Raw genomic sequence first — 72,089 nt, forward strand, 5'->3', positions numbered from 1 at the left:
CATGGGGGTTCTTTTAAGTATAAACACGGCGTAGATATACAGTGGGGCAAAAAAGTATTTAGTCAGTCAGCAATAGTGCAAGTTCCACCACTTAAAAAGATGAGAGGCGTCTGTAATTTACATCAGAGGTAGACCTCAACTATGGGAGACAAACTGAGAAAAAAAAATCCAGAAAATCACATTGTCTGTTTTTTTAACATTTTATTTGCATATTATGGTGGAAAATAAGTATTTGGTCAGAAACAAACAATCAAGATTTCTGGCTCTCACAGACCTGTAACTTCTTCTTTAAGAGTCTCCTCTTTCCTCCACTCATTACCTGTAGTAAAGGCACCTGTTTAAACTTGTTATCAGTATAAAAAGACACCTGTGCACACCCTCAAACAGTCTGACTCCAAACTCCACTATGCTGAAGACCAAAGAGCTGTCAAAGGACACCAGAAACAAAATTGTAGCCCTGCACCAGGCTGGGAAGACTGAAACTGCAATAGCCAACCAGCTTGGAGTGAAGAAATCAACAGTGGGAGCAATAATTAGAAAATGGAAGACATACAAGACCACTGATAATCTCCCTCGATCTGAGGCTCCATGCAAAATCCCACCCCGTGGGGTCAGAATGATCACAAGAAAGGTGAGCAAAAATCCCAGAACCACGCGGGGGGACCTAGTGAATGAACTGCAGAGAGCTGGGACCAATGTAACAAGGCCTACCATAAGTAACACACTACGCCACCATGGACTCAGATCCTGCAGTGCCAGACGTATCCCACTGCTTAAGCCAGTACATGTCCGGGCCCGTCTGAAGTTTGCTAGAGAGCATTTGGATGATCCAGAGGAGTTTTGGGAGAATGTTCTATGGTCTGATGAAACCAAACTGGAACTGTTTGGTAGAAACACAACTTGTCGTGTTTGGAGGAAAAAGAATACTGAGTTGCATCCATCAAACACCATACCTACTGTAAAGCATGGTGGTGGAAACATCATGCTTTGGGGCTGTTTCTCTGCAAAGGGGCCAGGACGACTGATCCGGGTACATGAAAGAATGAATGGGGCCATGTATCGTGAGATTTTGAGTGCAAACCTCCTTCCATCAGCAAGGGCATTGAAGATGAAACGTGGCTTGGTCTTTCAACATGACAATGGTCCAAAGCACACCGCCAGGGCAACGAAGGAGTGGCTTCGTAAGAAGCATTTCAAGGTCCTGGAGTGGCCTAGCCAGTCTCCAGATCTCAACCCTATAGAAAACCTTTGGAGGGAGTTGAAAGTCCGTGTTGCCAAGCGAAAAGCCAAAAACATCACTGCTCTAGAGGAGATCTGCATGGAGGAATGGTCCAACATACCAACAACAGTGTGTGGCAACCTTGTGAAGACTTACAGAAAACGTTTGACCTCTGTCATTGCCAACAAAGGATATATTACAAAGTATTGAGATGAAATTTTGTTTCTGACCAAATACTTATTTTCCACCATAATATGCAAATAAAATGTTAAAAAAACAGACAATGTGATTTTCTGGATTTTTTTTTCTCAGTTTGTCTCCCATAGTTGAGGTCTACCTATGATGTAAATTACAGACGCCTCTCATCTTTTTAAGTGGTGGAACTTGCACTATTGCTGACTGACTAAATACTTTTTTGCCCCACTGTATAACCCGCTTAAGGAGAAATCCTTGCCTTGCATTTTTTTGGGTGTAGATACTAGCGATTTCAGTGAGTTATAGATTTCTCGGTGGACATTCGGAATATGTAACCTTTACATCCCAATCCCTGATCTGTGTCATTGTACATAAATTTTCAAGAACAAAAAAGTCCCATGCGGTTTGAATGTGGCTGTACCAGTTATAGCTAGTATCAGGCGGGAGGGGGGATGAGGGGTTTAGGGAGAGGACGGCTTTCACAGCACAAAGCCATAAAAATTTCTCAGTGGAGCTTGCACAGCTGGTCTTCAATTACAGCCATATAGCAGGGGGAAGGGAGGAAGAGAGGTTTTGAATTCCACCCTTGTGCTGACAGGCAGAGGAAACTGCAGCTGAGAGCCCTGTATGTGTAATTGAAGTAATCAGAATTTCTTCCTGTTTCCTGACAGGTGCAGTTGAAAAGGTATAATTCTACAGGATTCAAAATATATCAAGCCTTCAAAGACCGTTAAAAATGGTATAAGTCTGTAAAAAGAAGGTTTTGCAAATTTCATTAAATATAATGAAAAATTGCTGCAACATTTTAACACTAATAAAAGTGACATAATGACAATGGTGATGGACCACAAAACCATTATGGGGGATGTAAGCGTGGAGTGACATCAGTGGCCCAAAGGCATTTAACCCCTTAAAAACATCAGTTACTTATTCAAATCTGTGAAAATGGGCTGTTTGCTCACTTTGATGCCAGTTCTGGTGCCCAGAACCTATTTGGGCCAGGCTGAAGGGACCTGGGTTTGATGCAGGGCATTACTGTCTGTGAATTTTAAGTGTCGTAATAGTGGCCCAAAGGCATTTAACCCCTTAAAAATATCAGTTACTTATTCAAATCTGAGAAAATGGGCTGTTTGCCCACTTTGATGCCAGTTTTGGTGCCCAGAACCCATTTGGGCCAGGCTGAAGGGACCTGGGTTTGATGCAGGGCATCACTGTATGTGAATTTTAAGTGTCGTATTAGTGGCCCAAAGGCATTTAACCCCTTAAAAACATCAGTTACTTATTCAAATCTGTGAAAATGGGCTGTTTGCCCACTTTGATGCCAGTTCTGGTGCCCAAAACCCATTTGGGCCAGGCTGAATGTACCTGGGTTTGATGCAGGGCATCACTTTCTGTGTATTTTAAGTGTCAGATCAGTGGCCCTAAGGCAATTAACTCCTTAAAAACATCAGTTACTTATTCAAATCTGTGAAAATGGGCTATTTGCCCACTTTGATGCCAGTTCTGGTGCCCAGAACCCATTTGGGCCAGGCTGAATTGACCTGGGTTTGATGCAGGGCATCGCTATCTGTGTATTTTAATGTCAGATCAGTGGCTCAAAGGCATTTAACCCCTTAAAAACATCAGTTACTTATTCAAATCTGAGAAAATGGGCTGTTTGCCCACTTTGATGCCAGTTTTGGTGCCCAGAACCCATTTGGGCCAGGCTGAAGGGACCTGGGTTTGGTGCAGGGCATCACTTTCTGTGTATTTTAAGTGTCGAATCAGTGACCCAAAGGCATTTAACCCCTTAAAAATATCAGTTACTTATTCAAATCTGAGAAAATGGGCTATTTGCCCACTTTGATGCCAGTTCTGGTGCCCAGAACCCATTTGGGCCAGGCTGAATTGACCTGGGTTTGATGCAGGGCATCGCTATCTGTGTATTTTAAGTGTCAGATCAGTGGCCCAAAGGCATTTAACCCTTTAAAAACATCAGTTACTTATTCAAATCTGAGAAAATGGGCTGTTTGCCCACTTTGATGCCAGTTTTGGTGCCCAGAACCCATTTGGGCCAGGCTGAAGTGACCTGGGTTTGGTGCAGAGCATCACTATCTGTGTATTTTAAGTGTCAGATCAGTGGCCCAAAGGCATTTAACCCCTTAAAAATATCAGTTACTTATTCAAATCTGTGAAAATGGGCTGTTTGCCCACTTTGATGCCAGTTTTGGTGCCCGAAACCCATTTGGGCCAGGCTGAATGGACCTGGGTTTGATGCAGGGCATCGCTATCTGTGTATTTTAATGTCAGATCGGTGGCTCAAAGGCATTTAACCCCTTAAAAACATCAGTTACTCATTCAAATCTGAGAAAATGGGCTGTTTGCCCACTTTGATGCCAGTTTTGGTGCCCAGAACCCATTTGGGCCAGGCTGAAGGGACCTGGGTTTGGTGCAGGGCATCACTTTCTGTGTATTTTAAGTGTCGAATCAGTGGCCCAAAGGCATTTAACCCCTTAAAAATATCAGTTACTTATTCAAATCTGCGAAAATGGGCTATTTGCCCACTTTGATGCCAGTTCTGGTGCCCAGAACCCATTTGGGCCAGGCTGAATGGACCTGGGTTTGATGCAGGGCATCGCTATCTGTGTATTTTAAGTGTCAGATCAGTGGCTCAAAGGCATTTAACCCCTTAAAAACATCAGTTACTTATTCAAATCTGTGAATATGGGCTGTTTGCCCACTTTGATGCCAGTTCTGGTGCCCAGATCCCATTTGGGCCAGGCTGAATGGACCTGGGTTTGATGCAGGGCATCGCTATCTGTGTATTTTAAGTGTCAGATCAGTGGCCCAAAGGCATTTAACCCCTTAAAAACATCAGTTACTTATTCAAATCTGTGAATATGGGCTGTTTGCCCACTTTGATGCCAGTTCTGGTGCCCAGATCCCATTTGGGCCAGGCTGAATGGACCTGGGTTTGATGCAGGGCATCACTTTCTGTGTATTTTAAGTGTCAGATCAGTGGCCCAAAGGCATTTAACCCCTTAAAAACATCAGTTACTTATTCAAATCTGAGAAAATGGGCTGTTTGCCCACTTTGATGCCAGTTCTGGTGCCCAAAACCCATTTGGGCCAGGCTGAATGGACCTGGGTTTGATGCAGGGCATTACTTTCTGTGTATTTTAAGTGTCAGATCAGTGGCCCAAAGGGATTTAACCCCTTAAAAACATCAGTTACTTATTAAAATGGCAAGAATTGACTGTCTGCCCACTTTGATGCCAGTTCTGGTACCCAGATCCCATTTGGGCCAGGCTAGAAATAACTGGTTTGGATGCGGGGCGCCCTGTTCTATATGTCTGCAGTGTTAGATCAGTGGCCCAAAGGCATTTAACCCTTTCTTCAGCGCTCTTTGGTGCCCACTTTGATACCCATTTTTGTGCCAGTTTCATTATTTTTGTAGCCGTTTTTAAGCGTGTTCACATCAGGGCACCTCACTGCATTGTATGTTATTATTGTGATGATTATTTTTAGCTGTTAAACTTATAAAAAACAGAAAAGAAAAAATTGCCGAATAAGAAACCGACGAATAAGGAACCAACTTCAGCCTCGTTACATGAGCGCCATTACTGCCTCAGCCACATCTGCACTGTGCAGCGCTGTACTAGAGCTGCGGCCACACGCATGCGCTCTGGGAAGGGACCGAGCTGTTTGCGTTCCAAGCCTCCTTCCAGTGGCCGGCTGGAGAACAGTGGGGTTCTCTTCTCACCTCGCATCTTCAGCATGGCTCTTCTCCTCCTCCTGCTACTGACGGCTGTGGTCACCCAGCTATGCGCCGGACAGCAGAGCCCCCCAGACCCGCCCAGCAGAATAGGTAATGGGCAGTGGTGGCATGGTGCACACGGTGGAGCCTCGCACTGCCCCTGCAGGCACCATGTCTACCTGGGCACCCTATGCTGCCGTCTGTCACCTCAGTGGGGATGTGCAGACAGCTGCGTGACGTCACTGCAGATGTGGTAACTCAACAATAGCACATAGTGTAACACCCATATATATGTGCTGGTGTGTGATAGCGGGTATATAGATCACGTGCCAATGTGTGATAGCGGGTATATAGATCACGTGCCAATGTGTGATAGCGGGTATATAGATCACGTGCCAATGTGTGATAGCGGGTATATAGATCACGTGCCGATGTGTGATAGCGGGTATATAGATCACGTGCCGATGTGTGATAGCGGGTATATAGATCACATGCCGATGTGTGATAGCGGGGGTATATAGATCACATGCTGATGTGTGATAGCGGGGGTATATAGATCACGTGCCGATGTGTGATAGCGGGTATATAGATCACATGCTGATGTGTGATAGCGGGGGTATATAGATCACGTGCCAATGTGTGATAGCGGGTATATAGATCACGTGCCGATGTGTGATAGCGGGGGTATATAGATCACGTGCCGATGTGTGATAGCGGGTATATAGATCACATGCTGATGTGTGATAGCGGGGGTATATAGATCACGTGCCAATGTGTGATAGCGGGTATATAGATCACGTGCCGATGTGTGATAGCGGGTATATAGATCACATGCTGATGTGTGATAGCGGGGGTATATAGATCACGTGCCAATGTGTGATAGCGGGGGTATATAGATCACATGCTGATGTGTGATAGCGGGGGTATATAGATCACGTGCCGATGTGTGATAGCGGGTATATAGATCACATGCTGATGTGTGATAGCGGGGGTATATAGATCACGTGCCGATGTGTGATAGCGGGGGTATATAGATCACGTGCCAATGTGTGATAGCGGGGGTATATAGATCACGTGCCAATGTGTGATAGCGGGTATATAGATCACATGCTGATGTGTGATAGCGGGGGTATATAGATCACGTGCCGATGTGTGATAGCGGGGGTATATAGATCACGTGCCGATGTGTGATAGCGGGGGTATATAGATCACGTGCCAATGTGTGATAGCGGGTATATAGATCACATGCTGATGTGTGATAGCGGGGGTATATAGATCACGTGCCAATGTGTGATAGCGGGTATATAGATCACGTGCCAATGTGTGATAGCGGGGGTATATAGATCACATGCTGATGTGTGATAGCGGGGGTATATAGATCACGTGCCGATGTGTGATAGCGGGTATATAGATCACATGCTGATGTGTGATAGCGGGGGTATATAGATCACGTGCCGATGTGTGATAGCGGGGGTATATAGATCACGTGCCAATGTGTGATAGCGGGGGTATATAGATCACGTGCCAATGTGTGATAGCGGGTATATAGATCACATGCTGATGTGTGATAGCGGGGGTATATAGATCACGTGCCGATGTGTGATAGCGGGGGTATATAGATCACGTGCCAATGTGTGATAGCGGGTATATAGATCACATGCTGATGTGTGATAGCGGGGGTATATAGATCACGTGCCAATGTGTGATAGCGGGTATATAGATCACGTGCCAATGTGTGATAGCGGGGGTATATAGATCACATGCTGATGTGTGATAGCGGGGGTATATAGATCACGTGCCGATGTGTGATAGCGGGTATATAGATCACATGCTGATGTGTGATAGCGGGGGTATATAGATCACGTGCCAATGTGTGATAGCGGGGGTATATAGATCACGTGCCGATGTGTGATAGCGGGGGTATATAGATCACGTGCCGATGTGTGATAGCGGGGGTATATAGATCACGTGCCAATGTGTGATAGCGGGTATATAGATCACATGCTGATGTGTGATAGCGGGGGTATATAGATCACGTGCCGATGTGTGATAGCGGGTATATAGATCACATGCTGATGTGTGATAGCGGGGGTATATAGATCACGTGCCGATGTGTGATAGCGGGGGTATATAGATCACGTGCTGATGTGTGATAGCGGGTATATAGATCACGTGCCGATGCGTGATAGCGGGGGTATATAGATCACGTGCCAATGCGTGATAGCGGGGGTATATAGATCACGTGCCAATGTGTGATAGCGGGGGTATATAGATCACATGCTGATGTGTGATAGCGGGGGTATATAGATCACGTGCCAATGTGTGATAGCGGGGGTATATAGATCACGTGCCGATGCGTGATAGCGGGTATATAGATCACATGCTGATGTGTGATAGCAGGGGTATATAGATCACGTGCCGATGTGTGATAGCAGGGGTATATAGATCACGTGCCGATGTGTGATAGCAGGGGTATATAGATCACATGCCGATATGTGATAGCGGGGGTATATAGATCACGTGCCAATGTGTGATAGCGGGTATATAGATCACGTGCCGATGCGTGATAGCGGGTATATAGATCACGTGCCGATGTGTGATAGCGGGGGTATATAGATCACGTGCCGATGTGTGATAGCGGGGGTATATAGATCACGTGCCGATGCGTGATAGCGGGGGTATATAGATCACGTGCCGATGTGTGATAGCAGGGGTATATAGATCACGTGCCGATGTGTGATAGCAGGGGTATATAGATCACATGCCGATATGTGATAGCGGGTATATAGATCACGTGCCAATGTGTGATAGCGGGGGTATATAGATCACGTGCCAATGTGTGATAACGGGGGTATATAGATCACGTGCCAATGTGTGATAGCGGGTATATAGATCACATGCTGATGTGTGATAGCGGGGGTATATAGATCACGTGCCGATGTGTGATAGCGGGGGTATATAGATCACGTGCCGATGTGTGATAGCGGGGGTATATAGATCACGTGCCAATGTGTGATAGCGGGTATATAGATCACATGCTGATGTGTGATAGCGGGGGTATATAGATCACGTGCCAATGTGTGATAGCGGGTATATAGATCACGTGCCAATGTGTGATAGCGGGGGTATATAGATCACATGCTGATGTGTGATAGCGGGGGTATATAGATCACGTGCCGATGTGTGATAGCGGGTATATAGATCACATGCTGATGTGTGATAGCGGGGGTATATAGATCACGTGCCGATGTGTGATAGCGGGGGTATATAGATCACGTGCCAATGTGTGATAGCGGGGGTATATAGATCACGTGCCAATGTGTGATAGCGGGTATATAGATCACATGCTGATGTGTGATAGCGGGGGTATATAGATCACGTGCCGATGTGTGATAGCGGGGGTATATAGATCACGTGCCAATGTGTGATAGCGGGTATATAGATCACATGCTGATGTGTGATAGCGGGGGTATATAGATCACGTGCCAATGTGTGATAGCGGGTATATAGATCACGTGCCAATGTGTGATAGCGGGGGTATATAGATCACATGCTGATGTGTGATAGCGGGGGTATATAGATCACGTGCCGATGTGTGATAGCGGGTATATAGATCACATGCTGATGTGTGATAGCGGGGGTATATAGATCACGTGCCAATGTGTGATAGCGGGGGTATATAGATCACGTGCCGATGTGTGATAGCGGGGGTATATAGATCACGTGCCGATGTGTGATAGCGGGGGTATATAGATCACGTGCCAATGTGTGATAGCGGGTATATAGATCACATGCTGATGTGTGATAGCGGGGGTATATAGATCACGTGCCGATGTGTGATAGCGGGTATATAGATCACATGCTGATGTGTGATAGCGGGGGTATATAGATCACGTGCCGATGTGTGATAGCGGGGGTATATAGATCACGTGCTGATGTGTGATAGCGGGTATATAGATCACGTGCCGATGCGTGATAGCGGGGGTATATAGATCACGTGCCAATGCGTGATAGCGGGGGTATATAGATCACGTGCCAATGTGTGATAGCGGGGGTATATAGATCACATGCTGATGTGTGATAGCGGGGGTATATAGATCACGTGCCAATGTGTGATAGCGGGGGTATATAGATCACGTGCCGATGCGTGATAGCGGGTATATAGATCACATGCTGATGTGTGATAGCAGGGGTATATAGATCACGTGCCGATGTGTGATAGCAGGGGTATATAGATCACGTGCCGATGTGTGATAGCAGGGGTATATAGATCACATGCCGATATGTGATAGCGGGGGTATATAGATCACGTGCCAATGTGTGATAGCGGGTATATAGATCACGTGCCGATGCGTGATAGCGGGTATATAGATCACGTGCCGATGTGTGATAGCGGGGGTATATAGATCACGTGCCGATGTGTGATAGCGGGGGTATATAGATCACGTGCCGATGCGTGATAGCGGGGGTATATAGATCACGTGCCGATGTGTGATAGCAGGGGTATATAGATCACGTGCCGATGTGTGATAGCAGGGGTATATAGATCACATGCCGATATGTGATAGCGGGTATATAGATCACGTGCCAATGTGTGATAGCGGGGGTATATAGATCACGTGCCAATGTGTGATAACGGGGGTATATAGATCACGTGCCAATGTGTGATAACGGGGGTATATAGATCACGTGCCAATGTGTGATAGCGGGGGTATATAGATCACGTGCCAATGTGTGATAACGGGGGTATATAGATCACGTGCCAATGTGTGATAGCGGGGGTCATGCTGAGGGATGTTGCAGGCAGCAGATCGCTCTCCACAGCGTCTCCAGACTCTGTCACATCTGTCACATGTGCTCAGTGTGAACCTGCTTTCATCTGTGAAGAGCACAGGGCGCCAGTGGCAAATTTCTAATCCTGTCGTTCTGTGGCAAATGCCAAGTGTCCTGCACGGTGTTGGGCTGTGAGCACAACCCCCATCTGTGGACATCGGGCACTCAGACCATCCTCATGGAGTCGGTTTCTAACCGGTTGTGCAGACACATACACATTTGTGGCCTGCTGGAGGTCATTTTGCAGGGCTCTGGCAGTGCTTCTCCTGTTCCTCCTTGCACAAAGGCTGAGGTAGTGGTCCTGCTGCTGGGTTGTTGCCCTCCTACGGCCCCCTCCACGTCCATTCCATTTGCACAACAGCATGTGAAATTGATTGTCAATCAGTGTGGCTTCCTAAGTGGACGGTTTGATTTCACAGAAGCTTGATTTACTTGGAGATATATTCTGTTGTTTAAGTGTTCCCTTTATTTTTTAAGCAGTGTAGATCACGTGCCGATGTGTGATAGCGGGGTATATAGATCATGTACCGATGTGTGATAGCGGGGGTATAGATCATGGTTGATGTGTGATAGTGGGGGTATATAGATCACGTGCCGATGTGTGATAGCGGGGGTATAGATCATGGTCGATGTGTGATAGTGGGGGTATATAGATCACGTGCCGATGTGTGATAGCGGGGGTATAGATCATGGTCGATGTGTGATAGCGGGGTATATAGCTCACGTGCCAATGTGTGGTAGCAGGGGTATATACAGTACAGAGCAAAAGTTTGGACACACCTTCTCATTTAAAGGTTTTTCTGTATTTTCATGACTATGAAAATTGTAAATTCACACTGAAGGCATCAAAACTATAAATTAACACATGTGGAATTATATACTTAACAAAAAAGTGTGACACAACTGAAATGATGTCTAATATTCTAGGTTCTTCAAAGTAGCCACCTTTTGTTTTGATGACTGCTTTGCACACTCTTGGCATTCCCTTGATGAGCTTCAAGAGGTAGTCACCAGAAATGGTTTTCACTTCACAGGTGTGCCCTGTCAGGTTTAATAAGTGGGATTTCTTGCCTTATAAATGGGGTTGGGACCATCAGTTGTGTTGAGCAGAAGTCTGGTGGATACACAGCTGATTGTCCTACTGAATAGACTGTTAGAATTTGTACTATGGCAAGAAAAAAACAGCTAAGTAAAGAAAAATGAGTGGCCATCATTACTTTAAAGGGAACCTGTCACCCCCCCTCAGGCGTTTGTAACTAAAAGTGCCTCCCAGCACTGCTATCATCTCTTGGAGAGAAATTGAAAGCAATTAACCCACTCGCAAGAACCTTCACAATGATGAGGGAATTTGAAATAGAGGAAGAGAGGATTGCTGAATTAGAAAATCGCGATCCACAATGATGACCAGAGGCGCTACAATGCACCAAGGTGTAATGAAGTAGCTATAATTTATCAAAATACAATGGGTGAACCCCCATTTAATAGGGATATCAGAGTTCACCTCAAAAGTGAAAACCAAACTGTTCAAATCAGCTTTCTTCACAGAAAGTGTGATGCAATGTCATATCCACTTTTCCCATATGGGGACAGTGGATGGACAATAAATTTGACAACTCCAATTGCCCTAAGTGTGCAACATCAAGGAATTGGTGACATCCATCTACCATCCATACCAGTGGATCAAGATAGACAAGAAAAAAAATCACCCTGTTGCAGTACTTTGTATACAGGCTTGCCATTCGTGATGAGTTCAATCCCCTTTTAAATGCTGGGAAGTTGACACAACAATATATCGTTGACAGTTACGTCAAAATTGAATCCGACAGGATCGAATATATAAAACAAAATCCAAAGGCATTACGCATCGACAGTTATGCTGGTGTTATGGATCACATCCATAATGCTGCGTTCCACCAAGGGCTAAAAGCTGGGACACCAGTAATTTTACTGTCCACTTTCATTGGAAGCCCAAGAGCTATGCAGCAAAATCACCAAGACGCCATGACAATTGTCCAAAAATTCGGAAAGCCAGATCTTTCTGTTACGATGACCTGTAACCCAAAGTGGAAAGAAATTACTGAAAACTTAGAACCATGGCAAAGGCCAGAGTTCAGACCAGATTTGGTTGCACGAGTATTTAAAATCAAACTCCAAGCCGTGCTTAACGAGATTTTGAAAAAACACATTTTCGGCCCTGTAGTTGCCTATGTGCATGTAATAGAATTTCAAAAGCGTGGACTACCAAACGCTCACATGCTCTTAATCCTCGGAGAGGAAGATAAACCGAGGCACAATGAAATAATTGACGAATTGGTCTCTGTTGAAATCCCAAATGAGACAGCAAATCCAAAACTGCATGAGACAGTAATGAAGCACATGATTCATGGCCCATGTGGCGAAGATCAACCTGGTGCTATATGCATGACAGGTGGTCAAGGCGCAAAAAAATTCCCAAAAGGAATTTAATACAGAGACACGTATAAAAATGCGTGCATTGATCATCTTTTGGAAGACGATTCCCAATGGGAAGACGGTATAATGGATTCAATCGCTTTCCAAATGCCCTACTAATTTCGTGAATAATTTGCTAAAAATTGTGTATATGGGGAACCAGCTAAACCATTGGCATTATGGCAAAAATATAAAACCGAATTTATGGAGGATTACACCAGGCGGTATACTCCAGATATTGCTGAACAACTGGCTCTTCGTGATATTAATGAAGTGCTCTTAAGCAGTAAAAAGTCCTGTGCTGACTACGGATTGCCAACTCCAGTAAATGTTCCAGATGAAATACTGGACCAACTGAATTATGCTGTAATAAAGCAGGAGGCTGAGAAATTGAAAGCTATGCTTAATGAAGCTCAGAAATCAGCTTTCGATGCAATTATGCAAGCAGTCAATGCTGCATCGCAGCCAGACGACACTAGCTCACACTGTTTTTTCTGGACGGCCCAGGAGGCAGTGGGAAGACATTTTTGTACAACTGCTTGCACAAGACACTACAAGCAGAAAAGAAGTCTATTTGCTCAGTAGCCTCCACTGGATTGGCGACTACATTACTACAAAACTGTAGCACCTACCATTCCAAGTTTGGGCTTGGAATTACAACAAATGAGACCACAGTGTAAAAAATTAAGCCAACCTCACCTCACCTAATATGAACACTGTGGATAATTTGTTCCAAGACATATGTGGAAAAAAAAGACCATTTGGTGAAAAAGTTTTCATAAATGGTGGTGACTTTTGTCAAACCCTACCAATAGAGGAAGGTGGAAAAAGAGCCCAAATTGTACAGTCCACCATTAAATACTCAAACTCAAAATCCTGAAATTAGTTTTCACGGTTCCAGTTACAACAGAATATGAGAACGTCTCAGGACGAAGTTGAGTACAACTCATGGTTACTGAAACTTGGCAATGGAGAGTTGTCAAATGTATATGGTCTACCAGAAGATACAACTGAAATCCCGAATTCTTTTATTGAAGAGGGTGATTTAATTCCAGCTATTTTGGGCGACTCAATTGAGATTACCGATGCAACTGTAGAAGCAATTGCCAATAAAGTAATTCTTACGCCATTGAATGATGACGTTCACGCCTTGAAGGACAAAATTCTTAGTCAAGTTCAAGGTGAAAACTCAACATATCACTCCATCGACACAATTGCGAAAGAGGAGGGTGTGATTCTCACAGATTACCCTATAGAGTTTTTTAACTCTTTGAATCCCACTGGGATGCCTCCTCATGAACTAAAGCTGAAACCAGGAGCTGTAATTATTCTCCTGCGTAATCTTAACAGAAAGCGTGGCCTTTGTAATGGCACAAGGCTTTATTTGAAAAGCTTAAAAGCAAACGTTATTCATGCCTTTGCTTTTAATGGAAAAGCAAAGGGTCAGACAGTTCTTATTCCAAGAATTGACCTGATTTACAAAGATAAAAACTTGACAGTCCAGATGTGACGATGTCAGTTTCCTGTCATGTTGGCTTTTGCATGGACCATTAATAAATCTCAGGGACAGTCCTTGGATAGTGTAGGAATTTATTCACCTCTCCCAGTGTTTTTACATGGGCAGTTATATGTGGCTTTCTCCAGGGGAAGGAAAAGCCAACAATTAAGGGTCAAAATATTTGAGACACAGAAGCAAGGTAAACTTATTCCTAACGTTGACAAATGGTTTACTGTCGACTGTGTGTACAAAGAAGTATTTTATTAAGCTTTTTAAACAATTGTAAAAGCCAAAAAATATTGTACACAAAAACGGGACTAACTCCTAGCCGCGGTCTACGGACCAAACATTGGGCACAGGCAATGGGTTCACTTTCTTCATGGATAGCGCTATCGGATAGCTCTACCCGAACAGTATTAACTACAGAGCTTTTTCATACACGAGATAGGAGTGGCAGGAGTGGTACACCAGGTATTTATGTTTGCTATTAGTCTGCACATACGCCAGTCTGGTGTGTGGGTACACCCCATTGCGTGGTTCGTAACCACCGCGCACGCCCAAAGGGTGGGCAATCACTCGTTTCTCTTTAATAGCGGGCACAGTGTTAGCAGCCGCCAGCTTCCGGCAGCTGCTGCGCAATCACGTGTGCCTGCTACTAAAGAGAATGAATATTCACTGCCCTCCACGCCCACAGTCCCTCCCACCACTTGGTGCCAACTTCAGTGCATAGAGGTGGGAGTGACTATGGGCGTGGGGAACAGTGAATATTAATTTCTCTTTTACAGCTGGCACAGGGGTTAGCTGCAGCAGCCAGTTGCTGGCTCCTGCCTCCTGTGACCCTCTTCTCCACTGCTGCCGCTTCCCTACATCCCCATCCAGTAGGTACATCCAGACTATAAGATGCAGCCCCCATTTTCCTCCAAATTTTTGTAGCAAAAAAGTGTGTCTTATAGACCGAAAAATACGGTATATCATGTAAACTTTTGGGGTAAATGCACATGGACGTTTTAGCACCTGTAATGCTGCAACTTATATTTTACTCTTCACATTGTTAGCTTTAATAACCCACAGCATAAATTTACAGGTTATGCAAGTCAATTTCTCATCCACCTCACTATCACTGTTACAGTGGCCGCTTGGCTTTTTGCCTACTTTGTTATGTTACAATCTGTGTTGTAGGGATTTCACTCACTCAGGTGCGACGGCTGAGACTCAGGAGGCACGTTCCTTGAAAAGTTCACAGGGTTTATTGCATCATAAACCACATGGCAAAATAACAGAAAGGAAATAGCCTTTAATAATAATAATAATAATAATTTTTATTTATATAGCGCCAACATATTCCGCAGCGCTTTACAAATTATAGAGGGGACTTGTACAGACAATAGACATTACAGCATAACAGAAATACAGTTCAAAACAGATACCAGGAGGAATGAGGGCCCTGCTCGCAAGCTTACAAACTATGAGGAAAAGGGGAGACACGAGAGGTGGATGGTAACAATTGCTTTAGTTATTCGGACCGGCCATAGTGTAAAGCTCAGGTGTTCATGTAAAGCTGCATGAACCAGTTAACTGCCTAAGTATGTAGCAGTACAGACACAGTGGGCTATTAACTGCATAAAGTGAATGAGAACATGATGCGAGGAACCTGATTTTTTTTTTTTTTTTTATAAATAGGCCACACAGGGATAGTTAGGTTAATGCATTGAGGCGGTAGGCCAGTCTGAACAAATGAGTTTTTAGGGTACGCTTAAAACTGTGGGGATTGGGGATTAATCGTATTAACCTAGGTTAACCTAGGTTCCTTTGACTCAGGAAAGAAAAAAACAAGTGTCCAGTCCTTCCGGCTCAGTCCTGGAGCCTTGACACACTCAGGAGGGTTCCACCTCCACACATATCTGTTGTGTAAAGCATTAGCCAGTCTTATATAGAGCTAACCACACCCAGTAACCCATCACATGATTAGCCATGTGGTCTGACATCACCACAGGTCCTGAAACACATATATATATACAAGGTTATGTGCAAGAAAGAAATACTCCGGGCTACATTACAGCAACAAGGCACTTATGTGGCACATACCTCCCGTCGACTACACACCCGTTAGCCATGCTACATACCTCCCCCCTCTGCCTAAAGCCGTGGGGCTTGGCACTTTCTCCCACTAAACAAGGGATTCTTGATAGGGCATCCGCATTACCATGCAGCTTTCCGGCCCTATGTTCCACATGGAAACTGAAGTCCTGCAGGGCTAAGAACCAACGGGTGACTATAGCATTTCTACCCTTCGTTTCCCTCATCCACCTAAGTGGGGCATGGTCGGATATCAGTCTAAATTTACGTCCCAGCAGATAGTACCGTAATGTGTCCACTGCCCATTTTATGGCCAAGCACTCCTTCTCAACGACTGAGTAGTTCTTTTCAGACGAGGACAGCTTCCTACTCAGATAGAGAACAGGATGCTCCTCCCCATGTAGTTCTTGGGAAAGGACTGCTCCCACCCCAACATCTGAGGCATCTGTCTGAAGAATAAACTCTTTCTTGAAGTTTGGGACCATCAGAACGGGTTGCTTACACAAAGCCTCTTTCATTTCTTGGAAGGCTGACTCTGTTTCTTCGGACCACTTAACCATTACGGATTTTGTCCCTTTTAGCAGGTCAGTCAGAGGCGCAGCCATCGTGGCGAAGTTTGGGATAAACCTCCTGTAATATCCTACGATTCCCAGGAAGGCTTTAACTTGCTTCTTGGAAACTGGTTTTGGCCATGTTTGAATTGCCTCCACTTTACTGATTTGGGGTTTTATTTCTCCATGACCCACTATGTATCCAAGGTACTTAGCTTCTTCTTTACCCAAGGCACACTTCTTTGGGTTTATTGTAAATCCAGCCTCTCTTATAGCATCAAACACCGCTTGGACTTTCTCCAGATGACTCTCCCAGTCCGGGCTAAAGATGACGATATCATCTAGGTACGCAGCAGCGTAGGCCTTATGGGGTGCAAGGACTCTATCCATAGCCCTCTGGAAGGTCACCGGAGCTCCCTGTAGGCCACACGGCATCCGGACATACTGGAAGCATCCATCAGGTGTCGGAAAGGCCGTCTTCTCCTTGGCTTCCTGTGCCATGGGGATCTGCCAAAACCCTTTGTCAAATCCAAGGTGGATATATATCTGGCGTGCCCAAGCCTTTCGATGAGCTCATCAACGCGGGGCATGGGATAGGCGTCAAACTTGGAGACCTCATTCAACTTCCGATAGTCGTTGCAAAACCTCCACTCTCCATCAGGTTTTGGGACCAGGACAATTGGGCTCGACCAACCGCTCTTGGATTCCTCAATGACTCCAAGCCTCAACATACGCTCCACTTCCTTGGAGATAACTTCTCGACGAGCCTCAGGAATACGATAAGGTTTCACATTCACCCGCACATGTGGCTCTGTTAGGACCTCGTGCTCTATGACCTTCGTGTATCCTGGCAATTCTGAAAACAGGTCCCTGTTTTTCTGGAGTAACTCCCGGCACTGCTGTTTCTGGGTCTTCGATAGCGTCTCTGCTATAGTAACCGCTCCAACCTCACCTTCTGGGTTGCTTAACAATGATGGAGTTACTGTCGGCTCTCTATCTTGCCATGGCTTGATGAGGTTGACATGGTAAACTTGGAATGGTTTCCGTCTTCCTGGTTGGTGAATTTTATAATTTACCTCACCAAGTTTCTCGACAACCTCGTATGGCCCTTGCCATTTGGCCAAGAACTTGCTTTCCACCGTTGGAACTAACACAAGAACTCAGTCTCCCGGATTGAACTGCCTCACTCTTGCAGACCGGTTGTAGACCCTGGCCTGAGCTTCTTGTGCTTGGAGAAGGTGTTCTTTCACGATAGGCATCACCTTTGCAATCCTCTGCTGCATCAGGGCCACATGCTCAATGACGCTTCTGTGGGGCGTGACTTCGGCTTCCCAGGTTTCCTTGGCTATATCCAGGAGTCCTCGTGGATGTCGGCCATATAGGAGCTCAAATGGTGAGAACCCTGTGGAGGCCTGTGGAACTTCACGAATGGAAAACATCAAATAGGGTAAGAGACAATCCCAGTCTCTACCGTCTTTCTCTATAGCTTTTCTCAGCATGCTCTTCAGTGTCTTGTTAAATCTCTCAACAAGGCCATCTGACTGGGGATGGTACACCGAGGTCCTCAACTGGGAGATTTTCAGGGCTTTGCATAACTCCCTCATCACCTTGCTCATGAAAGGTGTCCCCTGGTCAGTCAGGATCTCCTTCGGCAGACCTGTCCGGGAAAAGACATGGACCAACTCGCGGGCTATACTCTTCGAGGAAGAATTTCTCAAGGGAATTGCCTCAGGATAGCGTGTGGCATAGTCCAGGATGACTAATATATACTGATGGCCCCGCGCTGATTTAACTAAGGGACCGACCAAGTCCATGGCAATTCTCTCGAACGGTACCTCAATAATGGGCAGTGGCACAAGGGGGTTCCGGAAATGAGGAGTAGGAGCAGTTAGCTGACATGTAGGGCAGGACCTGCAATAGTTCACTATTTCCCGGTGACACCCAGGCCAATAGAACCTCTGCACAACCCGTTCCTGCGTTTTTTCCACCCCTAGGTGTCCACCCAAGATGTGTGAATGGGCCATGTCCAACACTTTCCGTCTATACGGACCCGGCACTACCAACTGCTCTACCAACTCCTACCTTATTTTCGTGACCCGGTACAACAACTCCCCCCTCATCAGAAAATGGGGAAATCTTGTGTCTGCCCCCGGCTCCTGTACCACCCCATCAATAACTGTGACATTATTAAAGGCTTCCCTCAGAGTGGGGTCCCTATGTTGGGCAGTCCCAAAATTTTCACCGGTAACCTCTAACTCCAGAATGTCAGATGTAGGGGATACTTCCTCCTCATCCCCAACCAGAACACAAAAAGGAAACCTGTCTGCCTCTGGGTGTGGCGATACCCTTCCAGGGTTCACTGGTTCCCTGCTAGGGAGCTCAGAACCTTTTCCCCACAAATCCCAAAACAAACAGAAATCCCGGCCAATAATTATAGGGTGCAACAAGTCCTGAACGACGCCGACTATGTGGGGCTCAGTGCCACATGCCGTTTCAATGTCCACCCTGGCCATAGGGTAGTCCTTTGCATCACCATGTATGCACCGCACTCCGACCTTCTTTCCCGGGAGCAGGTGGAGAGGAAAAGTGGCCCTCACCAGGGTCACTAGGCTCCCCGAGTCTAACAGTGCCGTTACTGCTCGCCTTGCCCTGGATGGCGGTTGCCAGAAGCTGCATCTGCTGCTTATGCTCCTGCTGGCTCTGCCGTTGCTCCTGCTGGCTCTGTTGTATCTGCTGCTGGCTCTGTTGTATCTGCTGCTGGCTCTGTTGTATCTGCTGCATCAACAGCCTGTTGGTCTCTTGCTGCCTTTGCTCCTGCTGTGACTGCATCTGGACCAAGTGTTTCAGCAGGTCCTCCATTTTCTCCGGCAATGCTTGCTGGCTTGCAACAGACTTGACCCAGGACATTCAAAATAAACTTACGTCTCCGCTGGGAACGCTGCCCGCATTCTCCACCAATTGTAGGGATTTCACTCACTCAGGTGCGACGGCTGAGACTCAGGAGGCACGTTCCTTGAAAAGTTCACAGGGTTTATTGCATCATAAACCACATGGCAAAATAAGAGAAAGGAAATAGCCTTTGGCTCAGGAAAGAAAAAAACAAGTGTCCAGTCCTTCCGGCTCAGTCCTGGAGCCTTGACACACTCAGGAGGGTTCCACCTCCACACATATCTGCTGTGTAAAGCATTAGCCAGTCTTATATAGAGCTAACCACACCCAGTAACCCATCACATGATTAGCCATGTGGTCTGACATCACCACAGGTCCTGAAACACATATATATACAAGGTTATGTGCAAGAAAGAAATACTCCGGGCTACATTACAGCAACAAGGCACTTATGTGGCACATACCTCCCGTCGACTACACACCCGTTAGCCATGCTACAGTGTTTAAATACAGTGCCTTGCGAAAGTATTCGGCTCCCTGGAACTTTTCAACCTTTTCCCACATATCATGCTTCAAACGTAAAGATACCAAATGTGAATTTTTGGTGAAGAATCAACAACAAGTGGAACACAATTGTGAAGTTGAATGAAATTTATTGGCTTTTTTAAATTTTTGTGGAAAATCAAAAACTTTCAGTGCAGCAAACTCACTCCAGAAGTTCATTGTGGATATCTGAATGATCCAATGTTTTCCTAAATGCCTAATGATGATAAATATAATCCACCTGTGTGTAATCAAGTCTCCGTATAAATGCACCTGCTCTGTGATAGTCTCAGGGTTCTGATTGAAGCACAGAGAGCATCAAGGAGACCAAGGAACACAACAGGCAGATCCGTGATACTGTTGTGGAGAAGTTTAAAGCCGTATTTGGATACAAAATTATTTCCAAAACTTTAAACATCCCAAGGAGCACTGTGCAAGCGACCATATTGAAATGGAAGGAGTATCATACCACTGCAAATCTACCAAGACCCGGCCGTTTCTCTAAACTTTCATCTCAAACAAGGAGAAGAATGACCAGAGATGCAGCCAAGAGGCCCATGATCACTCTGGATGAACTGCAGACATCTACAGCTGAGGTGGGACAGTTTGTCCATAGGACAACAATCAGTTGTACACTGCACAAATCTGGCCTTTATGGAAGAGTGGCAAGAAGAAAGCCATTTCTCAAAGATATCCATCAACAGTGTCATTGCAAAAAGCCACCTGGGAGACACACCAAACATGTGGAAGATGGTGCTCTGGTCAGATGAAACCAAAATCGAACTTTTTGACAACAATGCCAAATGATATGTTTGGCGTAAAGGCAACACAGCTCATCACCCTGAACACACCATCCCCACTGTCAAACGTGATGCAGCATCATGGTTTGGGCCTGCTTTTCTTCAGCAGGGACAGGGAAGATAGTTAAAATTGATGGGAAGATGGATGGAGCCAAATACAGGACCATTCTTGAAGAAAACCTGTTGGAGTCTGCAAAAGACCTGAGACTGGGAGAAAGATTTGTCTTCCAACAAGACAATGATCCCAAACATAAAGCAAAATCTACAATGGAATGGTTCACAAATAAACGTATCCAGGTGTTAGAATGGCCAAGTCAAAGTCCAGACCTCAATCCAATCGAGAATCTGTGGAAAGAGCTGAAAACTGCTGTTCACAAACAATCTCCGTCAAACCTCAGTGAGCTCGAGCTGTTTGCCAAGGAAGAATGGGCTAGAATTTCAGTCTCTCGATGTACAAAACTGATAGAGACATACCCCAAGCGACTTGCAGCTGTAATCGCAGCAAAAGGGGGTTCAACAAAGTATTAAGTTAAAGGGGCCGAATAATATTGCACGCCCCACTTTTCAGTTTTTGAATTTCCACAAAAATTTAAAATAACCAATACATTTCGTTCAACTTCACAATTGTGTTCCACTCGTTGTTGATTCTTTACCAAAAATTTACATTTGGTATCTTTATGTTTGAAGCATGATATGTGGGAAAAGGTTGAAAAGTTCCAGGGAGCCGAATACTACTGCAAGGCTCTGTATTTTTGTAATCCGATTTGTGTGTGATACATCAGCACTAAATAGTCTAATTTGGTGAAGTGAAGTTAGAAAAATATAGCTATAAATTAAATTTATGGGATCAAATAACTAAAAATTCTCACATGCATATGTATTCACCTCTTTTGTTAAGAAGCCCCTAATAATTTCTTATTTCTGGTGCAAGCAATTAGTTTAATAAGTCACATGCTTAGTGAAATAAAGTCCACCTGTGTGCAATCTAAGTGTCACATGGTGTGTCAGTATATATACACCTTTTCTGAAAGGCCCCAGAGACTACAACACCGTTAAGCAAGAGGCACCACTAACCAATCAACATCGTGAAGACCAAGGAGATCTCCAAACAAGTCCGAGACAAAGTTTCACTTTTTGTATTGAAGAACTGAAATTAACTTTTTGATAATATTTTAATTTTGTAAGAAGCACTTGTATTTGTTGTTTACTTTACAAAAAAAGATAACCAAATGTTCACAGGTGTAGGCATGTTCTTTACATAAACTGATGCAAACCTTCAAAAAATAGTAAAATTCCAGGTTGTATTGTAGCAAAATAAAGTATGCCAAGGTATGGTAGGTGAATACTTTCGCAAGCCACTGTATATATACAGTCGGAAAGAAGCATTGTTTCCTACTGTGATGCCTGCTTTGTTGTTGGGATACTTTTTACATAATGTGCATTTTTTATGTTTTGCAGCTGTAATTGGTGCTGGGATTGGGGGTTCAGCTGTCACTTACTTTCTCCATCAGCACTTTGGACCCCACGTGCAGATTGACGTTTACGAGGCTGACCGTGTTGGTGGGAGATTGGCCACCCTAACTGTGAATAGCCAGCTGTATGAATGTGGCAGCCCATCAATTCACTCCTTAAACTTACACATGCAAGATTTTGTCAAGCTCTTGGGTGAGTCTTTGTATGTATACACTGAAGGCTACGTTCAGTATCTGTAAACCAAAACCAGGAGTGGGCGATAAATGCAGAAGTGGTGACGTGTTTCTATTATACTTTTCATCTGATTGTTCCACTCCTGGTTTTGGCTTACACATATTGATGTAAAAGACTGACCAAATACTGAACGTGGCCTAAGCCTGATGTTTAGTGTACTATTTAATACATTTGTCGCTGTTTCCTTATCACTCATATGTAAAGGGAACCTGTCACCCCCAAAATCGATGATGAGGTAAGCCCACCGTCATCAGGGGCTTATCTACTACATTCTGTAATGCTGTAGATAAGCCGCCGATGCTACCTGAAAGACGAGAAAAAGAGGTTAGATTATACTCACCCAGGGGCGGTCCTGCTCCGATGGGTGTCTCAGGTCCGTAACAGCGCCTCCCATCTTCATTCCATGACGTCCTCTTCTGGTCTTCACGCCGCGGCTCCGGCGCAGGCGTACTTTGCCCTGTTGAGGGCAGAGCAAAGTACTGCAGGCGCCGGAAAGGTCAGAGAGGCCCGGCGCCTGCGCACTGCAGTACTTTACTCTGCCCTCAACAGGGCAGACAAAGTATACCTGCGCCGAAGCCGCGGTGTGAAGACCAGAAGAGGACGTCATGGAATGAAGATAGGAGGCGCCGGAGCGGACCTGAGACACCCATTTGACCAGACCGCAGCGGGACCGCCCCTGGGTGAGTATAACCTAACTTCTTTTTCTCCTCTTTCAGGTTACATCGGGGGCTTATCTACAGCATTACAGAATGCTGTAGATAAGCCCCTGATGACTCTGAGCTTACCTCACCATCGATTTTGGGGGTGACAGGTTCCCTTGAAATTGCCTTTGGGCAATAAACGCTAGCAAGGACTTTTTTCTGCTGGAACAAAGGATTGGATATGTTGAAATCTTACATGCCCAAACTCTCTTTCCACCTACATTTGAGTCCGTGAAGAAGTCAGAAGTCCCTCATACACTTTTAATCACTTGACAAAGTATAAGGTTGGACAACTTTATCTCCTCCCCTACTATTGTACGCTGTGTTGTGTGCAGGATTCTGAAGTGGGCTCAGGAACTGTAAAGGTACCTTCACACTCAGCAACTTTACAACGAGAACGACAACAATCCGTGACGTTGCAGCGTCCTGGATAGCGATCTCGTTGTGTTTGACACGCAGCAGCAATCTGGATCTCGCTGTGCCATTGCTGGTCGGAGCTAGAAGTCCAGAACTTTATTTGGTCGTCAGGTCGGCGTGTATCGTCATGTTTGACAGCAAAAGCAACGATGCCAGCAATGTTTTACATGGAGCGAACAACCAGCTACAATGATAAGTGAGTCGCCGTTACGTCACAGGATCGCTCCTGCATCGTTCTGGAGCTGCTGTGTTTGACGTCTCTACAGCGACCTAACAGCGACGCTGCAGCGATCGGCTCGTCTATATCGCTGCAGCGTCGCTGAGTGTGACGGTACCTTAAGAAGGAACCGGAGCTTGCACCAATTGCTGCTGTTTATTCAAGGTGCCACTGTCAATCACTGACCACAGCATTCAAATGGCTTGATTGCCCACACCATCACACACTGCTGATAGCTCCTGTCACTGCAATCTTGGTTCTTCTGTGAAGCTGGCCCTCACAATATAGAGAATGTCATTTTTATTATACTATATATTGTAATACTTTATTATATATATATAAGTGATCAAACAATCTCAGGTAAAAATCCTCTAACAAAACTAAAAAATATAGTATAAAATATAAAAAAATTAGAGTTTCAGTCACTCCCTTCTTCCTAATAAATAAAAATAGGGAAAAAATTACCATCTTTGGCATCTCCGCGTCCGTAAATGTCCAGTCAATCAAAATGTAAAATTAATTACCCCTTACGATAAATATTGTAAAGACAAAAATTAAAAAAACTCTAAAATTGTGATTTGTCAATTTCCTCAAAGGAATAAAAACGTAATACGTAACCCAAAATATAGCCAATAACATATCAACTTGCCATGCAAAAACATGACCTCACACAGGTCTATCCACTGAACAATATAAAGTTATGGGTCCCAGAAAATAGCACTAAAACTGAAAAATATCTGTGTATATAGATCTGAATATTTTAGGCCACTACATTATATGAAAAAACTATTCATCGTGGTAAAACAATAGTGGCTCAGGGCGGTTACACTTTGCTGTATAAGGCCACATGCACATGTTGAGTATTTGGTCAGTATTTTACCTCAGTATTTGGCTGCCGTCACACTAGCAGTATTTGGTCAGTTTTTTACCTCAGTATGTGTAAGCCAAAACCAGGAGTGGGTGATAAATGCAGAAGTGGTGACGTGTTTCTATTATACTTTTCCTCTGATTGTTCCACTCCTGGTTTTGGCTTACAAATACTGAGGTAAAATACTGACCAAATACTGAGCGTGTGACCGTGGCCTTAATATACAATAGGTGCCATTTACCAATCCAGATTGACACAAAAATACTGTATTCTTGCTGCTTTCCTGCTGGCAGATACTTCTATACAGAAAAGTCCTGATAATGGTAGCAGACAAATTAGGCTGTGTGCACACGTTGCAGATTTTTCGCGTTTTTTTGGCTATATATACGCATAAAAAACTCATACATTATGCATCCCATCGTTTAGAATGCATTCCGCAATTTTTGTGCACATCATGCGTTTTTTTCTGCAAAAAAAAGCATCGCGGTAAAAAACGCATCATGTTTATTAATTCTGCGGATTTTTCGCGTTTTTCCCGCTATTTAATGCATTGGGAAGCTCCGGAAAAAAACACACGAAAAACGCATCAAAACCGCGAGAAAAACGCATGCGGATTTCTTGCAGAAAATGTCCGGTTTTGCTCAGGAAATTTCTACAAGAAATCCTGAACGTGTGCACATAGCCTTACACATTTTTCCATCGATGGCCAGCTGTAACGACAATTTTTATTCCATAATAAGGGTTAAAGCATCGGAAAGAGTTGGCCGGAAAGAGTGCTATTTTCAACGGAGAGCATTTGGTTCTGGAGGAGACAGACTGGTATCTCCTAAATCTTTTCCGTCTCTGGTGGCATTATGGAATCAGTTTCTTGAGACTGCAGATGTGGGTGGAGGAGGTCATGGAAAAATTTATGAGGTTAGTTTTTAGTCAAATATTTTCATGTGCGTTTCCTATATCTGCTCCACGTTATGTGAACATCTCCTAAGTCTCCATAATGTGCAGTACGCTTGTCTCAGCACGGTAACAAAAGCGTAATGTGAGGCTAGAGAATTTGTTTTCACTGAACAATCCCTTTAAGTGTGTTAAAGAGGTTTTCGCAGTTTAGTGAAAATAATTTTTACTCCATTAAGGCGTCATTGGTGAGCGACCATTTTGGTTTGGATATTCATTAATTAGTTGGAGTATAGAGTAGTTACAAAAATTGAATCTGTCTTGTATTACATTTCTCTATCTGTGCATAAGGCCTGGATTCACACCATATATTACAGTCCGAAATGCCAGATCTGGCGGCCGGTGTCCATGCCCAAACTTACAGCCTCGTATATATCTATGGAGCTGTAAGTTAACGGGAGACCTGCGGACAGTCCAAGCCTTGTGTTCCATGTACGAACCCGGCCTTACATGGACAGCTCTTTGATTTTAGAGCGCGCCATGTAATGATTCTTATACCCCAAGGTGGCACTTGCTGTTTCACACCACTGCAGTTCGCAGTGGATCTTTCTCCAGTGCGTAGTCTTAGCATAAAAAAAACCCATAATAAATCTGTTGTGTATTTTTTTTTACAGAGTGTATAAATATCAAGCTCATGAATACGCTTTCTCGACTATAGAAGGGCTCCTCCGCTCACTGGGAGGGGATCACTTTGTAAATATGACCCAGAAGTCGGTTGGGGAATCTCTGCAGGGTATTGGAGTGTCGCAACGGTTCATTGACGATGTGATCAGTGCTGTAGTGAAAGCCAGCTATGGACAATCCGTGGCAATCCCAGCACTAGTTGGTAAGTGGGGAAAAAATAATCTTATCAGCAATTTTCAGGGGGATTTTACTGCAATCGAGGCTGAAACTGTCTTGATTTTCAATACATATTAATGAAGCCCCTCACTCTATGATTCCAACTACATCTCTTCTAACTATTGTGTCATATTCAAGGATCCCTAAAATATAACTTTTAATATATAAAGTTTAAAAAGTATTCCAAAATTGGAGACAAGTAACAAAATTTAAATATATAGATACCATAGGGAATAATATAGATATCAATAATGTGTCCTGTTGGGCCCTATAAATATACTAGAATGACCCCTGCCTAACAGTGGAGGTTGGCACCCTAAGTTTCAGTCGTAGGCGCCCCCACTCCGCGGCGGCTAGCCCTCCTGTCCCTATGAATCCCTATGATCAATAAAATGATGTCCCAATACACCCATTGCCCATGTGAAAAAAAACACAAAATTTGTTTAAAGAAAAATAGAAAAAAAATGAAATAATAAATAGAGAGGTTTTTACCCTTATAATAAACGCTCTGATTTGCTCCCAAATGGGAAATATGGGAAATAACATCCCCATTGTAGAAAAATGTCTGTATCAATCTATAGGCAAATACAATGTAAGAGATTATATACTTGTCTCATTTGTTCTACAGCATTGCTAAGAGGAAGCAAGCACTCTGCATTCTTTGTCACTTTTTCTCACCCTAGATGACCAGCAAATACCATGATGTCTGTTTATATAGGGACAGGAGGGCGAGCCGCCGTGGAGTGGGGGCGCCTACCGCTGAAACAGTGATTTTTGGTGATATAGGATCTTGATAGATTTGTCTTTGGTGGATAAAATATTGTGTTATATTCCACTGTGACCCCCTATAAGCAGAAAAGTGGGATTAAATTCAGAGTGGTTGACCGATTCAGCCGATGTTCTAATGTGTATGGGGATGGCGGTCAACTGATGGTCGGAGAGATGTCCTTCGCACTTGTCCAGTTTTGGACTACTGGATCACATTGTTCTCCAGGAGATACGCTGCCATGTGAAATGTCAGATGGTGGCTCTCTTCTAGAGAACGCAGGAGGACAAGCACTCCTGTGTATGGGAGAGTGGGCTGAGAAGTCTGTCTGCTGAACAATCATCTGACAGCCATCTAAGGCCGGAGTCAAATTAGCGGATCACATCCGATACGAGAGCATGGGATGCGATGTACTAATGACCCTCATCCCCAGCTCTGTGCGCATGATCTGAGTGTCAGTGCTCTGTGCTCCGATCTTACAGCGCAGCTGCGGAGGAGACGGAGAAAGTAATTTCTCCATCTCCTATATTGCTGGTGTCCGCAGGAATCGAACTGCGCTCGGGTGATCTCCAAGTGCAGTGCGATGTTTCACACGCAAACATAGATTTATATGGGTGGATGCGATCCAAATTTCGCATGCTGCATTTTTTCCATCCAATCAGAGCAGAAAAGAACCGTAGGATTAAATTGGTATGCGTGCAATCAGATTTTTAATCGGATTGCATTTGTTTGATTTAATCGCAAGTGGGAGCGAACCATAACTTGTCTGGCCAGCTTTGGAGAACTCTTTTGGTCGAAATTGATCCCAACAGAATTCCCCAGAAACATGCATGCTGGCAACAAGCTTATCTCCTGTGGATACAGGGGGAAGTGACTCCCATACACATTACTTGGTTGGTCAATCGTTACCCTATGTGCCCTGATTAGCTCATCTGCTTCTCAACGTAACGCTCTCACCAAGGATTTGTCACAAACTACTGAAATGCTGTAACAGTTTGCTCCATTGTTGCTGAAAATGAAGTATTTTGCGATCACTGTCACGTGTCCTCTCTTAGGTGCCATGTCTTTGGCGGGAGCTCAGGGAAATATGTGGTCTGTAGAAGGTGGTAATAAGCTGGTCTGTTCGGGTTTGCTGAAGCTGACAAAAGCTAATGTGATCCATGCAAGAGTGACTGCGGTGTCTCTACACAACACAGGTAAATGTTTGTCACCAGAGTGACCGTAAAGGTCTAGAGATGTGAGTCTTACAGAGAACCTGTCATCAGAGGTTACTTTTTACGCTTATTTTCTCCTTCTGTTCCCCTGAGCATTTCTTTTTTTTTTTACATTTGCCATTGGTTCCTGAAATTTTTAGTGATAATTTATATGGACTTTACTAAGGTGGCTCATATGATTGTCTAGGGCGAGTTTTTAGGATCCTCATCATAATTACCCTGTGACCTACACCCACATAGTAAAGACCATATAAATTAGCACTAAATAAAAAGGTCCAAATCTCCGAAACCGTATGACGGACTCATAAGACCAAATATGGCATCTTTACACTTGGTCCTTTCCAATGTTTAATCCTCCTGGAAATACATTTAATACCCTTGACAATAGGGTATTCCTCCGTCAATATCAGAACTGATCAGTTTTTATGTATTTTTTAAAATTATTTTAACATCATAGAGAATAAATAATATCTTCTCTTTAATCTATAGGTCATTATGATTGTGGTGATACCAAATTACTTTGATACTATTTTAAATAAAATATATTCTCTTTTTAAAATAAAGTGTTATTTATTAATTTTTTTTTTTACATCCTTTTTTCACTATGATCAACAAAACTTGTTTAATGCTTTGAAATACTTGGTACATCAAAACATTATCAGTGTAACATCGACAGACAATTTATTAGGCACCCTTCCAGCACCTTGTAGTTAAGGCAGGGGACATTGATGAGCTGACAGAAGGAGCCCTCTCCCTCTGTCAATTTCTTTAGAGTATGAAGTGAATAAGAGCTGAGCTGCAGTACCTGGGAACAGCCACAAGAGCAGAGCAGTGTTGTTCTGGCTCTATGCACAGTTTACATCTGGCTGCCTCTGGAGCTGATCATAGAGCTGTCAGATGACAGTCTCCCACCGGTCTGATATTTATAACCTACATTAAGTCCATCTTCAGCTAATTTGAGATTTTCTAAAACTTTCTATCTTGATTTAGTCTTCAACTCATTGTGAGCTTTCCATCTATACAATGCTTTGCTTATATATAAAAAAAAAAAAATTGGTGTGATGAAATCTATTTCACTGTGTGAGTAATCACTTGTCCATTTTTCCCAAAAAATTAATCAATTACCGTATATACTCGAGTATAAGCCGACCCCCCTAATTTTGCCACAAAAAACTGGGAAAGCCTAATGACTCGAGTATAAGCCTAGGGTGGAAAATGCAGCAGCTACTGGTAAATTTCAAAAATAAAAATAGATACCAAATAAAAGTAAAATTAATTGAGACATCAGTAGTTTAAGTGTTTTCAAATATCCATATTCAACCAGGAGCCCCATATAATGCTCCATACAGTTCATGATGGCCCCATAAGATGCTCCATACAAAATACGCCCCATATAATGCTCCATACAGTTTATGATGGGCTCCATAAGATGCTCCATATTAAAATATGCCCCATATAATGCTGCAGAAATGTTGATTATGGCCCCATAAGATGCTCCAGAGATATTTGACCCATATAATGCTGCACATATACTGATTATGGCCCCATAAGATGCTCCATAGAGATATGTTATGTTTGCTAATGACAGGTGTTATGAAGGCAATCCAGAAACACAGTGTGCTTAGCGATCAGAGCGCACACAGTGATCTGACAAATACCCAAAAATACAAGAACGAGCTCTGAGACGTGGAAACTCTGTAGACTGCACACCTGATCCTATCCTAAACACAACTAAAAGCGGCTGTGGATTGCGCCTAACAACTACCTAGGCAACTCGGCACAGCCTAAGAAACTAGCTAGCCTGAAGATAGAAAAATAGGCCTGACTTGCCCCAGAGAAATTCCCCAAAGGAAAAGGCAGCCCCCCACATATAATGACTGTGAGTAAGATGAAAAGACAAAACGTAGGGATGAAATAGATTCAGCAAAGTGGGGCCCGATATTCTAGGACAGAGCGAGGACAGTAAAGCGAACTTTGCAGTCTACAAAAAACCCTAAAGCAAAACCACGCAAAGGGGGCAAAAAAACCCCACCGTGCCGAACTAACGGCACGGCGGTACACCCTTTGCGTCTCAGAGCTTCCAGCAAAACAAAAGACAAGCTGGACAGAAAAAAAGCAACAAAAAAGCCAAAAGCACTTAGCTATACAGAGCAGCAGGTCACAGGAACAATCAGGAGAAGCTCAGATCCAACACTGAAACATTGACAAGGAGCAAGGATAGCAGCATCAGGCGGAGTTAAGTAATGAAGCAGTTAACGAGCTCAGCAGAACACCTGAGGGAGGAAGCTCAGAAGCTGCAGTACCACTTGTGACCACAGGAGTGAATTCAGCCACAGAATTCACAACAGAGATATTTGCCTCATATAATGCTGCACATGGCCCATAAGATGCTCTATACAGATATTTGCCCCATATAATGCTGCACATGGCCCCATAAGATGCTCCATACAGATATTTGCCCCATATAATGCTGCACATGGCCCCATAAGATGCTCCATACAGATATTTGCCCCCATATAACGCTGCACTTGGCCCCATATGATGCTCCATTCAGATATTTGCCCCATATGCTGTTGCTGCGATTAAAAAAATCAAAAATCACATACTCACCTCTCAGGCCCCCGGCACTTGCTATATTCACCAGCTCCCCGTTCAACCGCCTCCCGCCGCTGTGTCTTCCCCGTCCTCTGCACTGACTGTTCAGGCAGAGGGCGGCACGCACTAATCGTGTCATCGCGCCCTCTGACCTGACCGTCAGTGCAGAGGATGGGGAAGACGCAGCGGCGCCAATGGTGGAACGTGGAGCAGGTGAATATCGCGCACTACGTTATACTCACCTGCTCCTGGAGCGGTCCCTGCACGTCTGTTCCCCGGCGCCGTCAGCTTCTTCCTGTAGTGAGCGGTCACATGGTACCGCTCATTACAGTAATGAATATGCGGCTCCACCCCTATGGGAGTGGAATCAGGTCCATATTCATTACTGTAATGAGCGGTACCATGTGACCGCTCACTACAGGAAGAAGCTGCCGGCACCCAGAGAACCAGGAACGTGCAGGGACCGCACCAGGAGCAGGTGAGAATTATTAGACAGCTGCCGCTCCCCCTCCCCTGCCGACCCCTGGGTATGACTCGAGTATAAGCCAAGAGGGGCAATTTCAGCCTAAAAAAATGGACTGAAATTCTTGGCTTATAATCGAGTACATACGGTATGTATAAATTTAGTGCTTTATGTAAAGAAAAAAATGCCAAAGAATATCTGGAGCACTTTAGAACGCCTGTTCCATCTGCAATAAGCTCCAAATCATTCACAACCTCTATACGTCTCGTAACCTATCCTTCCTGGGCCTCATCGAAACATGGCTGACACCCTCCCACACTGCCTTGTCCTCGTCGCTGTGTTACGGTGGCCATCACTTCACCAACACTCCTCGCCCTGGCAATAGACGTGGTGGAGGAGTGGGTCTTCTCCTTTCTAACAACTGCACCCAACCCAATTCCACCACTACCCTCTCGTCCTCCCTTCTTTTGAAGTTCACTCTATCTATTCACTGTCCCTCCAAGTGGCCATCAAATAAATACTACTAATAATCGGTCAAAACCATTGCAGTCCAAAATCATGGAAAAAAAATCTCAAATATCCAATTCAAATGAGGTTTTAATTTCTTCATTTAATCCTTAACAGGCATGCTAATAAGAATTTGATTTTATGTATCATCTAATGAACATGGATTGCTTTTGTTTAGCCTCTATGTTAGTCGTATGAAATGTCCTACATTCCCCACTAGAGGTAGCCACAACCTTACAATGTCCCGCTAGTTGCATTTCTTGATTGTCTTTAGAACTTTCTCCTATATAAATGACTGCTATATTCAGAGCAAACTTTTACTAAAAATGCAAAATACTAAGCAGAGCTCCTAATCAGGTAGTGTTCACCATTTTTTGTTGGAAAAGCAACACATCATAACGTTTCACTGGTATATTATATGTATAGGGGGAGGTTGAGAAATGCACAGACGTTGTACGGTGACGTGTTATTTTTGCACTTTTCATTGCACCATTTATTCTATCTGATTCCTTTACAGAGAAGAAGCATCTGTACGAAGTCCAGTATGAGCAGGACGGTACTCTTGGTTCAGATTACTATGACTTGGTGATTGTGGCTGCCCCTCTGCACAAAGCCGGATACCCCATCTCGTTTCTAAACCTCCAGCCTTCTCTTCCTGACCCTATCGGTTCTTACCATAGGGTAGTCTCTTCCATTGTCCATGGCTACCTCAATTCCTCCTACTTTGGTTTTTCAGATCCCAAACTTTTTCCTTTTTCAAGTATTCTCTCCATGGACACACCAGATGCTGTATTCCATAGTCTAGAAAGTCTTTGCCCAGTGAATGTATCAGTGGGTTTTCGCCGGAAGCCTCCACAGGAAGCCGCGGTGTATCGGGTGCTGTCTCAAAGGCCTCTAGACAGAAAAGAACTGAAGACCCTGTTTAAGTCTTACTACTCTGTTCAAGTAATCGAGTGGCAGGCTTTTCCCAGCTATGCCACTGCTGGGTCCTCTAGGCCGTTGCCTCCCATTATTCTTCATGATGGTCTCTATTACCTCAATGGTGCAGAGTGGGCTGCTAGCTCTGTGGAGATGAGCGCAGTTGCGGCCAAAAATGTGGCACTTTTGGCTTTCAATCGCTGGTTTGAACTCAATGAGAAAATAGACCAGCAGGATCTAATGCACAAACTGAAGACCGAGCTATAGGGCAATTATGACACAGCCCAATTATGTGACTCTTTATCATGGCATTATTCATTTAACACTGGACTTCATGGCACCGTGTATTCCCAGCTGGATCTCCCGGGCTTGGCAGCTTTCTTACCAGATCTGGAGTTGGGTTATGATATCATCATGTATACATTTGCTTGAAATTACTGGAAGTTTTTATTTTATTAAGGATTGAATGAACAAACTTTGTGATGTGTGCCCCATTTTTTCACCGTAACTATTTTTACTGTATCAGCTTTGGACTTGAATCACTTCATTGTAAACTGAATGCACAAGCTATGTACCTGCTAATAGTGGGGCGACAGAAGCCACGTAACTCTACATAATCAAAAATGGACATTCTTTTGTGCATCCATAGTGTAATTTAACTTCTAACTTATGATGACGCTATTAATGTATGATTTTTCGGGGCCTTGACTTACAGAAATGCCAGTAGCCAATTTCAAGAGAACTTTTGTCTATGATTGTAGGTTTTAAACTGAACGGCCTGATTCAAGTTCAGCACTTACACTTCGTATTTTGGGAAAGCTGTGCATCAGAAAAAAAAAATTACATGCATTCTAGTGGCAGCAAATAAAAAATGAAAACAAAGGTTAATTTATTTTATATTTACTATTATTGCCTTATATTTGTAGACCTGAGCGTCCCTGATTTCAGCCCTTTAATGCCCAGCCATAGGTCATCAATATCAGATCAGTGGTGGTCCGACACATGGCATTCCCACTGATCAGCTGTTTATATCAGCTCCAACAATATGTAGAGTGGATCAGCACAGCACCGTACACTGATAGTGGCCCTCCCGGTATGGCAGATCAGCTTCTATTCACATGAACACAATGTACAATGTAACTTTCATTTAAGATGCAGCATTATTTTTTTTGCAAAAAATCATTGTGAACTTGAGTTATTGTTGCGTTATAATATTAAGTACAATTCATTTTTGTGGTTGAATGATTCTGCATCTTAAAAATATCCCACAACTTGCTGTTTGAAAACCAAAAAATAACTCTTTCAACCCTTCTATTAAAGTCTTTCAGTTTTGTATGGTACTGACTGGGAAGTGCACTAGAGAAGAAGTCAATATAGCTATCTCCAGTTGTATAACATACAGTACCACCTGAAAATTTTTAGGCAGGCGTGAAATAGGCAAGAATAGTCTCAAAAATAGAAGTGTTTATTTATTATTTGCAAAATGGAAAGTGAATGAGCAAAAGAGATATTTAAATCAAATTTAATGTTACACATCTATCCTGGGCTCTGCTTCCTTCACCTGGGTCCGCTGCCCTCTGCTCCATGTCAGGTTTTCAAGTTGCCCAGTGTAGACCATGACATAATCTCCCTAGACATATCTAAGCCCCATTAAGACACACACCTGTATCTTGGGATTGAGAATCTAGTCCTATGTTTGGTGTGTTCCACCATCTGTGCTTTGTGTTTGGGCTTGCATTTATACCTGCTGGGTTGTACTTCATCCGTCCTGGTGCCTATGAGATTCCTCTGTGTGCCAAGTCCTCATTGCCCATATGCCTTCCAGCTTGATTCATCAACACCTTGGGTCCATGTGCCCACCTGGACCTGGGGCTTAGAGAATTCTCGTCACTTGGTGAGCCTAACAGCAATCAATATTTGGTGTGACCACCCTTTCACTTCATAACAGCATCAATTCTTCCTGGAACACTTGCACCCAGGTTTTAAAGGAACTCGGCAGGGAGGTTGGTCCTAACTAGAGTTGAGCGAATTTGTTCGGGTTCCCTCTTACTTGGCAAGCTATAGCGCTTAGCGAATAAGCTGCAGAGTAAACCCAGCTTCCTGGATAGTGCCTGCTGATTGGCGCCGCAGCTGCTTTGTCATGACTGTGTCACAGTACATGCATGGAGAGACTGTTTGTTAGGCTCTCCATGCATTTGCTGTGACTGTGACATATGCAGCTACTGCTCCGATCAGCTGATCAGTCAGTGCGATCCAGGAAGCTGGGTTCCCTCTGCAGCTTTTCCGGTAAGCTTCTATAGTTTGCCAAGTAAGAGGGAACCCGAACAAATTCGCTCAACTCTAGTCGTAACATCTAGGAGTTCTGACCACACATATCCTGTGGATGTAGGCTTGCACAAATCCTTCTGTTTCATCATGTAATCCCAAACAAACGTAATGATGTTGAGATTAGATCTCTGTGAGGGCCAAATCACCACTTTCAGGTCTTTTTACATTACCAGGTTTTTCTTTATGATAAAGAGAGTTGTTAATGACACTGGCTTTTTGTTTAGGGTCGTTGTTTTGCTGCAAAATAAATTTGGCGCCAAATACCTCCTTGATGATATTGCATAATGGATAAGTATCTGTCTGTATTTCTCAGCATTGAGGCTACTGTTAATCTTCATCAAAATTCCAGCTCCATTTGCTGAAATAAGCTCCAAAATTGCATCATGCTTCAATGTTGCTTGCCGACATTCATTAAACAGGTATGCAAAATTTGGGTTTATGAAAATTGTTTCAAACCCAAGGACTGATTCTGATGTTTTCTTATGCCCTGATTTAAAAAATACTTCTATTTTTAACCTTCACGTATGGATTTTGAACAAAATGAGCGTGAAATTACGTACAAGCAAGATGAACGAGAAAAATCTTTATTGTAGGCAAAAATGTACACATATAAATGTTAGTGAATATTCATGTTGCCACTGTATTGGAAATTAATTCTTGCGCTTTTCTCTTCAAAGCTTTTCTTGATACCTTTTCTCTTATAGAAGGCCTGCGGATCTTCTCTGTGAAGCATTCAGCAGTAGTCCTTCATAATTTTCACATTCCATCTCTTTGATATCCTGATGAAACCTTTCTCCTTGCTCTTCACAAACAGCACGACGGTTTTCAGGAAAGTACTCCAAATGGGAAATGTAAAAAATGTAACTTCAAATTTAGCAGACAACCCAAGGCTTTGAAATGTTTCATCATGTTCTCTATGATGGACTTAAATTTTGGATCTTTTTGATGTTACCTAGAAATTTCTTCACAACTTCTTTAAAAGAATCCCAAACCCTTTTCTCCAAAGTTTCCATTTTTGTTTCGGACATGATGTCGCAGGTGGCAGGGAACTTTAGTGAGATCAACTAAACTTACTGCAACTATGTTCTTGAATCCAGTTCGTAAAGATGTTATTGTTGGCCACCTTTTTAGCTCCAGTGACAATTCCTATCCCGGCTGTCCCATTCCCACAAAAAGCATGGGTACTTCGTGTATCCTCCTTGCTGCCGAAGAAGTTTCAGATCACCACATATTGACCATCTTTAATCCTCATAGGTAAGTTTAAGAATAAAGTCTAAATTCTCATAGCTTTCCTTCAAGTGCACAGAATGCCCTACAGGCAATGAAGCATACTTGCTGCCATTGTGTAGTAGCACAGCTTTCAGACTTTTGTTAATGAATCAAAAGTTTCTATTTGCTCTCCCACAGCTGCCAATCGCACCACAGTGTCCATTAATTTCTAACCAATCTATTGGCACCAAGATCAACCACCAAAGGTAATGAAAATGGGTCAAAATTTAGTGCAAGAAAAAGCCTATGGAGTCAGTGTTTGTGGAAAAAAACCTGTACATGATGGATTTTTTTCGATATTTTTACTGAGTTCAGCTATTGAAAGTTTATGAAAATCACATTACTTTTCCAACAATTTTACACTTGCAGACCTGTGTTATTATACCACTTTCCAGTCCTTCTGCGAACAGCCTTCTGTTACAGCCAAATATTTTACATGTTGACTCATCTGTCCAGATCACCAATGCATTTTTTGCACCCCGGTTTATTTATTTTTAATGAATTCCATGGTGCTGTACATGTGTACAGACTTTACATATAAATACAGTATTTTTCGGACTATAAAACTCACTGGACACTAGGGTTTAGAGGAGGAAAGTCGGAAAAAAAATTGAAGCAAAAAATGTGGAAAAATATTTAAAGGGAACCTGTCACCTGCAAAATCGAAGGTGAGCCCACCGGCATCAGGGGCTTATCTACAGCATTCTGTAATGCTGTAGATAAGCCCCCGATGTATCCTGAAAGATGAGAAAAAGAGATTAGATTATACTCGCCCAGGGGCGGTCCCACTGCGGTCCGGTCCGATGGGCATCGCGGTCTCCCATCTTCTTACGATGGCTTCCTCTTCTTGTATTCACGTTGCGGCTCCGGCGCAGGCGTACTTTGTCTGCCCTGTTGAGGGCAGTGCAAAGTACTGCAGTGTGCAGGCGCTGGGAAAGGTCAGAGAGGCCCGGCACCTGCGCACTGCAGTACTTTGCGACGCCCATTTGATCGGACCACCCACCCAGGTGAGTATAGTCTAACCTCTTTTTCTCATCTTTCAGGTTACATCGGGGGCTTATCTACAGCATTACAGAATGCTGTAGATAAGCCCCTGATGCTGGTGAGCTTAGCTGACCTTCGATTTTGGGGGTGACAGGTTCCCTTTAATATGTCTGCTGACACTGGTATGTGGAAGATCTTCTGGAGGGCCATGTATGGGGACAACAGTTTTGCACCATCTGAGTGGCTCTGCAACTGTTGCCAAATTACAGCTCCTATCATCCCAATCTATCCAATCATGAAGGAGGTTGTAGTTTTGTAACAACTGCAGGACCACATTGACAAGTGGCCGGGTAGTGGAATTTTAAAAAAAGGATGCTCATACAAATCATGGTGACAGGTTCTGTCATCACGATTTGTATGAGCCTCCTTTTTTAAATTTTGCACTAGCAACGCCCTTGTCGTGGAAGGCACTTGCACACATTCATGACTCGGCATTCTACAGCAAAATGGTGCCGGGGTGGCGCATGTGCAGAATTGGATGTCGGCTCAATGATGAGCCAAGATCTTGATCTGCATATGCCCTGCCAGCTGCTCCGCTGTGTTGGAAACTGTCGCCGGCTTCCTGCAACAGCGACCCTGCTCATGCCCCCTGGCACCGTGCTCCGCCACCGCTTCTCAACCCCCCCAACAGTGAGCCAGGTATATTCGGACTATAAGAAGCACCCCTATTTTCCTCCCAAATTTTTTGGGGAAAAAGTGCGTCTTATGGTTCTAAAAATAGGATAATACAAGTACAATACACAAACTACAATGATAGAATTGTTCAAAGGGCACTGGCTTACAATCTACAAGGTATTGGGGAAAGTCAGTAGGTTGCTCTGATGCTAATGAGATGGCAAGGGGTAATTGCAGGCTGTAGGCTCTCCTGAAGAGATGAATTTTTATGTTGCATCTGAAGGTTTCAATTGTAGGAGACATTCGGAGGTACAGAATTCCACAGGAATGCTTGTGAAAAATCTTGCAAGCGGTTAGAATGATGATTGGGAAATATCTTGGAAACAGTTGGGTGGGGAACTTATGAGGGCATAGGAAAGTAGGAGATTTTGTAAGGACCAAAGATCACATGTGGATGGGTATTGGGATATTGGTTCAGAGATGTATGAGGAGACCTGAGTATGGAGAGCCTTATAAGTCATTGTTAAATTAAACTGGATTCACTGGGATTGGCATAGGCAGAAAAGTAGCAAGGAGAATAGTTGGGCAGCTGAGCTAAGGCTAGACTGGCAGAGTGCGAGGGTGTTAGTTGAGAGACCACAAAGAAAGGTATTGCAGTAGTTGAGGCAGGAGATGATGGGGGCATGTGCTTACATAGTTATACGAAGTAAAAGCTGGACATAAATGTTGGCTCAAGGGATGGCTTCTTTAGGATGGGTGTGATAGTTGCATATTTGAAAGGAAAGGAAGATAAGAAACATGATAAGTTCAAAAGGTGGCTTACAGCTGGGATAAGCATGTTGGGGATGATATAGGATGGGATAGTCAAGCATACAGGTGGCGAGGTGTGACATGGAAAGAAAAATAGCAAGCTTTTAATCAGTTATTTTGGATTAGAAGCTTATGGGGAAAGGCTATGTTTATGTTTTCATGCAGAGTTGAGTCACTTGGCCTTGTTAGCATGTCGAAGGTATGGTTTTTGGCCAAAATTCTTGCATGAAGACCACTTCTGGCTAGACATTTCTGAACAGTAGATAGGTGTAGCTGGGTCCAACAGGTTGCTTCCAGTGCTTCTTTGATGGCATTTCTGGACATCTGATTTATAATAGAAGTATGATGGATCTGTCATCTATTGCAGTAAGTTTCCTTGGTCGACTACTGCCAATGTCTTGGTGTCCTCAATGTTGAGAAATACATGCCAATACATATTCATCATGCAGTACCATCATAGAGATGTGATTGCAGTTTTTAGTCTCCTTATCTCGGCATGCTTAGCATGTCAATCTCCATCTTCTTGGATATCGGTCAGAAGCCCCGAAACACAGTGTCTGTAAATTGATTCTGATTTGGCTTTTGTCCTAAGTCATGTGACAAGGCTCGTTAAAGGGTTGACATGGACTTTTAGGATTGCTACTTCCAATAGGAGACACTAGCGTTCTAGTCCTCTTCCTCTCTGAAGAAACAATTTGCATGAACAGCTACCAAATTTATATTCAACAACTGAGACCCTTAAGGTACAGTCACACTAAACGATATCGCTAGCGATCCGTGACGTTGCAGCGTCCTGGCTAGCGATATCGTTCAGTTTGACACGCAGCAGCGATCAGAATCCTGCTGTGATGTCGTTGGTCGCTGCAGAAAGTCCAGAACTTTATTTCGTCGCTGGACTTCCTGCTGACATCGCTGAATCGGCGTGTGTGATGCCGATTCAGCGATGTCTTCACTGGTAACCAGGGTAAACATCGGGTTACTAAGCGCAGGGCCGCACTTAGTAACCCGATGTTTACCCTGGTTACCAGCGTAAAAGTAAAAAAAAAACAAACACTACATACTTACCTTCCGCTGTCTGTCCCTCTGCGCTCTGCTTCTCTGCCCTGTGTAAGCACAGCGGCCGGAAAGCAGAGCGGTGACGTTTTTTTTTTTACTTTTACGCTGGTAACCAGGGTAAACATCGGGTTACTAAGCGCGGCCCTGCGCTTAGTAACCCGATGTTTACCCTGGTTACCGGCATAGTTGGTCGCTGGAGAGCTGTCTGTGTGACAGCTCTCCAGCGACCAAACAGCGACGCTGCAGCGATCCGGTTCGTTGTCTAGATCGCTGCAGCGTCACTTAGTGTGACGGTACCTTTATGCATCTCCAGACTGTTCTTCTCCTTAATAGGTCGTGAAATAATGGGGTAATAAGACCATGAAGTGACTGAGTATTCTAATGTCCCATTACTTTTAAGCCTGTGAAATTGGAAGGACTATGGAAGAAACTGCTTCATTTCCAATTGTGATTGTGTAGCAACCTACATCCGTAGCAACCTACATCCTGACAACTTCCACTTGCACTTTATCTTCAATGGATTTAGAGATGAACTCTAAAGTCGTATTTTCCAGAGGCCAGTAATTTGTGAGCAATTTTTATAAATTTACTCACATCATTTTTTTAAGGTTTTAAACCTTGTCTGCTACCTCTAAAGCAAGGAATCCTGTCCAGATGACTATATTAAATCCAGTCTGTCTCTGTGAATTGTCAGCAGGTTCTCTTTCCTGTGCATGCCTTTATATACACACCGGAACAATAACATGAATACTTAAACCTAGTGCCAGACCCACTTTTTCACAGTAAGAGTCGAGATTAATTAACGGGAAGCTTTGGTCCTCCGCAGATTGCTCATACTTACTCTAATGTTTGAAGGAATGTTTTGCTGAATGAGTATAATTTGATGTAGAATTGTATGTCAATTGAAGCAGAAACAGTCTCTTATATCTGTAGTGTATTTTTAATTTTGTCAGAGGAGTTCCCTGCTCTGGATTTCCTAGATCATCAGTATTTGACATGATTGGCCATCCATCTGAACGGCTGTCTACGATACTATATTCCCAGGGAAATATACATAATCCTCCACGAGGTATATCGAGAGGACAAGAAGTGAACTGAACGATATTTAAAGATTAAAAAATATTAACTGTTTATTAATACAATTGTTAAAAACAGGGGGCGGGGGGATGGGGAATATATGAGACAAAATAGGGACCTCCAAATGGTAGCGGGAGAGATGAGCCAACAATCATCTAATAACAATATACAGTATAATGAGGTAGATTATTTGTTACATGAGTGGAGTCCTCTCCAAAACAGAGCACATAAAATCTAAAACGTGCACAAGTGTGGCTGCCAATTATTGTGGCTGTTTAGAAAAGATGCAGGCAAAAAATGCTTTTTTACTCATCCCTTACTTAAAGTTAATCTCTGTTGCCAAAAAATGATCATAAATATGAAGGGTGCGTACACAGAGGAAATTTCCTAAATGTCCCAAATAACTGGTGCTATATACTTGTAGCTACTCAGAAGCTGGTAATAAGGATCTTCATGTGCAGGCTATAGTAGAGATAAGCACAGAGGGAATGTAATAAAAGTTGTATTACCTGGATGGTTCTGTAGAGGAGTTAGAGGCCAGTGCCCTGGGATCATGTAACAGCGAGGGGACGTGTGGCTGGCCTCTAACTCCTCTACAGAACCATCCAGGTAATACAACTTTTATTACATTCCCTCTGTGCTTATCTCTACTATCGGCCAGCACCTCTCACTTCCTCTTGATGTCTGATTCGTGTTGTTGTTTTACTGAAAGCAAATATGCTAATTGAGAAGGGGTTGTCAGAGCACACAAAGTATGCCTGACAGGTTCCCTTCAACCCTGATGCAGGACCTCTTTTGAGTATTTTGGAGTATAACTGTAAATACCTAGCTAGAGGGGAGGACCAGCAGGAAAATACAGACGTAAGGCCCCTGTGCACATTAGACTAATTGATTCCCGATATTAATGGGTTTGGCCGACAGTCTAATGTGTATGGGGTTTCCTGGCAGATGGTTGTCTGGGAAAATGAGGATCAGGCATGTCGGATTCGGGCTGCCAATGTTTTTGTTCTCTAAGTAAGACATAAGCCGCCATCATAGATGTCTGCTGCTGCTGAACACGGGAGTGCTCAACAAACACTTCTGTGTATGGTAGAGATGGGTGACTTGGCTTCAGGGCAAGTGATAACAGCTATCTAAAGTGTATGGGGAGCTTTAGATGGATTTGGTGCTACTATGTACTTGTCCCACTTATCTACATGCGATTTTCAAAAATGTATGTACTTTCTTCAAAAAGAAACCTCATTCAAACCAATATAGCTGATTTTCAGCCCTGTGAAAAGTTACTCTTAACCCCTTCCATTGTTTCCAATTTTCATTTTTGCACTTTACGTTTTTACTCACCCTTTTCCAAGAGCCTTATCTTTATTACTTCTCCATCATTATAGCCATATGAGGACTTGTTTTATTGTTGAAAAAGTTGTCATTTTGAATGGCACTGTTCATTTTACCATATAAAATACTTAAAAATCAAGGGGAATATCCAAGTGCATTGATATGGTGAAAACAACTCAATACTGCCATTGTTTTTTTTTTTTATGGCATTTGGTTATGTGGTAAAAATGCATTGGAAAGTGCTATCAAATTTCCTGGTAGACGGCTGCGCTGACTTTGGTCTTGATAGAACACAGTGGACCTACACCAACAGATGACATGGCTCCCCAAACCATCACTGATTGTGGAAACTTCACACGAGACCTCAAGCAGCTTGGATTGTGGCCTCTCCACTCTTCCTCCAGACTCTGGGACCTTGATTTCGGGAGCCACGTCATCTGCTGGTGAAGGTCCACTGTGTTTTATCAAGACGAAAGTCAGAGTAGCCATCTACCAGGAAATTTTAGAGCACTTCAAGCTTCCCTCTGCCGACAAGCTTTTTGGAGATGGGAATTTCATTCACCAGCAGGACTTGTTTAACCCCTTATTGACAGAGCCAATTTGGTACTTAATGACCGAGCCAATTTTTGCAATTCTGACCACTGTCACTTTATGAGGTTATAACTCTGGAACGCTTCAACGGATCCCGCTGATTCTGAGTTTGTTTTTTCGTGACATATTGTACTTCATGTTAGTGGTAACATTTCTTCGATATTACTTGCGATTATTTCTAAAAAAAACGGAAATATGGCGAAAATGTTTAACATTTTGCAATTTTCAAACTTTGTATTTTTATACCCTTAAATCAGAGAGATATGTCACAAAAAATAGTTAATAAATAACATTTCCCACATGTCTACTTTACATCAGCACAATTTTGTAAACAAATTTTTTTTTTGTTAGGGAGTTATAAGGGTTAAAAGTTGACCAGCAATTTGTCATTTTTACAACACCTTTTTTTTAGGACCACATCACATTTGAAGTCATTTTGAGGGGCCTATATGATAGAAAATAGCGAAGTGTGACACCATTCTAAAAACTAAAATAATCATGATTAAGGGTGCTTAGTCACCGGAAACGCGTTGACCTTGTTTTTATAATTTTTTCTGTATGCTGATGTTTTGTCCTTTCACTGTATTTTGAGTGAAATAAATTATGGATTTTTCACTATTTCGTTGAGCTGGATCTCCTTCTCTTTCCTGTTCGTCCACGCCCTGACACAGCGGTTCCGTGCTCCGAGCTCCTGGGAATGTCGGTATGGTGAGCTGGATTTTGTTTTTCCTGAACTAGAGAGAGTACAAAGGAGGGCAACAAAATTAATAAAGGGGATGGGAGAACTACAATACCCAGATAGATTAGCGAAATTAGGATTATTTAGTCGACTGAGGGGCGATCTAATAACCATGTATAAGTATATAAGGGGAGAATACAAATATCTCGCTGAGGATCTGTTTATACCAAGGAAGGTGACGGGCACAAGGGGGCATTCTTTGCGTCTGGAGGAGAGAAGGTTTTTTCACCAAACATAGAAGAGGATTCTTTACTGTTAGGGCAGTGAGAATCTGGAATTGCCTGCCTGAGGAGGTGGTGATGGCGATCTCAGTCGAGGGGTTCAAGAGAGGCCTGGATGTCTTCCTGGAGCAGAACAATATTGTATCATACAATTATTAGGTTCTGTAGAAGGACGTAGATCTGGGGATTTATTATGATGGAATATAGGCTGAACTGGATGGACAAATGTCTTTTTTCGGCCTTACTAACTATGTTACTATGTATTTTCACAAGGGTAACAGGAGAAATTAGACCACAAAAGTTGTTGTGCGATTTCTCCTGAATACGTCGATACCCCATATGTGAGGGTAAACCACTGTTTGGGCGCACCGCAGAGCTTGGAAGTGAAGGAGCGCCGTTTTACTTTTTCAATGTAGAATTGTCTGGAATTGAGATTGGACGCCATGTCGCGTTTGGAGAGCCCCTGATGTGCCTAAACAGTGGAAACCCCCCACAAGTGACCCCATTTTGGAAACTAGACCCCCCATGGAACTTATCTAGATGTGTGGTGAGAACTTTGAATGCCCAAGTGCTTCACAGAAGTTTAGAATGCAGAGTCGTGAAAATAAAAAATATTTTTTTTTCCACAAAAAAGATATTGTAGCCCCTAAGTTTTTATTTTCACAAGGGTAACAGGAGAAATTGGACCGCAATAGTTGTTGTCCAATTTATCCCGAGTACGCTGATGCCCCATATGTGGGGGTAACCCACTGTTTGGCAGAGCTCAGAAGGGAGGGAGCACCATTTGACTTTTTGAGCGCAAAATTGGCTGTCGTGTTTGGAGACCCCCTGATGTAACTAAACAGTGGAAACCCCCCAATTCTAGCTCCAACCCTATCCCCAACACACCCCTAACCCTAATCCCAACCCGATCCATAATCCTAATCACTAACCCTAACGATAATCACAACCCTTACCCCAAAACAACCCTAATGTCAACCCTAACCATAACCCTAATCAAAACCCTAAAGCCAACACACCCCTAATCCTAATCTCAACCCTAACCTCAAACCTAACCCTAATCCCAATACACCCCTAATCACAACCCTAACCTTAACCCTAATCCCAAACCTAACCCTAATCCCAAGCGTAACCCTAATGCCAACCCTAACCCTAATACCAACTCTAATCCAAACCCTAACCCCAAATCTAACCCTAACTTTAGCCCCAACGCTAGCCCTAACTTTAGCCCCAACCCTAACCCTAGCCCTAAGGCTACTTTCACACTTGCGTTGTTTGGCATCCGTCGCAATCCGTCGTTTTGGACAAAAAACGGATCCTCCAAATGTGCCCGCAATATGCGTTTTTTTTTGCCCATAGACTCGTATTGCCGACGGATCGTGACGGATGGCCACACATCGCGTCCATCGTGCACTGGATCAGTTGTGTTTTGGCGGACCGTCAGCTCAAAAAACGTTCAATGTAACGTTTTTTTGTACGTCGCATCTGCCATTTCTGACCGCGCATGCGTGGCCGTAACTCCGCCCCCTCCTCCCCAGGACATAGATTGGGCAGCGGATGCGTTGAAAAACTACATCCGCTGCCCACGTTGTGGACAATTTTCACAACGTGCGTCGGTATGTCGGGCTGACGCATTGCGACGGCCCCGTACCGACGTGAGTGTGAAAGAACCCTAACCCTGAATTTAGCCCCAACCCTAACCCTAAATTTAGCCCCAACCCTAACCCTAACTCTAACCCTAGCCCTAAACCTAGCCCTAACCCTAATTTTAGCCCCAACTGCTCTTCTCCTGTCGGCCGGCAGATGGCGATAGATGGCGGGCGCACTGCGCATGCGCCCGCCATTTTCTTTTCCCCGGCAGCCAGGAGGAGCAGCTGGAGGATCCAGGGACACCGGTAAGTATAATAGGGTCCCTGAATCCCCATATTTCTCTGTCCTCTGATGTGCGATCTCATCAGAGGACAGAGAATTACACTTTGATTTTTTTTTTTTTTTTGCGGTCGCCGGTAAACAGTTAATTACCGGCGATCGCAAAACAGGGGTCGGTAAAACCGACCCCGATCATGTTCTTTGGGGTCTCGTCTACCCCCGGAGAAAATCCGACTCTGGGGGGGCGCTATTTACTTTTTCCACAGCGCCGTTAATTAACGGCACTGTGGTTTAAGTACCCTTAGCGGCCGCCGTTAAAAGGCGTATCGGCGGTCGCTAAGGGGTTAAAAACAACAGTATCACTGTACATGATTGGCCAGCAAACTCGTCTGACCTTAACCACATAGAGAATCTATGGGGCATTGTCTAGAGGAAGATGAGACAGAAATAAACACTTGAAATAGATCACTCTGTTTGTAATGACTCTATATAAAATATGAGTTTCACTTTTTTTTTTATTGAAGAACTGAAATAAAATAACTTTTTGATGATATTCTAATTTTGTGAGGTGCACCTGCTGTAAGTGCTACTGTTAGTTATTGACAATTTTATTTAAGGTGTTAAACTGCAGCAACTGGAGCTAGCTCTGATCCATGCTGTTAACAGCAAGTACTGGTTATATAACATAGCTAGTACTGGTTATCTAGCATAACCGGCCCTGGCTGTGTATGATGCAGGCTCAGCTCCTGAGCCATACAGTTATGGTGGTTGTTGGGAAGGTGTTAGTCTAATGCAATTTTAATAAAAAATAAATCAATTGCAGTTTCCCTAAAGCTATAACATTACATAAAATCTTACGACTTTTGCTGGAATTCTGATTTAGGCCTCTTTCACACTTCCGTCTTTTGTCTCACGTCGAAATCCGTCGATTTTTAATTTGCAGAATCCTGCATTTTCCCATAAACTTGTATTAGCGACGGATTGTGACGGATGGCCATTTGTTTCATCCGTCGTGCACTGGATCCGTCGGAAAATAGCAGTCCGTCGTGGAGAGAAAACGATCAGAGGACCGTTTTTCTGCACGTTGTAAAATTGGTCAGCGACGGCAGGTCCTGCGCTGTCCGTCGTCGGCTATAATGGAAACCTATGGATGCAGGATCCGTCGCTGACCGTCACACACAGGAATCCAGCGGCGTATCATGTTTTTTCCCTCTGAGCATGCCTGGAATGATTTTTTTTAACCCCTTTACCCCCAAGGGTGGTTTGCACGTTAATGACCGGGCAAATTTTTACAATTCTGACCACTGTCCCTTTATGAGGTTATAACTCTAGAACGCTTCAACGAATCCTGATGATTCTGACATTGTTTTCTCGCAACATATTGTACTTCATGGTAGTGGTAAAATTTCTTTGATATTAGCTGCGTTTACTTGTGAAAAAAATGGAAATTTGGCGAAAATTTTGAAAATTTTGCAATTTTCCAACTTTTAATTTTTATACCCTTAAATCACAGAGATATGTCTCACAAAATACTTAATAAGTAACATTTCCTACATGTCTACTTTACATCAGCACAATTCTGGTGCCAAAATTTGTTTTGGGAGGGAGTTATAAGGGTTAAAAGTTGACCAGCAATCTCTTGTTTTTACAACACCATTTTTTTTAGGGACCACATCACATTTGAAGTCATTTTAAGGGGTTTATATGATAGAAAATAACCAAGTTTGACACCATTCTAAAAACTGCACCCCTCAAGGTGCTCAAAACCACATTCAAGAAGTTTATTAACCCTTCAGGTGTTTCACAGGAATTTTTGGAATGTTTAAAAAAAAATGAACATTTCACTTTTTTTCACAAAAAATTTACTTCAGCTCCAATTTGTTTTATTCTACCAAGGGTAACAGGAGAAAATGGACCCCAAAAGTTGTTGTACAATTTGTCCTGAGTACGCCAATACCCCATATGTGGGGGTAAACCACTGTTTGGGCGCATGGCAGAGCTCGGAAGGGAAGGAGCGCCGTTTGACTTTTCAATGCAAAATTGACTGGAATTGAGATGGGATGCCATGTTGCGTTTGGAGAGCTCCAGATGTGCCTAAACATTGAAACCCCCCACAGGTGACACCATTTTGGAAAGTAGATCCCCTAAGAAACTTATCTAGATGTGTTGTGAGAGCTTTGAACCCCCAAGTGTTTCACTACAGTTTATAACGCAGAGCCGTGAAAATAAAAATTCTTTTTTTTTCACAAAAATTATTTTTTAGCCCCCAGTTTTGTATTTTCGCAAGGGTAATAGGAGAAATTGGACCCCAAAAGTTGTTGTCCAATTCGTCCTGAGTACGCTGATACCCCATATGTGGGGGGAACCACCGTTTGGGTGCATGCCAGAGCTCGGAAGGGAAGGAGCGCCGTTTGGAATGCAGACTTAGATGGAATGGTCTGCAGGCGTCACATTGCGTTTGCAGAGCCCCTAATGTACCTAAACAGTAGAACCCCCCCACAAGTGACCCCATATTGGAAACTAGACCCCCCCAAAGAACTTATCTAGATGTGTTGTGAGTGCTTTGAACCCCCAAGTGTTTCACTATAGTTTATAACGCAGAGCCATGAAAATAAAAAAATAATTTAATAAAAGGGTTTTTTAGCACCCCAAATTTTTATTTTCCCAAGGATAACAAGAGAAATTGGACCCCAAAAGTTGTTGTCCAATTTGTTCTGAGTACGCTGATACCCAATATGTTGGGATAAACCCCTGTTTGGGCGCACGGGAGAGCTCAGAAGGGAAGGAGCACTGTTTCACTTTTTCAACGCTGAATTGGCTGGAATTGAGATCGGACGCCATGTCGCGTTTGGAGAGCCCTTGATGTGACTAAACAGTGGAAACCCCCAATTCTAACTGAAACCCTAACCCAAACACACCCCTAACCCTAATCCCAACTCTACCCATAACCCTAACCACACCCCTAACCCGAACATGCCCCTAACCCTAATCCCAACCACACCCCTAACCCCAACCACACCCCTAACTCCAACACACCCCTAACCCTAATCCCAACCCTAACCACACCCCTAACACTAATCCCAACAGTAAATGTAATCCAAACCCTAACCCTAAATTTAGCCCCAACCCTAACCCCAACTTTAGCCCCAACCCTAACCCCAACCCTAGCCCTAACCCTAGCCCCAACCCTAACCCCAACCCTAGCCCTAACCCTAGCCACAACCCTAACCCTAGCCACAACCCTAGCCCTAACCCTAATGGGAAAATGGAAATATATACATTTTTTTAATTTTATTATTTTTGCCTAACTAAGGGGGTGATGAAGGGGGGTTTGATTTACTTTTATAGCGGATTTTTATGATTGGCAGCCGTCACACACTAAAAGACGCTTTGTATTGCAAAAAATAGTTTTTGCGTCTCCACATTTTGAGAGCTATAATTTTTCCATACTTTGGTCCACAGAGTCATGTGAGGTCGTGTTTTTTGCGGGACGAGTTGATGTTTTTATTGGTAGCATATTTGGGCATGTGACATTTTTTGATTGCTTTTTACTCAGATTTTTGTGAGGCAGAATGACCAAAAACCAGCTATTCAAGAATTTATTTTGGGGGGGGCGTTTATACTGTTCCACGTTTGGTAAAATTGATAAAGCAGTTTTATTTTTCAGGTTAGTACGATTACAGCGATACCTCATTTATATCATTTTTTTATGTTTTGGCGCTTTTATATGATAAAAACTATTTTATATAAAAAATAATTATTTTTGCATCGCTTTATTCTGAGGACTATAACTTTTTTATTTTTTTGTTTGATGACGCTGTATGGCGGCACGTGGTACCATGGTCCGTATTTTTGATCGTATGTGTTAGGGTTGGCGGAACGCACCAAATATATAATTTATTAAATGGAATTGGTGCGTTCGCAACCCGGGATCCACCGTGCAGGAAAGCACCTGCTGCTAAATAATGGCGGCTCTATATGGCGGTATATACCAACTCTGTTAGCTTCACAGAGTAACCGCGAGAGGAAAGCTCTGTGCCCTGTTAGACTTTCACAGAGGCACAGGCCAACTACCCAGATGTGAGCAGTGAGTGGTCATGCATGCGTACAAAACTCCTCGCCGGAGATGCCAGCATTCAAGGGGCTTATTTCAGCCGGGTCCCTGAACACACTTAAACACAATCTCCTCGCCGGAGGTGCCAGCATTCTAGGGGCTTATTTCAGCCGGGTCCCTGAACACATTCAAACACATGACCACATTGGCGCAAAGCATATAGCATAAGACGATACTAGCGCATGGCCGTGCGGTCATGCGCAGTTTATATAGTTGCAGCACAGGAAGCTGCTACTGAAGTTTTTGCCCTTTCAGGACCTTCCAGAAGGACCAATGGAAAGTGCTGCAGTACCTGAGCATGTTTTGCCCTTTCAGGACCTTCCAGAAGGACCAATGGAATGTACTGCAGCACCTGAGCATGTGACCGAACATGTGGCCTTCGACCTCCAATGGGAGACCCTGCCCTGGGCATGCTCAGTGTGTGTAAATAAGGACTTAGTCCCAGAGAGGCCTGCTCGCCGCAGATCAGTGCAGGGTACCATAGGAAAGCCAGAAAAGGCAGTAGTGACCCTATGCACAGAATCAGCCTCAGCGAGACGCTGGGAGCGACGTCTCCGCTGAGCAGACCCCACTGCGGCCGATGCTGGATGGGAGACCGCAGCAGACACGGATCGAGATTCCCCCTGTGCAGCAGAGGAAACTCGACTCCTAACAGTATGTTATTCCACTTTTTGTTTGGCAGTATGATAATAAAGTGTTGTTTTTTGCCTCATTTTTTTTTTACAGTGTTCACTGAAGGGGTTAACTAGTGGGACAGTTTTATAGGTCGGTTCATTACGGACGCGGCGATACTAAATATGTGTACTTATAATGTAAATATGTGTTTTTTTTTTATTTAGATAAAGAAATGTATTTATGGGAACAATATTTTTTTTCCTTTATTTAGGACTTTTTTTTTTTTTTTTACACATCTGAATATTTTTTTTTTACACTATAACATTGCCCCAGGGGGGGCATCATGTTATAGGGTCAGATCGCTGATCTGACACTTTGCACAGCACTGTGTCAGATCAGCGATCTGACAGGCAGGGCTGCAGGCTTACCAGCGCCTGCTCTGAGCACGCGCTGGTAAGCCACCTCCCTGCAGGAACCGGAAGCAGCCCCGCGGCCATTTTGGATCCGGAGCCTGCAGGGAGAAGGAGGTAGGAGACCCTTGGAGCAACGCGAGCACATCGCGTTGCTGCGAGGGTCTCAGGGAACCACGCAGGGAGCCCCCTCCCTGCGCGATGCTTCCCTATGCCGCTGGAACATTGCGATCATGTTTGATCGGGTGTTCCGGGGGTTAATGTGCCAGGGGATGTCAGCTGCGACATGTTGTGAGCAGTTTAGTAGCCGGTGGCCATCTGAGCGCGGCAGATCGCACGTGACGTACTATCCCATCGGTGGTCATACGGGCCCACCCCACCTCGACGGGATAGTACGTCATATGTCAGAAAGGGGTTAAAGGCAGGAGAAAATCTCTCTTTCTCTCTCTCTCTTCCCTCTCTGGTCCCCGGAATACCAAGTCCCATATCTTCACCGGAAAAGCTCAGCCGACGCATCCGTCATAACACTGGATGCGTTCCCTCCGTTGCATCACTATTTTATCGACATCCGTCGGCACGTCTTCCCGATGCATTAGGACGGGACACTGCCGACGGAACTGTGAAAGAAGCCTTACATTACTTCCTTCTACGATAGGGAATATTGGTGTGTATTTACACCTGACAGATTTGCTGCAGAAATTCATCTGAATATGGTATAATGCAACAAAAATAACCATGTTTAGATGTATGTAATGGATTTTTCAGTCCCCGAAATATCTGAAATCTGTGCATTTAGCTATGGAATTCACATGGCAACTTTCACAGAACTCTCATGTGACGTTGTGTCACATATTGATCTATTTGCATAGCTGATTCTGAGTGAGAAGTCGTATTAATTAATGACTGCTGTTCTTCCTTTACAGCTCCTGTAATGTTTGCCTTTGTGACATAGAACAATACATCAGAGTTTCTGAAAGTAGTGCTATCAGAGGAGGTGAATATCTGCTACACCTTGTAAGCGTGAGAGTAATTATTGCTGATATCTAGATCCGGATAAAAGACTCATTATATTTGCCATATCAACTGATTACGTTTGTATGCACGCAGATTGTAGACTCGTATGTAAGCTTTGCACAACATTTTCTAGGGATGTACTGTTTCAATTATATTTCACCACTGCCCGCAGTTACCATAAAAAAACAAACTGCACTGTACTCACCTTCACCGCGTTTATCAGCTATTCCCAGAGTTAGGAATTGGCTGTGGTGCTGACGTCACTTAGACAAGGTTTTCCAAGAGAAAATTGCCTAGAGCACCACACTTCTACCAGCTTACCTTGTGCTTATGTAAGAGTGATGAGGATGACGTTCCACTCCTCTGACACACCTTGGTTGTTAAATGTATGAAAATGTGTTTTACTGTATTGTATTTAAACCCTTTACACCCCCAAGCCTTTTTTCACCTTCATGACCAGGCCAAATGTTACAATTCTGTCCACCGTCACTTTATGTGGTAATAACAGTGAAACGTTTCAATGGATCCCACTGATTCTGAGACTGTTTTTTCGTGACCTATTGTGCTTCATGATAGTGGTAAAATTTGTTCGATATAGCTTGCGTTTATTTGTATAAAAAAATCGTAAATTTGGCAAAATTTGGAAGATGTTGATAAATGAAATGGAGAGTAAAGCTGAACTAGTTTTCAAGAACTGTTGTGGTTTCCTGTTCGTGGGATCACGGGGAATCACTGGCACACGGGCCAGAGGAGTTGGGAAGTGTCCACGGTAAAAACAGCAACACACACTGGAAGCAGACCCATGTTTTCTATAACGTACTGGTCACATGACACTCGCCTACAGCTACCGTCTTGGGCATGTTTACATTTACACTGAATCCTGCCACAACTTCTTCTACCGGTAGTAAACCATATTATGTGAGACTCTAATCAGGGGTAGTATTATTGTGGGAGATACAAGAAGGGGTGGCGGACGCTCTACTATGACGTGGTTCTTGGGCATTATTAATGTGTGGTCCAATAAAGGTGGCAATATTATGTATAGGACAAAGAAGGGCACTTTTCCTGTGTGGAAAGACGCCTTATAAGCTGGTATTCGTGCAAATGTAAGATCACATTCACACTGTGGCCTTTTCACAGACAAAACCCAAGAAAAAACAAACAAACCACAACATGAGCATAAACTCTACAACAAGTAATCGAGTAAATAGTAATGGCACGTGTAAATAACATGGGGTACTTAGTTAATGCTATTTTGATTGAAAAAGGCATAAAGGCCATCCCACCATGTCAGTGTGCCCATGGGAAGGTCCGAACAAGTCTAGTATTAAAACCGTATTATGTGTAATACAACATCAATGTGAATAAGTGCAGAGCAGGATAGAACACCGAATAAGACACCTATCCATAGGAAGCTATGCAGATGGAATAGTGAGCTAAGAAAGTGGGGCCGCACTCCGTGTTTGTGCAGGCTACTCATTTATGTGTGTAGAGTCTATGCTCATTTTAATTTTTTTTTTCTTGGGTTTTGTCTGTGAAATGGCCACACTGTGAATGTGCTCTTACGCATTTTTGTTATACTCTGTACAAACACGGGGAATGGCCCCCCTTTCTGAGCTTCCATCTGCTTAGCTTCCCATGGATGGTTGTCTTATTCGGGGCTATATCCTGGTCTGCCGTTATTTAGATCAATTTTTTTTAGTTTTTATTTTTTACTCCCCATCTTTCAAGAGCCATAACTTTTTAATTTTTCCATCGATATAGCCAGATGAGGGTTTGTTTTTTTGCGGGGCAAGTTGTATTTTTGAATAACACCATTCATTCTACCACATAGTGTACTGGAAGATGGGAAAAAAATTCTAAGTGCATTGAAATTGCAAAAAAAAAGTGCAATTCCACTTTTTTTTATTTACCATGTTCACGATATGGTAAAATTGACCTGGTAATATGATTATTTAGGTCAATATGAATATGCAGATACCAAACATGTAGAGGTTTTGTTTATTTCAGTGGTGACTTTTTTGGGGGAAATTTGTAAAAAAAAACCAAAATAAATAAATGTTGTGGCCATTTCCTGAGACTCATTACATTTTCATTTTTCGGTATATGGAGATGTGTGAGACCTGATTTTTTTCCTCCCTGATCTGACGTTTTTACTGATATGATGTTTTGATTGCCTTTTTTTTGCATTTTGTTGCAGTTTTGCAACTGCCGGAAAAAGGTAATTTTAGCTGTTTGATTTTTTTTCTCATTATGCCATTTACTGATTGGATACCAAATATGTGTTTATTTTTATATTTTATTTTTACTGGGGCAAAACAGGGGTGATATGAACGTTTTTTTTTATTTTCTTCATAATTTTTCTCCAAAAGATCCAAATGACCCTGATCAAAAGTTCACATACCCTGGTGATTTTGGCCTGATAACATGCTCAGAAGTTGACACACATGGGTTTGAATAGCTACTAAAGGTAACATCCTCAACTGTGACCTGTTTACTTGTAATCAGTGTATGTGCATAAAAGCTGAGTGAGTTTCTGGGATCCAGACAGACTCTTGCATCTTTCATCCAGCCAATGATGTTTCTGGATTGTGAGTCATGGGGAAAGCAAAAGAATTATCAACTGATCTACGAGAATAGGTTGTTGAACTGTATAAAACGGGAAAGGGATACAAAAAGATATCCAAGGAATTGATAATGCCATTTAGCAGTGTTCAAACTGTGATTAACAAATGGAAAATCAGGGGCTCTGTATAAAAAAATCCACAGTGAGGTAGACCAACAAAAATTTTGTCCACAACTGCCAGGAAAATTGTTCGGGATGCAAAGAAAAACCCACAAATAACATCAACTGAAATACTGGACTCTCTGAAAACTAGCGGTGTGGCTGTTTCAAGATGTACAATAAGGAGGCACTTGAAGAAAAATGGGCTACATGGTTGAGTCACCAGAAGAAAGCCATTGCTGCACAAATGCCATAAAGTATCTCACCTACAATACATAAAATAGCACAGTGACAAGCCTCAAAACTCCTTGAACAAGGTAATTTGGAGTGATGAGACCAAAATTTAATTTTTTGGTCACAACCATAAACATTACATTTGGAGTGAGGTCAACAAGGCCTATGATGAAAGGAACACCATTCCTACTGTAAAGCATGGACGTGGATCGCTGATGTTTTGGGGATGTGTGAGCTACAAAAGCACAGGACACTTGGTCAAAGTTGAAGTAAAGATGTATGCAGCACGTTATTAGCAAATACTGGAGGCAAATTTGCAATCATCAGCCTGGAAGCTACGCATGGGTTACTTGGACATTCTAACATGACAACGATCCAAAGCACAAGGCCAAGTCGAATTATCATTGGCTACAGAAGAACAAAGTGAGGGTTCTGGAGTGGCCATCTCAGTCTCTTGATTCTGAGGAGATCTCAAGCGCGCAGTTCATGCTAGACAGCCCTGGAATTTACAGGAACTGGAGGCTTTTGCCAAGAAGAGTGGGCAGCTTTACCATCTGAGAAAATAAAGATCCTCATCCACAACTACCACAAAAGACTTCAAGTTGACATTGATGTTAGAGAGGGCAACACACGGTATTAAGAAATGAAATATGTGAACTTTTGATCAGGGTTTTTTTGATTTATTGGGTTGTCATTATGATTTAAAAAGAGAAAACACAGTAGTTTGACAATAAATGGCTTCACCCAACCACTAACCACGAGTGGAGAAAAAGTTTTGGTGTCATCATTCATATTCTCTGAAAAAAGTCCAAGAAAGCAAAAATTCTGCCGGGGTATGTAAACTTTTGAGCACAACTGTATGTATAATGAAAATCATGATCTCCTATGAACAACCTTAATCCGATTGAGATGCTGTGGCATGACCTTAAAAAGGTGGTTCATACTCGGAAACCCTCCAATGTGGCTGAATTACAACAATTCTGCAAAGATGAGTGGGCCAAAATTCCTCCAGAGCGTTGTAAAAGATTCATTGCCAGTTATCACAAATGCTTGATTGCAGTTATTAGGTTTAGGAGGCAATCACTTTTTCACACAGGGCCCTGTAGGTTTGGATTTATTTTTCCCTTAACCCCTTCACGACATGCGCTGTACTAGTACTGCGCATGCCGTGTCACCCCCTTTGATGTGGGCTCTGGCGGTGAGCCCACCTCAAAGTCGCGACATGTCAGCTGTTTTGTACAGCTGACATGTGCGCGCAATAGCAGCGGGTGAAATCGCTATTCACCCGCCGCTATTAACCTGTTAAATGCCGCTGTCAAACGCAGACAGCGGCATTTAACCGGCGCTTCCGGCTGGGCGGCCGGAAATTATGTCATCGCCGACCCGATCACATGATCGGGGGTCGGCGATGCATCAGGAAGGTAACCATAGAGGTCTTTGAAACCTCTATGGTTACTGATGCCGGCCTGCTGTGAGCGCCCCCCTGTGGTTGGCGCTCACAGCACACCTGCATTTCAGCTACATAGCAGCGATCTGATGAAAATCCGAAACGCCAGAATTACGTTTTTTTGGTCGCCGTGACATTGCATTAAAATGCAATAACGGGCGATCAAAAGAACGTATCTGCACTGATATGGTATCATTAAAAACGTCAGCTCGGCACGCAAAAAATAAGCCCTCACCCGACCCCAGATCACGAAAAATGGAGACGCTTAGGGTATCAGAAAATGGCACTTTTTTTTAATTTTTTTTCACCACTTGGATACAAAATAACCTAGACATGTTAGATGTCTATGAACTCGCAATGACCTAGAGAATCACAATGGCAGGTCAGTTTTAGCATTTAATGAACCTAGCAATAAAGCCAAACAAAAAACAAGTGTGGGATTGCACTTTTTTTGCAATTTCACGGCACTTGGAATTTTTTTTTCAGTTTTCTAGTAAAAGGCATGGTAAAACCAATGGTGTCGTTCAAAAGTACAACTCGTCCCGCAAAAAATAAGCCCTCACATGACCATATTGACGGAAAAATAAAAAAAAGTTATGGCTCTGGGAAGGAGGGAAGTGAAAAATGAAAACGCAAAAACGAAAAAGGGCTGCGACTTGAAGGGGTTAATAATAAAGGCCATCTAAAACGACATTTTGTGATTACTTGTGTTATATTTGCATAATATTTAAATCTGTTTGGTGATCTGAAACATTTAAGTGTGACAAACATGCAAAAGAATAAGAAATCAGGAAGGGTCAAACACTTTTTCACAACTGTAAGTGTTGCATTTTAATTTTTATACCTATTTTAGAACTTCAAATGCATTAACCATTTGAGTAGGTCAAATATATCTGTCCAGTTTCTTATTCTACCCATTATGTCACATTATGCTACACTCTTTCTATCAGCAATGCAGATGGACTAATAACCTGGATCACTTTCACAAGTGCTGTTGCAAGTCCAGACTCTTTTTTTTTTTTTGGGGGGGGGGACTTGACATCTACCTGACAAGTCATATGCCAGCAAGGATGGTAGGACTACTATGGGAATGTTGCAACATGAGTGGGTTTGCAGCCTGCTTTCCTACCATCTCCTACTCTGCTCCCACTTCTTCTGCTATTATAATTTGCTGTTTTAAATTTCAGAGAATTAAAAAAAATTCTAAAGGTTTGACATAATCAGAGAGAAGTAACTCTCTATGATCTGCTGCAGCCTACTGAGTTGGGCACAACTTGAGAATTTTGGAAAAGAACATAGAAAATGCTTTCAGAATGTACGTACAAAGTCTACATGTGACATCAACTGAATTTTGAGTTGGAAGTGAGTCAGACAAACTGAGTGGCTTATCTAAAATGCACAGAATCCACATGGTTTCCTGTCATTTCATGATGCATGTAAAGAAGCTGCGGAGACACCATCACGTGTTTCTCGACGCAAGCAGTGAATAGCCAGGCCTTTCCCCGGGAACGAACAACCACGGGAAGGGCAGCATCCTATGAAGGAAAGCCACCTATGCCAAGCATGCTATCCATCCACAGACAGCTGTTTCGGGGTGTTTGCCCCTCATCAGTGTGGAGTAGGAATCTGGCTATTAGGAGCAGTGCCTAGTAAAAAGGCTATAAAGGCACAGATGATTGGCCTCGGGGAGACCAAAACATCCAACACCGCGGAGACACCATCACGTGTTTCTCAACGCAGTGATCATTCATGTCAGTCTATAGGATTGCTACTTCCAATAGCTGGCACTAGAGTTCAAGTCCTCTTCCTTTCTGAAGAGGCAATTTGTACAGGGTGGGCCATTTAATGGATACATCTAAATAAAAAGGGAATGGTTGGTGATATCAACTTCCTGTCTGTGGCACATTAGTATATGGGAGGGAGGAAACGTTTCAAGATGGATGGTGACTAGTGATGAACGAACGTGCTCGCCACTACTCGCCCGAGTATCACTATGCTCGGTGTACTCGGCGAGCACCGAGCATTTCCGGCATTATTCGGTGGTAACTGGTGTCTCCACCCAGCATTTTAGACTTTAGAGACCCAATCACGCTGCAGGGATTGTCTGTCAGGCCATGAAACGCCGCAGCCATCTTTGCTGTTGTTGTGCAGTGATCGGCTTGGCTGCACAGCATCATCCCGAGTATAAAAGACCTGGCGCCGCCCTGCTCGCCGCATTCAGCGCCGGATTCAGCGAGAGTAGGGAGAGCTGCTGCCGAGATAAGGTCAGAATTGTGGTTGTTAGAGTTAGTGTAGGTCTTCAACTGTTAATTCCACAACTCCTGAGAAACCAACAGTCCTTTTTAAGGCCCGAGATTGCAGCACTAGGTAGGCAGGGCACAGGATATCCACATCAGTGCAAGGCATGCAGGCACTGTATTTGCGTACATATCTCCCACTGCATCCCTCCAAAAGCTCCATAACTGTCTGCTGCTGCTGCTTAGTTACTATATACCTAGTTGCAGTTTTCATTTTTTTTTTCTTTTTTCAAAAAATCCCCCCCCCAAAAAAAAAAAAAATACAGTCTGTTATGTCAGGCTGAGTCCTGGCGCATCTGTAGAAAAATCATAGTTTGTCAGGCATACGTAGCATAGTTGTGTGTGCTAGCCTTGTTCTACTATTTTTTTTTTTATAAATTCACCCAAAAGCCAAAAAAAAATAAAATAAATGCAGTCTGTTATGTCAGGCGGAGTCCTGGTGTTTTTTTTTTTTTTAAATCGTACTTCCGCAGTAGTATAGTTCTGTGTGGGTCCAACAATACAAAAAGACAGGCAGAGGACAGCACTAGAGTATATAAAATCACACAGATTCTTCTGGACTTGGACTTTGCAATTTCTGATAAACAGGTGTCACGTTAGCCTTGGGTTTTTGGTGCTCTACATCGGTAGCATATAGCTGCATTATCCACACGACAAAAGAGGAAAAATATATGCGGCACTCACCCGTTTGAAGCTGTATAATCGTGCTCTTTATTGGAAAGAAAATGTGCATACATCCATTAGGACATCAGGTGTACAGGAGGGTCCAGTGATGGAGTCTGGACGACGGCCGTTTCGCACTGAATGTGCTTCAACGGGTCCACAAAAAAGGCCTCATATATCGTCGTGCTCCAAGTTTGGGCATTGTAGGCCGGTTTCCCCCGTTTTCAGCTGTCTGTTACTCTACTTATATACAGCACTATTTAGCATTTAAAAAAATACAGGCCACATATTTGGCAGTGTGGTATTTCCGTGACAGGCGTCCTATATTTGTGTGCTCCAAGTTTGTGCATTGTAGGCCGGTTTTCCACTGTTTTTGCTGTCTGTGACTCTACTTATATACAGCACTATTTTGCATTTTAAAAAATATAGGCCACATATTTGGCAGTGTGTTATTTCCGTGACAGGCCTCATATATTTGCGTGCTCCAAGTTTGGACATTTTAGGCCGGTTTTCCACTGTTTTTGCTGTCTCTTACTCTAGTTATATAAAGCACTATTTTGCAGACCCCCCAAAAAGTACAGGCCACATATTTGACAGTGTGTTATTTCCGTGACAGGCCTCATATATCTGCGTGCTCCAAGTTTGGGCATTGTAGGCTGGTTTCCCCCTTTTTTGCTGTCTGTTACTCTACTTATATACAGCACTATTTAGCATTTAAAAAAAATACAGGCCTCATATTTGGCAGTGTGGTATTTCCTTGACAGGCCTCATATATCTGCGTGCTCCAAGTTTGGGCATTTTAGGCCGGTTTTCCACTGTTTTTGCTGTCTCTTACTCTAGTTATATACAGCACTATTTTGCAGACCTCCAAAAAGTACAGGCCACATATTTAGCTGTGTGGTATTTCCATGACAGGCCTCATATGTCTGCGTGCTCCAAATTTGGGCATTTTAGGCCGGTTTTCCACTGTTTTGGTGTCTGTTACTCTACTTATATACAGCACTATTTTGCATTTAAAAAAATTCTACAAAACCAAAAAATTTAAGACAGTCTGTTATATCAGACTGAGGCCTGTTGTATCTGTGGTTCAAAAATTGTAGCTTCACAGGCATAAGTTTCATAGTTCTGTCTGCTAGCCTTGTTCTTTTTCTTTTAATTATACAAAACCCTAAAAAAAAGTTAATACAGTCTGTTATGTCAGGCTGAGTTATGTTGTATCGTATTTCAGCAGGCATACGTAGCATAGTTCTGTGTGCTAGACTTGTGCCACTCTTTTTTGGGGGGGTTTTAAATTCAGCAAAAAGCCCCCCAAAATTTAATACAGTATGTTATGTGAGGCTGAGGCCTGGTGTTTGTGTTTGAAACAGCTTTGCAGGCATACCGATCAGATTTAATTTAGCTCCAAATAAATACATTTGCGTTAAGCTTTTGAAATAGTGCAGTAGTCCATTTCAAATGGGCAAGTGGACGTGATGCTGATGGTGCATGCAGAGGACGGGGCCATGGCCAAGGTGAAAATGGGCCACAACAAAGACCCACATCTTCTCGATCGACCTTCCTGTCTCAGTTTCTAGAGGACCGCAGCACACCACTATTGAAGCCAGAGCAGTGTGAAACTGTTGGTTGGATATCGGATAATGCTTCCAGTCACTTAGCCGCCACCAACACCATGTCTTCCACATGGTCAACTCTGAGTAGCCGTGAGTGTGGCCCGGATATTCTGCACTCTGATCCTCCTTCCTCCCACCATGCCGAGTGCCCTGAGACAACTGATCCCACACTTGGACACTCTGAAGAGCTGTTCAGTTTTCCATTTCAAGATTCCGGACTTTTGGCCGGTCAACTTGAAGTGGGGACGGATGAGATCGCATGTAGAGCTGCTCAAAGCTTTGACCAGCCCCGATCACAATGCAATGGTGGGAAAGTGTCACAAGAGGTGGACGATGATGAGACACAATTGCCAGAAGGTCAGGAGGAGGAGCAGGGTGTTGTTGTGGAAGGCGACGTGGTGGATGACATAGTGACTGACCCAACCTGGCAGAAGGACATGCATAGCGAGGACAGCAGCACAAACGGGGAAGGAGGCATATCCCCCCATCAGGCAGGAAGAAGCAGTGTGGTGGCCACAGAAGACGTGCATCCGTTCCCTGTAACACCAACTTAACTGAAGTTGCCATTGTTAGATCTTCCCGAGTATGGTTATTTTTTAAAGACTGCCGATAACCCCAAACAGACCATTTGCAGCACCTGCCATGCCCGCATCAGCAGGGGTAGCAAAGCATCCAGCCTGACCACCACCAGCATGATCAAGCACATGGCAGCAAAGCACCCGACTTTGTGGGCCAAACCACAGGCTCCTGGAACACTGTCTGCAGGTGACACCACTGCTTCTTCCACTGTTTTGCATAGAAGGCGAAGCCAATCCCCAGTCCACCGTGCATGTGAAGATGCCTCTAGCCCTGCATCTGTTGTTGCCCACAGTCAAGCAGCACCATCATCAAGCCCGTTCACTTCCTTGTCCCAGCACAGCCTTCAGTTGTCTATACCCCAGTCTTTGGAACGCAAGCGGAAATACCCAGCCAACTCCCCACAGGCCACAGTCTTAAATTCTAACATTTCTCTTCTGCTTGTGCTCGAAATGTTGCCTTTTATGCTTGTTGAGACGGAAGCTTTCCGCAACCTGATGGCGGCGGCGATCCCAAGGTACTCAGTCTCCAGTCGCCACTATTTCTCCCGGTGTGCCGTACTGGCATTACACCAGCATGTGTCCCACAACATTACTCGTGCCCTCAGCAATGCTGTTACAGGGAAAGTCCATCTAACCACGGACACGTGGACAAGTGCTTGTGGGCAGGGATGGTACATCTCACTAACGGCACACTGGGTTAACATAGTGGAAGCCGGGACCCAATCAGACCTTGGGATGTAACACATCCTCCCCACGCCGAGGATGGCTGGCCCTGCGTCAATCAGGGTTGCCCCCACAATCTACAGATCCTGCACCTCCTCCTCCTCTTCATCATCCATCTTTGAAATCAACACATCAGTCAGAAGATGGAAGCACTGCAGCACTGCCTCAGCCAAGCGGCAACAGGCTGTGCTGAAGCTAATCTGCATAGATGACAAACCGCACAATGCAGAAGAGTTGTGGGCAGTGCTGAAAGAGCAGTCAGATATTTGGATGACACCGCTGAACCTACAGCCAGGCATGGTCGTGTGTGACAATGGCCGTACCTTGCTTGGCCCATGTGCTTAACCTCGTGGTTCAACGTTTTCTGAAAAGCTTCTCGGAGCTGCCGGATCTGCTAGTGAAAGTATGCTGTCTGTCTGCCAATTTTAGAAAGTCAACCACAGCTTCAGCCTCCGTTGCCGTGCTTCAGCAGCGTTTGCAGCTTCCAGCTCACCGGCTCGTGTGTGATGTCCCCACGCACTGGAACTCTATGCTGCACATGTTGGAAAGGATTTGTGAGCAGAAGAGGGCAGTTGTTGACTACCAACATCAACAAGGCCATCGATATTCAGTTCAGACTCCACATATAAGACCTCAGAAGTGGACATGGATGTCAGACATATGTACCATCCTTTAAAACTTTGAGGACTGCACCAAGATGGTGAGCGACGATGACGTCATAATTAGTGTCACCATCCCGCTTCTCACCATTCTGAAAACCTCTCTGCTCACAATTAAAGAGGCTGCATTACAGGCAGAGCCAAGGACATGGAGCAAGGAACCATACAGGGGGATTACACTCAGCCCAGCCTCATGTCTTCTCAACGTGGATTGGTAGGCAATGAGGAGGAGGAGCAAGAACAGGAGCTACTTTCATGCGCTATAGACGGTACTACAATCACAGCTGTCATACCATCTGTTCAGCATGGACGGCCTGAGGACAGGGAGGAGGAGGAGGACAGCATGGTCAGCCGTCCTGTTGGTGACGACACGGAAGTTTTGCCTGTTAGCAGTCTGGCACGCATGGCTGACTTTATGTTGAGCTGCGTTTCACGTGACCCTCGCATTATAAATATTTTAGGTGACACTCATTACTGGTTGGTGACACTTCTAGACCCACGCTACAAGGAGAACTTTCTATCTCTTCTGCCAGAGGCAGAGAGGTGTACTAAAATGTTGCAGTACCAGAGGGCCCTTGTAGCGGAATTACTTAGAAAATTCCCATGTGAGAACGCTGGCGGCAGACGTCAGAGTTTGTTGTACAACCAAGGCGTCCAAGCAAAAGAGACAGAAGTACAATCCAGCTCAGGCAGGGGAACAATGGCAAAGTTCTGGGACAGTTTTCTCAGACCCTCCCATTGTGATGGCACAGAGGCAAGGGGTGCTGTCAGAAAAAGTGCAATGTTTGGGAAGATGGTGAGGGAGTACTGTTGTGAATTCTGTTGTCGAGCTCCCTCCTGTGGTCGTGAATGGTACTTCGGTGAGTTCTGTCCGTGGGCTCCCTCTGGTGGCTGTGAGTGGAGCTGCTGCTTCTGAGGTTCCTTACACAGGTGACGTGGTTTATCCTTTGGTTGGCTGCTCTATTTAACTCCACTTAGATCGTTACTCCATGCCAGCTGTCAATGTTTCTGCATTGGTTCAGTTCGCTCTTGGATCTTTCTGGTGACCTGTCTACTCCAGCAAAAGCTAAGTTCCTGATAGTATCTACTTCGTTCATTGTTTTCTTGTCCAGCTGGATATCATGATTTTGTCTTGCTAGCTGGAACCTCTGGGATGCAGGGTTTTTTTTGTAGTTTTTTGTGCTGATCGCAAACCTACCTTTCCTATCCTCTGTCTATTTAGTAAGTCTGGCCTCCCTTTGCTGAAACCTGTTTCATTTCTGCGTTTGTGACTTTCATCTTTACTCACAGTCAATATATGTGGGGGGCTGCCTTTTCCTTTGGGGAATTTCTCTGAGGCAAGGTAGGCTTTATTTTCTATCTCTAGGGCTAGCTAGCTCTTAGGCTGTGACGAGGCGCCTAGGGAGCGTCAGGAGCGCTCCACGGCTATTTCTAGTGTGTGTGATAGGATTAGGGATTGCGGTCAGCAGAGCTCCCACATCCCAGAGCTTGTCCTGTGTGAGTTTAACTATCAGGTCATTCCGGGTGCTCCTAACCAACAGGTCGAAACAGTACAGCTGGCCAAAAGTATTAATGCATCTCAACAGAGGGATAAGAGAAGTTCTGAGACCATTTTTTTTTCTTTGCACTGTGTTTTGTCTTTCTTTTCCCCTAAACCTTTGGGTGGTTCTGGACACAGGTGTAGATATGGACATTCAAGGTCTGTCCTCTTGTGTGGATCATCTCACTGCAAGGGTACAAAACATTCAAGATTTTGTGGTTCAGAATCCGATGTTAGAGCCTAGAATTCCTACTCCTAATTTATTTTCTGGGAATAGATCTAAGTTTCTGAATTTCAAAAATAATTGTAAACTGTTTCTAGCTTTGAAACCCCGCTCCTCTGGTGGCCCCGCTCAACAAGTAAAAATCATTATTTCTTTGTTGCGTGGTGACCCTCAAGACTGGGCATTTTCCCTTGCGCCAGGAGATCCTGCATTGCGGGATGTTGATGCGTTTTTTCTGGCGCTTGGATTGCTTTATGATGAACCAAATTCCGTGGATCAGGCAGAGAAAATCTTGCTGGCATTGTGTCAGGGTCAGGATGAAGCGGAGGTGTACTGTCAGAAGTTTAGAAAGTGGTCTGTGCGTACTCAGTGGAATGAATGTGCCCTGGCGGCAATTTTCAGAAAGGGTCTTTCTGAAGCCCTTAAGGATGTCATGGTGGGATTTCCCACGCCTGCTGGTCTGAATGAGTCTATGTCCTTGGCCATTCAGATCGATCGGCGCTTGCGTGAGCGCAAAGCTGTGCACCATTTGGCGGTGTTCTCTGAGAATAGGCCTGAGCCTATGCAGTGTGATAGGACTTTGACCAGAGCTGAACGGCAAGAACACAGACGTCGGAATGGACTGTGTTTTTACTGTGGTGAATCCACTCATGTTCTCTCCGATTGTCCTAAGCGCACTAAGCGGTTCGCTAGGTCTGCCACCATTGGTACTGTACAGTCTAAATTTCTTTTGTCCGTTACACTGATTTGCTCTCTGTCATCCTATTCTGTTATGGCATTTGTGGATTCAGGCGCTGCCCTGAATTTGATGGACTTGGAGTTTGCCAGGCGCTGTGGTTTTTCCTTGGAGCCCTTGCAGTATCCTATTCCACTGAGAGGAATTGATGCTACGCCTTTGGCCAAGAATAAACCTCAATACTGGACGCAATTGACCATGTGCATGGCTCCTGCACATCAGGAGGATATTCGCTTTTTGGTGTTGCATAATCTGCATGATGTGGTCGTTTTGGGGTTGCCATGGCTACAGGTCCATAATCCAGTATTGGATTGGAAATCTATGTCTGTGTCCGGCTGGGGTTGTCAAGGGGTACATGGTGATGTTCCATTGTTGTCAATTTCGCCTTCCACTCCTTCTGAAGTCCCTGAGTTTTTATCAGATTACCGGGATGTATTTGAGGAGCCCAAATCCGGTGACTTACCTCCTCATAGGGATTGCGATTGTGCTATTAATTTGATTCCTGGTAGTAAGTTTCCTAAGGGCCGACTGTTTAATTTATCTGTGCCAGAGCACGCCGCTATGCGGAGTTATATAAAGGAATCCTTGGAGAAGGGTCATATTCGCCCGTTGTCGTCACCATTGGGAGCAGGGTTCTTTTTTGTAGCCAAGAAGGATGGCTCTTTAAGACCTTGTATTGATTACCGCCTTCTTAATAAGATCACAGTCAAATTTCAGTATCCTTTGCCGCTGATGTCTGATCTGTTTGCTCCGATTAAGGGGGCTAGTTGGTTCACCAAGATAGATCTTCGAGGGGCGTATAATCTGGTGCGAATTAAACAGGGCGATGAATAGAAAACAGCATTTAATACGCCCGAGGGCCATTTTGAGTACCTGGTTATGCCATTCGGGCTTTCTAATGCTCCATCTGTGTTTCAGTCCTTTATGCATGACATCTTCCGAGAGTACCTGGATAGATTCATGATTGTATGTTTGGATGACATTTTGGTCTTTTCGGATGATTGGGAGTCTCATGTGAAGCAGGTCAGAATGGTGTTCCAGGTCCTTCGTGCGAATTCCTTGTTTGTGAAGGGGTCTAAGTGTCTCTTTGGAGTTCAGAAGGTTTCATTTTTGGGTTTCATTTTTTCCCCTTCTACTATCGAGAGGGACCCTGTTAAGGTCCAGGCCATTTATGATTGGACTCAGCCGACATCTGTGAAGAGCCTACAGAAGTTCCTTGGCTTTGCTTATTTTTACCGTCGCTTCATCGCTAATTTTTCTAGTGTTGCTAAACCGTTGACTGATTTGACCAAGAAAGGTGCTGATGTGGTCAATTGGTCCTCTGCGGCTGTAGAGGCTTTTCAGGAGTTGAAGCGTCGTTTTTCTTCTGCCCCTGTGCTGTGCCAGCCAGATGTTTCGCTCACGTTTCAGGTCGAGGTTGATGCTTCTGAGATTGGAGCAGGGGCTGTTTTGTCGCAAAGAAGTTCTGATGGCTCGGTGATGAAACCATGTGCCTTCTTTTCTAGAAAATTCTCGCCTGCTGAGCGCAATTATGATGTTGGCAATCGAGAGTTGTTGGCCATGAAGTGGGCATTCGAGGAGTGGCGACATTGGCTTGAAGGAGCTAAACATCGCGTGGTGGTCTTGACGGATCACAAGAATTTGACTTATCTCGAGTCTGCCAAACGGTTGAATCCTAGACAGGCTCGATGGTCGCTCTTTTTCTCCCGTTTTGATTTTGTGGTTTCATACCTTCCGGGATCTAAGAATGTGAAGGCTGATGCCCTGTCAAGGAGTTTTGTGCCTGACTCTCCGGGTGTTCCGGAGCCGGCGGGTATTCTTAAAGAGGGGGTAATTTTGTCTGCCATCTCCCCTGATTTGCGGCGCGTGCTGCAGAAGTTTCAGGCTGATAGACCTGACCGTTGTCCTACGGAGAAACTGTTTGTCCCTGATAGATGGACTAGTAGAGTTATCTCTGAGGTTCATTGTTCGGTGTTGGCTGGTCATCCTGGAATCTTTGGTACCAGAGATTTGGTGGCTAGATCCTTTTGGTGGCCTTCTTTGTCACGGGATGTGCGTTCTTTTGTACAGTCCTGTGGGACTTGTGCTCGGGCTAAGCCCTGCTGTTCTCGTGCCAGTGGGTTGCTTTTGCCCTTGCCGGTCCCGAAGAGGCCCTGGAGGCATATTTCCATGGATTTTATTTCTGGTCTCCCTGTTTCTCAAAGGATGTCGGTCATTTGGGTGGTTTGTGATCGCTTCTCTAAGATGGTCCATTTGGTACCCTTGTCTAAATTGCCTTCCTCCTCTGATTTGGTGCCATTGTTTTTCCAGCATGTGGTTCGTTTGCATGGCATTCCGGAGAACATCGTCTCGGACAGAGGTTCCCAGTTTGTTTCAAGGTTTTGGCGGTCCTTTTGTGCTAAGATGGGCATTGATTTGTCTTTTTCTTCGGCTTTCCATCCTCAGACTAATGGCCAAACCGAACGAACTAATCAGACTTTGGAAACATATCTGAGATGCTTTGTTTCTGCTGATCAGGATGATTGGGTGTCCTTCTTGCCTTTGGCTGAGTTCGCCCTTAATAATTGGGCCAGCTCGGCTACTTTGGTTTCTCCTTTTTTCTGCAATTCTGGTTTCCATCCTCGTTTCTCTTCGGGGCAGGTTGAGCCTTCGGACTGTCCTGGTGTGGATACTGTGGTGGACAGGTTGCAGCAGATTTGGACTCATGTGGTGGACAATTTGACATGGTCCCAGGAGAAGGCTCAACGTTTCGCTAACCGCCGGCGGTGTGTTGGTCCCCGACTTCGGGTTGGGGATTTGGTTTGGTTGTCATCTCGTCATGTTCCTATGAAGGTTTCCTCTCCTAAGTTTAAGCCTCGTTTCATTGGGCCATATAAGATTTCTGAAATTCTTAATCCTGTGTCATTTCGTTTGGACCTTCCAGCTTCTTTTGCCATCCATAATGTGTTCCATAGGTCGTTGTTGCGGAGATACGTGGCGCCTATGGTTCCCTCCGTTGATCCTCCTGCCCCGGTGTTGGTCGAGGGGGAGTTGGAGTATGTGGTGGAGAAGATTTTGGATTCTCGTGTTTCAAGACGGAAACTCCAGTACCTGGTCAAGTGGAAGGGTTATGGTCAGGAGGATAATTCCTGGGTTTTTGCCTCTGATGTTCATGCTGCCGATCTAGTTCGTGCCTTTCATTTGGCTCATCCTGATCGGCCTGGGGGCTCTGGTGAGGGTTCGGTGACCCCTCCTCAAGGGGGGGGGTACTGTTGTGAATTCTGTTGTCGAGCTCCCTCCTGTGGTCGTGAATGGTACTTCGGTGAGTTTTGTCCGTGGGCTCCCTCTGGTGGCTGTGAGTGGAGCTGCTGCTTCTGAGGTTCCTTACACAGGTGACGTGGTTTATCCTTTGGTTGGCTGCTCTATTTAACTCCACTTTGATCGTTACTCCATGCCAGCTGTCAATGTTTCTGCATTGGTTCAGTTCGCTCTTGGATCTTTCTGGTGACCTGTCTACTCCAGCAAAAGCTAAGTTCCTGATAGTATCTAATTCGTTCATTGTTTTCTTGTCCAGCTGGATATCATGATTTTGTCTTGCTAGCTGTGCGGAGGTCTTTTTGCATACTCTGCGTGGTTTTTTTTTGTAGTTTTTTGTGCTGATCGCAAAGCTACCTTTCCTATCCTCTGTCTATTTAGTAAGTCTGGCCTCCCTTTGCTGAAACCTGTTTCATTTCTGCGTTTGTGACTTTCATCTTTACTCACAGTCAATATATGTGGGGGGCTGCTAACCACCAGGTCATAACAGAGTACCTTGCAGATCGTACAAACGTCCTTCGTGATCCTCTGTGCCTTTTAATTATTGGGTATCCAAGCTGGACACGTGGCATGAACTGACTCTCTTCACCTTGGAGATCCTGGCCTGCCCTGCTGCTAGCGTTCTGTCAGAGCGGGTTTTTTAGTGACGCTGGTGGAATTATAACAGATAAGCGCATCCGCCTGTCAACTGAAAATGCTGACAGGCTTACTCTTATAAAAATGAACAAGGGCTGGATTGGGAAAGACTTCGGTACACCACCAAGTGAAAACAGCGAAACATAACCTCAAATACATTCTCTGTTTTGGGGAGGTGTATTCTCATGCACCTCTTCACAACCATACATGGGTATACGGTTCTATATTTGGCCTGATTGTTCTTATCCTCCTCCTTATCCTCATCCTCATCATCCAGAACCACTAGATGACCAGGGTGAACATGCTCTGTACTGTTATAGGCCACTGAATTTTGGGCATGGGGGCTGTGATGGCACTATTATTTTTAGTGAAAAAAGGACCCCACATTGGGGAATTGTTTGTCAGCTCATGTCCTCCATTAAAAGTCTCAGAGACCCATACCCCTACATTGGGCCTACTTCTTAACTCTGTTTCCTGCAATGTCTCTGCCTTATCTCCGACGACATGACCTGGGTGAACGTGTTCTATACTTTTATAGGCCACAAAATTTTGAGCAAGGGGGCTGTGATGGCAATAGTATATTTTTTAGAAAGGTATCCCCCATTGGTGAAACCACATCCTTGTTGGCAAAGACTTCATAACATTTGTGTACCTTAAAGAGCTCACTTGAAAAGCTCCTTTTTGTGTTGCCTGGTTGCTCACATTGGACACAATACACTTCATATAAATTTGATAAAGCAATGCTGTTAGTTTGGCTCAGTAGTTCATTACAAATATTTATTTGTCCACTATATTAGTTTCTCTCCTTGAGAGCCATAACTTTGGCTGCCTCAAATGTACAAATGGTGAATATACAAATGGCGATTTGGAATCCAGATTAAAATACTGTATACCGAATGCATTCAGACAATCACATAGCTGCATTTGTTGTAAAACATTTACAGATGTGACAGACAATGCTCATAGTGACACAATCTTGAGAAATGTTTATTCACTTCACAAACAGTTCTAAGCCTCTATATGTTTGCTGTTTGTCATTATAAAACATTAAGGTTTACTGAAACTGTGTCTGTGGTGGTTTGATCTAAATCCTTGTAGCTTTATATTCTAGGAGTTTATGGCCCCTTGTCTGATGACTTCAGGATATCTCAGTTTTATACAACCTTGAAAGCTGGCCACTTGAAAGGCTGGGTGAAACTAGAGTTACTACATAGTGTAAATCACTTATATAAGACCAGAGAAACATGACTAAGATAGATGCCAAAACTGGGGTACCTGTACATGTACAGTGTGCTGATACCTGCATAATTGGGAATGCCCATGCAGTGTAGGTAATCTCCCAGGGGTTCTATGTCTTGGTGTTGCTTCTCTGATATTCCAGATGGATGATGTTTAAAAGCCTCTTGTGGATGATGTACGTATACTGTATGTAGTTAATTTTTATATATATGCAATCACTATATGTATTTAATCCTTATATGTACTTATTAACCTTTGTATGTTAACATATACAAAAGTGTACACACTCATACTATTCAATCATACTATTCCTTGAATTTTGTAGTTTGCAATAAAATTGCTTTGTATTGCAAGTATTAGCCTTATTTAAAGCTGTATCTGAACCTTACTGTTAAGAACATGGCAAATAAAATTGCCTAATTCTCCTGTAAATAATTCTGCAAAGAGGGAACCATCATACCATTAAAAAATAGAAGTGGATTTTCATGGGCCCATCCAGTATGTGGGTTCCAAGGCGTAATGGAGTGCATATGACTATGCAGCAGGGCTGGCCTTGCTGCCAATGTGTAAAACAAAGGAGTAAGGTAGTATAAAATGCATATTGTGAAGTGGATTTTCATTTCATGGGCCCATCCAGTATGTGGGTTCCAAGGCATAATGGGGTGCATATGACTGACTGTGCAGCAGGGCTGGCCTTGCAGACAATGTGTAAAACAAAGGAGTATGGGAGTATAAAATGCATATTGTGAAGTGGATTTTCATGGGCCCATCCAGTTTGTGGGTTCCAAGGCCTAACGAGGTGCATATGACTGACTATGCAGCAGGGCTGGCCTTGCTACCAATGTGTAAAACAAAGGAGTACGGGAGTATAAAATGCATATTGTGAAATGGATTTTCATGGGTCCATCCAGTATGTGGGTTCCAAGGCGTAATGGGGTGCATATGACAATGCAGCAGGGCTGGCCTTCTGGCCAATGTCTAATACAAAGGAGTACGGGCGTACAAAATTAATATTGTGAAGTGGATTTGCATGGGCCCATCCAGTATGTGGGTTCAAAGGCTTATTGGGGTGCATATAAATTGGTAGCAGAGCAGGCCTTGCATTGAATGCAACATTTTTCAGGAGGCCCTCCTGGACATTTTATGAAAGGGGTATTGTGGTGCATCGTAATTCTTGGCAGCCCATCCACTCACAGCATAGGCTACAACAGTTTAGGAGACCCACTGTTTAATAATGGCCCTTTAAGAAGATTAATGCTGTCTGATGCACCAGTAAAAATAGGCCCTGTTACTTTAAGGCTATGGGCACACGTCCGGAAAGTATGCAGAAATTTCCTGAGAAAATCCTGATGTTTTCGGCAGGAATTCTGCACGCGTTTTTGTCGCGTATTTTGCACGTTTTTTGTGCAGATTTTGCGCTTTTTTT

The 72,089-nt window shown here is 43.9% G+C and overlaps 1 protein-coding gene across 1 annotated transcript; it reads left to right on the forward strand.

Moving 5' to 3' along the window:
• Window positions 1-5,044: 5,044 nt before the first annotated feature.
• PCYOX1L (prenylcysteine oxidase 1 like) lies at window positions 5,045-35,546 on the forward strand. The gene is made up of 6 exons (XM_069764145.1): window positions 5,045-5,261; window positions 22,250-22,456; window positions 25,442-25,616; window positions 26,267-26,478; window positions 28,314-28,454; window positions 32,555-35,546. The coding sequence occupies exons 1-6, from the start codon at window positions 5,072-5,074 to the stop codon at window positions 33,220-33,222; spliced, it is 1,593 nt and encodes a 530-aa protein (XP_069620246.1). The 5' UTR covers window positions 5,045-5,071; the 3' UTR covers window positions 33,223-35,546.
• The last annotated feature ends 36,543 nt before the right edge of the window (window positions 35,547-72,089 follow it).

The sequence above is a fragment of the Ranitomeya imitator genome, chromosome 4, assembly GCF_032444005.1.
Source record: "Ranitomeya imitator isolate aRanImi1 chromosome 4, aRanImi1.pri, whole genome shotgun sequence".
Classification (NCBI taxonomy): domain Eukaryota; kingdom Metazoa; phylum Chordata; class Amphibia; order Anura; family Dendrobatidae; genus Ranitomeya; species Ranitomeya imitator.

Bases quoted from the DNA above. Each gene is read 5' to 3' on its own strand.
- PCYOX1L (XM_069764145.1), top strand. From the start codon at position 5,072: ATGCGCTCTGGGAAGGGACCGAGCTGTTTGCGTTCCAAGCCTCCTTCC. The intron at 5,262-22,249 runs GTAATGGGCAGT...TATGTTTTGCAG, and splicing joins AGACCCGCCCAGCAGAATAG to CTGTAATTGGTGCTGGGATT. The intron at 22,457-25,441 runs GTGAGTCTTTGT...TTCCATAATAAG, and splicing joins AGATTTTGTCAAGCTCTTGG to GGTTAAAGCATCGGAAAGAG.